This window comes from Natator depressus, chromosome 1 (assembly GCF_965152275.1).
Source record: "Natator depressus isolate rNatDep1 chromosome 1, rNatDep2.hap1, whole genome shotgun sequence".
In the NCBI taxonomy this organism is placed as follows: Eukaryota; Metazoa; Chordata; order Testudines; family Cheloniidae; genus Natator; species Natator depressus.
In genome coordinates this window covers 156,329,890-156,393,879 of record NC_134234.1, presented here as the reverse complement: position 1 = coordinate 156,393,879, position 63,990 = coordinate 156,329,890, and the positions used below count along the sequence as shown (strand labels likewise).

Sequence of the window (63,990 nt, the reverse complement as noted above, 5' to 3'; positions counted from 1 at the left end):
AGAGCAAACATAAGTTGCCAGGGTCCTTAAGTCTAAGGAGATTTGCCTGAGAAAGGACTGCAGGATTTGGCCCTATTTTAATGTACTTACATATAGCGTAGTATCCACTTGTACCTTTAAACTTGTCAGGGCAAGGACGTGTCATTTGTCTGGCCCAGTCAATTTGCTGTATGGGGATGGGAAAGATGGTGTAGGACACAGGACACAAGGGTTCAATTCCTGGCTCAGCTACAGACTCCCTGTAGGACTGTGGGCAAGTGACTTAACCTGACCCATCTATACAGTTCAGTTCCCCATCTATACAATGGGGATATTATGTCCCTATCTCACAGGAGTGTTATGAGGCTAAAATCTCATAATGAATGAGGTGATAAGAGTTAGATGTAATAGAATATTGTATATAAATAATAATACAGTAATAACTGCCCCCGGAAATATGACTGGCTGACACATTTGAATAGATATTATTACTCTCAAAGTTTTATAAAATCTGTTATTATTAGAAATGTTTTAATTTCAAATGTAAGGATTTTGTGTTTTGCTTTTTTTTCAGTTTGGTTTTAGACATTCCCCTGCAGTGCTTGCAATTCAAACACTGCACCATTGTGCTGGGGAATCAGAGGCTGCAAGGGAAGCTTCCTAGAAACTAACTAGAAGCAAAAGTATCAGAGGGGTAGCCGTGTTATTCTGTATCCACAAAATCAACGAGGAGTCCGGTGGCACCTTAAAGACTAACAGATTTATTTGGGCATAAGCTTTCGTGGGTAAAAAAACCACTTCTTCAGATGCATTTAGTGAAAATTACAGATGCAGGCATAAATATATTGACACATGAAGAGAAGAAGCTTATGCCGAAATAAATCTGGTAGTCTTTAAGGTGCCACCAGACTTCTTCTTGTTTTTTAGAAGCAAAAGTGAAAGCGACTAGCTTAATTTCATTGCTCAGACTCAGTTAAGTGCAAACTATGTATTTGTACTCTAGAGCGCAGGTATGAGAAGTAACACCTGCAGGGGGGCATCCTGATCTGACCTACCACACAGCTACCTCCTGCCTGAAACCTTCCTGAGACTATGGCTGTCATAAAAATAAAGGGAAGGGTAACCACCTTTCTCTATACAGTGCTATAAAATCTCTCTTGGCCAGAGGCAAAAACCTTTCACCTGTAAGGGGTTAAGAAGCTAAGATAACCTCCCTGGCACCTGACCAAAATGACCAATGAGGAGACAAGATACTTTCAAATCGGGAGGGGGGGACACAAAGGGTTCGGCTGTCTGTGTGACGCTTTTGCCAGGAACGGATCAGGAATGCAGTCTCAGAAACTCTGTTAAGTTAGTAAGTAATCTAGCTAGAAATGTGTTAGATTTCCTTTTGTTTAATGGCTGATAAAATACGCTGTGCTGAATGGAATGTATATTCCTGTTTTTGTGTCTTTTTGTAACTTAAGGTTTTGCCTAGACGGATTCTCTATGTTTTGAATCTGATTACCCTGTAAGGTATTTACCATCCTGATTTTACAGAGGTGATTCTTTTATCTTTTCTTTAATTAAAATTCTTCTTTTAAGAACCTGATTGATTTTTCATTGCTTTTAAGATCCAAGGGTTTGGGTCTGTGTTCACCTGTACAAATTGGTGAGGATTTTTATCAAGCCTTCCCCAGGGAAGGGGGTGTAGGGCTTGGGGGGATATTTTGAGGGAAGACGTCTCCAAGTGGACTCTTTCCCCATTCTTTGTTTAACACGCTTGGTGGTGGCAGCATAGGGTTCAAGGACAAAGCAAAGTTTGTACCTTGGGGAATTTTTTAACCTAAGCTGGTAAGAATAAGCTTAGGGGGTCTTTCATGCAGGTCCCCACATCTGTACCCTAGAGTTCAGAGTGGGCAAGGAAGCTTGACAATGGCAATCTCATATGTTTGTGCTGTCTGTGAGGCTTTGCAGCAACTGGTGACCCCCACCCCACCCCCATGACGGCAGAAGTTGGCCACCTTCCCAAAAAGAGAGGGCAGTTTGGAAATGTAATGTCTACCATGATCTACTGGCTGTATGTCAGACAGGGACATGGACAGAGAATAGCCCCATCTGACACCAGGGGCTGCTGGTGGTGTATGTGTGTAAAGGACAGGTTTCCTGGAAGAATCAGGCCCAACACTGCCATGTAGATGGCATAGGCCTAATGCTGCTACTGCCAGAATCTCACTCCCTAGAAAAAAGAGCAAATTAAGGAGCCATTTATTCTGTGAGCTGGAAATCCATCAGTTATGAAATACTAAATTCTCAGATTTCTGAAGTACTTCCTGTAATTCCAGAGCAGCAGCTGGCAGCTCCCAATCCCAGGACTGCAGTTCTGCACACTAGGTACCACCCTTTTTTAATCTCTTACAAAACACTGGTCCCCAGTGTCATTTCCAAGTAATAGTAGCTGTTTGTTGTTTTACATTTTTACCTCTCAATCGGGGGAGGGGGAGGAAGAAGTATGACTCAACAAACATTTAAACATTTGTGTTTTTTTTCTGAAGCAATGTGTCTGTGAATTTGAAATAGCCTTCCATGAACAGGCAGGATCTCACTCGTCAGAGTCCAGCAGTGGGGATGTGGCTAAAGTAATTAAGTGTCCATAATATTGTGTAATTTGGGCCTGGACTTCAAGGCTCGAGTCAGCCAGTACTTGGCAGTACCATGTACTGGTACCTCTTTCAAGTTGCTATATTGTTTTACAAATTTTTTTTTCTTGGTAAGCCGATTTGGTTGTGAAGAAAATCTCAGAAAAATAAGCTGAATGTAAGGCCATGTCTACACTAGCAAGCTTACAGCAGCACAGCTGTACCAATGCAGCTGTGCTGCTGTAAGATCACTCGTGTAGCCACTCTATGCCAATGGGAGAGAGCTCTCCCGTTGACATAATTAAACTACCTCCAACGAGTGGTGGTAGCTAAGTTGGCAGGAGAGCGTCTCCCGCCAACACAGTGCTGTGCACACTGGTGCTTCTGTTGGTGTAATTTATGTTGCACAGAGCGGTGTTTTTTTCACACCCCTCAGAGACATAAGTTATACCTACAGAAGTGCTAGAGTAGACATAGCCTAAGTGATGTAGAGATGAGTCTGCAGAGGGCCTGAAACAATAGCTTTGAGAGATGTGAACTGCCGCATTCATCTCAGTGAGGCATTAACTCAGATGTCCAAGTAATGGTAATTTAAGCTTCGTCCATAGTTTTATTCCTCATGTCAGTAAGGAGAGAAGAGGATCACAGATCGGCACAACATGCTGTGAGGGACAACAAGTAAGTGGTGGTTGGACGATACCACCACTTATCGTTTCCCCCAAATCAAGAAGGATCCAAGCTCATTGGAACGTAGCAGAGCCTGTGGTCATAGTCAAGCCCCACTGAGCCCAGATCAAGAAGCCCAGTGGAGCTCAGAGAGCTGCATGATCGTATTTTGAATATCTGCATAATCTACTGTAGCAATGCCTCATTTTGAAAATTCACATGGGCAGAGCTTGGAAGTGTATCATCTTTTTTTCCATCTAGTTTGGTTCTTCTTGGATTCTATTTATTGGTACAATGGGACTCCTATAGGAAGCAATTATTACATAGGAAACACAAATTCCTAAAATTATTATTGAAAAATATATTGAAAGAGCATTATGGGGGCATGGATGGTGTGTAATAATGATTATGCAGGGATAAAAACACAATAAAAAAACTTCTTACCAGTTCATCATCCCTATACTATAAGGTCCTCTTTTACTAACATGAGAGAAAGAGAAAGAGAGAGACAGAAAGACACGTAAGAGAGAAAAACATAACCCTATGAAGGCTCCATGCTGCATACTGGGCTATTAATGTTCAGGCTAGTTCACAAAGAAACCTTATTGGAAGATATTCGGCAATCAATATCCAAAAAGGCTAAACAAACTATAACAAACAAAACAAACTCAGCAACAAAGGGTACTTCTACACTGCAAGCGAAGATGTGATTGAAGCCCTGGTAGGCCTACCTGGGATAGATTTAATCTAAGTAGCATGAGTAATAATAGCAGTGAATACACAGCAGCATGGACTTTAGTATGAGATAACAGCCAGAGTACAAGCCTGCCAGGGACCCTGGGTATTCTGGTAGCTCACCTGTACTAAAGCCCATGCTGCTGCATCTTCACTGATATTATTATCCATGCTAGCTAAATTAAAGCTAGCTCACATATGCCTACCCGTGCAACAATCATACCTTCACTTGCAGTGTTGACAAAGATGGAAAGTCACCCCAGTGCAGAAGGTTCTCCTGTGTATGTCTAAACTGCATAGTAAACCTGGGCTCAAACTGAGGGTTAAGCCCAAGCCCCCTACCATCCACACACAAATCTTTCTGACTTGGGCCAGAAAACCCTCAGGACCTGAGCCCCAAGACTTGCTGTGACGTGAGTGCAAGCACAGGCAATTTGCAGTAGGGACACAGCTCAAGCCTGGGTTGCCAGACACGTTTCTGGAGAATCTGCTAACACTATCCCACAGTTCCTTTGGCCTGTGTTTTCCAGCCCTTCTATCTCAAAACTTCCTGTTTGATTCCCAGGAACGGAAAGTGACCTCCCGGTTCAGATACAGCTGCTTCACATTTAACCCTTCCTTTCCATGATGACTGCTTGACTGGAAACACAGTTAGCCCTGTCTCACGTTAGCTATGGCCAGCACTATGAAGAAGCCATACACCAAGTGCTCTGCTAGCTGGTCAGAGGTACACAGCCAGATTCTGGTTAATTTCTGGTGCGTGGAAAGCAAGACATTCAACTTCAGCTAGAGTGCAAGAAATGAACACGTATACAAAGGTACCTCAGAGAGGCTCGCGGCTTTGAGGATTCACCAGACCCCTGTTCAATTCAGTGAGCAAGGCAAGTACGTCAAGACTTACTACTGCAAAGTCAGGGATGATAACCACCGCTCAAGGAACTCCCCATCTACCTGCCTCTTCTACCAGGAATTCGACCATGTACTGGGAACTTAACTGAGCACTGAGCCCTCAGTGGTGCATGACAATCTCTTGAGCAGGGCTGACAGTCCAGAAACTGTTGATTGTGAGGAGAGGGGCACAATTTAAAGGTTTGGAGGGGGGGGGGGGAGCGTGACCACCCCACATGTTTCCTCTGGATCTAGGACAGAGGTTTTCAAACTGTAAGGCATGCCCCCTGAGGGGGGCATGGAGGAACATTCGACGGGGAGGGGCAAGCGACGACAACGGAAGGCTAGGGCCGGTGATGCCAGACAGGTTGGGCCAGTCCTATGTGGCAGGGTTCAGGGAGGGAGCACCACGTCTACCCCTTGACTCACCTCAGTGGTTCAAATCCCCCCCTCGCCCCCATGTCATCTCTGGCTGACACCCTAAAAGCGCCCCCAGTCACAGGCTCCCCTGGAGGAGAGGCAGCAGCTGCTAGATGAAGCTAACAAAGTGACCCTGGTGTTGACACATGTCCCTGAAGAGGCTATGTCACTGGAGCAGCTAGAGCACATCCTGGATCCATATTTTGAGGACCTGTTTGGGGACAGCCCTGGAGAGCAGCCCACAGTGGAACACACAGCCAAAGTGCTGTAGCCAAAGCCTGAGACTTGTATGTTTCTGCCACCATGTTTGTTATTATTAATATGGGAATGGGAGAGATTTCCAGGTTATGACCCTAGAAAATTATTATTACAAGCCAGGAGATGTAGCATGCTTCTGTTTAGTTCCCTAGGATCCTCCCTCCCACCCCCACCCACCACCACCACATGGGATTCAAAATGGACATTGGGAAGTGTGGGGGGAAATGTTAAACAAGCAGTTATGAAATTTTTACTAGATACACACTGATTGTTAGAAAGATGAGTTAGGGTGTTAATATTATGAGTCTCGCATACCCTTTCCTGCTCCTTCAGTTCACCATATAAATCGGCCAAGCTGGATTGCCTGTAGTACGAGTGCAAACAATACTGGAGATCGTTTTAATTCTTGGCTGTGACGGTGCCCCCCATAAGACTTGAATCCTACTTTCTGTATTTAATAAAATCACTTTTTACTTATTAATTAACTCAGAGTATGTATTAATACCTGGGGTGGGGGGCAAACAGCTGTGCATATCTCTCTGTCAGTGTTATAGAGGGCAAACAATTTATGAGTTTACCCTGTATAAGCTTTATACAGGGTAAAGCGGATTTATTTAGGGTTTGGACCCCATTGGGCATCTAAGTGTCAAGGACAGGAACACTTCCTCAGTTGCTTTCAATTAAGCCTACAGCTGTTCAGGGATGTGGTTCAGACCTGGGTCTGGGTTTGCAGCAGGCTAGCGGGTCTGGCTCAAACCAGGCAGGGCACTGAAGTCCTAAGCTGACAGGGTAGGAAAGCAGGAGCAGAAGTAGTCTTGGCACATCAGGTGGCAGTCCCAAGGGGGTTTCTGTGATCCAACCCGTCACAATGGCTGCCTGTATTATGAGTCCAAATGATAACAGAGCGTGGTTGTCTGTGTTATGGATCCAAATGGCTGGCAGTTGGGTCTCTGCATGAATGCAGGGTGCTTGCAAGGAGGCTGAATTACATCTCCATGCTAAATCAGCATCTTGTTGATTTTGCCATGATTTTTCTCCCATTCCTGGCTGGGGATGCATGCAAACTTCCAACAGGGTAGGAACTCCAGATAGTCAGTTCCATTGTGGGTCACGGCGTATTTATTAGGACCGCCTTCCTAGCTCGCAAGCCCCTTCCATCTCTAGATGTTCTGGTCAATCACTAGATGCCTAAAAACCTCCTTGGCATAGGCAGATGGTTGTCCTCTGCTGGCCTGGAACAGAAGTTCATGCTTCCACCACAGGGACCTCCAGAATAACAATGTCCTCCAGGGCTTGCTTTGACCAAAAGGATTGTAAAGCCATAGCTCATATGAGCCAGTTCCTCAGATTACCCCCACCCCCTGGGAAAAATGGAGGGGATTTATAAATAATTTGTAACTGATTTTGCTATTTGTATTTTACCATGATCTGTGATAGCTTTCAGTGTGGGCAGTGTTTTGTGTGTGAATAAAATAAAACCCAGTGATAAAAAGTATAATCTTTTGACCTTGAATTAAGGCAGTCCCTGGCAAAGAATAGAAATGTAATTTATTCTCATGGTCAGACACTAATGTGCTCTTCCATTTTTCTTGCCAGGCCCTTCCACCTCTACAGGGCACACAAAAGGATCCAGGAGCCTGGGCGAATGAACTTTCTAGGAGGAAGAGAGTCAGAGATGAGCTGATGGGAGACATTTTGGACAGAGCCAATCAGCAGATGGAGTACCAGAGATATAAGGGTGCAGGATAGCTAGAAAAAAAGACAGGCTGCACAGCGCAAGGAGAGATTGGCAGCACAGTTCTTGGAGCACAACCACAAGTTGAGGGAGGAAGACACAGCACAGTAGAAGGAGCTGTTCAAGAGGTTGCCCGCACTCACTGTTGCCAGACTGCAGGCTCCAATGCCAGCTTTACCTCTTGCTCCAGTCCCACACCTGAGTCCCCTTCACACTATCAAGTCCTGCAGCCTATATAGCCTTTGGACAATTCTGGGGTTGGCTCGTCCATGTCACAAGCAATTAACACTAGTACAAAGAACAGTCAAAGGTACCCTGTGCATTCCTCCACTCCAGCTCAGCTGCCCCCATATGCAAGATGCACCAAAAGGACCAAGGACAACAGAGGAACAGGGGACACCAGCAATAGTGAAATTGGACATAGTTTGGGTGTTTTGCACTCTTATACATTGCATATTTACATGCACTGGTTACTGTTTTTTGCACTGCTTTTGTGTATTGTGTTCTGAGTTTTGATGGCAGGTGGTCTGCCTTTCAAGTTTTTACATTGCTAGTTCTTATTTAAATGCATGTTTAAAATAAAGTGCTTGATTTGCACACAAGTTTCATTAGCAAATTTAATTACATTTATTAAAGTGGAATGTCACCCCAGTAATCTATAAGCTGTGGGTAGCGCATGTCCAGTTTCGATAAAATGCATAAAAAATTCCATCCACCATAGTAAGCCATAAACTGTGTGATGAGGTTCATGAACAGTGTTTACAAAATGCATACTACTAATTCATAAAAACAATCTTCTAGAGCTGCCCTACATGCAGAAACAGCGAGATGAGTGTGGCACAATTAAAAATACTATTTCATTCCCCTTCATCCATGGGACCATTCAAACATGTTATATGGGTGCACAGAGAATCCCTGCTTTTTGTTGCCGGTGGGGATCCTGCACCAGTAATGACAGGTGCACCTTCTGGCTCGGTGTACCAAGCCAGCAATCCAGCAGTGTTGTGAGTCCATTCCTGGTGAAATGGCTCACCTTTGTCCTCACAGACATTGTGTAGAGCACAGCAGGCTACAATAATGTGGACAGCATAGGCGACACTGGCATCCAAACAGTTTTGAAAGCAGCCCCACCAGAATTTCAATCTGCCAAGCACACATTCCACCACCATCCTACAGCTACTGAGCATGTAGTTAAACTTTCTTTGGCCCGACCCTCTGAAATCAGGGTATGGTTGCATAAGCTATGGTAAAAGGATGTCCTCTAGAATAACAGTGGGTGGAGTGACTCCATTTATAACAATGTCATTCAGCGGGAATAATATCCCAGCTTGTCCATGAAGGTATAGTCCCAATCTCTGGAAAACCTTTGTATCATTCACCCTGCCAGTGCATCCCACATTGGTGTCTATTGGTGTCCATGACCCTGCCTCTGTGATCAACCAGGGCCTGCATTACAATGGAGTAGTACCCTTTGTGGTTTATATACTCACGTGCAACTTGCAGAGGGCAAACTATTGGCACACGAGTCCCATCGATGGCCCGAGCAAAGTTTAGAAAGCCTATTCTCTCCAAGACAGCAATTATTTCAGGAACATTGCTTATGCCCGCCATCTTTGGGTACATCACCTCACAAACCTCTCCCACAACAAACCCCACAGTTGACTTGCCAACACCAAACTGGTTAGCTATGGGGTAGCAGTCTGGGGTAGCCAGCTTCCAGATGGTCATAGCTACTGGCTTCTGGAACAGCATGGCCTCCCACATGCATGTTGTCCTGACTCTAGAGGATCAGAGCAGGCTGATCACACAGCTCCAGGAACATCTGCTTTTTCATGCGAAAGTTCTAGAGCCACTGCTGGTCATCTCAGGTTTGCTTGACAATGTGAGCCCGCCAGTCTGTGCTCACGGCCCAGCTCCAGAAGCACTGTAAGGGGAATCTGCGGTTCTGGCAACAGGCATGAGCAAGATCAGTTGGGTTGCCACTGCCATGTCTGTACTCCTTCTCAAGGAGGTGCCTTTGGTTCGACACTGGTGAGGCCTCATTTGGAGTACTGTGTCCAGTTTTGGGCCCCACATTACAAGAAGGATGTGGAAAAATTGGAAGGAGTCCAGCAGAAGGCAACAAAAATGATTAGGGGACTTGAACACATGACTTATGAGGAGAGGCTGAGGGAACTGGGATTACTTAGTCTGCAGAAGAGAAGAATGAGTGGGGATTTGATAGCTGCTTTCAACTACTTGAAAGGGGGTTCCAAAGAGGATGGCTCTAGACTGTTCTCAGTGGTAGCAGACGACAGAACAAGGAGTAATGGTCTCAAGTTGCAGTGGGGGAGGTTTAGGTTGGATATTAGGAAAAACTTTTTCACTAGGAGGGTGCTGAAACACTGGTATGTGTTACCTAGGGAGGTGATGGAATCTCCTTCCTTTGGGGTTTTTAAGGTCAGGCTTGACAAAGCCCTGGCTGGGATGATTTAGTGGGGGATTGGTCCTACTTTGAGCAGGGGGTTGGACTAGATGACTTCCTGAGGTCCCTTCCAACCCTGATATTCTATGATTCTATGATTGAATATATACCACCACTGAAATGTCCACAAGCGTCTCTCAGATGCTGTGCCTGAATCCTGAAATAAGAGTGAAAGCATGAGCAGGAGAAAATCTTCCACCATTGCTGGAACCATGTTGATGAATCCAGTTGCAGGGAGCATGTACACCCAAAAGTGACTTGGCTGGATGCACTGGTGGGCTAAAAACAATTCTTGTCAAGTCCTGTGGGATGGACAGATAAGGTCTCCCACAACAGACCATGAACCAAGCCCTAGAGTGGGCATAGCTACCAAGGGCACTAAGAACCCTGGTATATATCCCAGAAACAACAGGGTCTGACTCGGATCTGTGTGGTGCAGTGTGGATGCATTGGCACAGGTATGAGACTCAAATAGCAAGGAAGTGTGGATGCCCAAGCACGAGCTTGGAAAGCATGGGTCTGCAGGCCTGGGTTCCATAGACCGGCATTTACTATGCACTGTAGACATACCCCTTGAGGTCTTATGTACCATGTAAGCCTCTCTGAAGACATGAAGGGTGTCTTATCAAGAGAACTGATGCAATTGTACTATGCAGTAGAGGCAAGAAATGGGAGAGGGTGAGGTGGAGAGGAAGAGTGGTAACCCCTATGCACTGTATGAAGCCCAGCTCCACATGGGGAGAAGGGATGTTTAAGAGGGGAAAGGCCAAAGGATTTGCCACTGCACAGATCATCCAATCCTTCCTCTGCTGGAAGGGAGGCTGTTAGAGATGCAAAAGCTACTCCAATTGATGGCTAGGGGAACCTCTTCAGAGTGCTTGACTGGTGCTGTGACGCATGAAAGAGGATTCCTTCCCTCTTTCCATCTCTGGAGATCCCTAGCACCCTTCAGATTGGGTGCACTGGTGGGGGGCAGGGGGAGGGAATTTGACTGTCACAGTTCAGGGCAACTGCACCTCTGTTCCCCCTCTGTGGTCCCATGACAGCATCCACTCTAGCTTTCCAGTTCCTCAGTTATCACCTCTCTTGGGTTGAGATCCAAGTCCCTCTCCCTCCTGCCTGGGATTTTCCAGGCTACACAGTTCCATGCCAACACTGTGATAGCCCAGCAAGCCAGATTGTTTAAATGGTCTGTGCTTTGCTTTCTCTTCAAAGGCAATGAGCAGAGTTATTGCCAGTACCTATAAGTTACCACACAGCCCTTTATAAACAAGCACATTTATTCTTAAGGTGAAAGCATTACAGAGGGTCTGTCTATACTACCCGTCGGATCGGTGGGCAGCAATCGATCCAGCGGGGGTCAATTTATCGCGTCTTGAGTAGATGCAATAAATTGACCCCCCGAGTGCTCTCCCATAGACTCCTGTACTCCACCACCACGAGAGGCGCAGGCAGAATCGACAGGGGAGCAGCACCAGTCATCTCACCACACTGAAGACACCGCGGTGAGTAGGTCTAAGTACGTCGACTTCAGCTACGTTATTCACATAGCTGAAGTTGCGTAACTTAGATTGATCCCCCCACAGTGTAGACCAGGCCAGAGAAAACATATAAAAACAATGACACTTCCTATGTACATGTTAAAAACTTACCAGAGGTCACTCATCAGTCTTATCGAGCATCAGGAGGCCAAAGTTCTTCCACCCCTTCCCAAGAAGGACTGCCCTCCAACCTTGGATAGGAAGTCCTGTCTGTTTGCAGATGCGAAAGAAGGCTCTGTTCATTTAACACAGGCTATTTATCCAAAAATCCTTTCTTTGTCTGTTGGTCTCTGGAGAATCCAGCTTGAACTAGTATAAATGAAACTCTGCAGGTGGTGGTACCTCTCTGGAGGTGTTACAACCTGAGTGAATTTGCCTAATCACTCCCTGTTTTTAGTTCCTGGAGGAGCTGTGGTCACTCTCCACCATGGAATTACATACAGTCCCTGGCCCACAATGATGCATAAATGTAATAGAGTAAGAGCCCCCAAAGACATTGCAGGAAATTCCCATGTTTGTTACAAATACATTAAACATTAAGGCTAATAAAAATCCATAAATATATGTAAAAACATAGTAGGCTCTCAACAGTCTACTTTTCATGTAATTAACTTGGTTGTGGAGTCTCATGTATGAGATGGAAGAACATGTCTGGTGGTGTAAAAATCATGAGATACATGTTTATCCTTCCATGTTACCCTCAGTGCAGGTAGACACAGCATTCCAGTATCATTTGAATAAAATCAGCCTTTACAGATATGCTTTTTCACTGGTGGGCCTGTGTTGCCCAGGCAATAACTAAGAAAGTTGGAATACTTTTATCCTGAAAATACCTCACTTATTTGTCCATTGTTCCTTGTCCAAAACTGAAGCAACATTCACCCCCAACAAACAGTTGTGCAGCACCTTTGAGAATTGTTTGAGAGTAAACAACCTCAGACGGATGCACAGGACATATCTTTTGCACGCATAGTGCAGGGTGAGAGGTTCGCACACATTAGGAACACTTACAGGCATCACTTAAAACAGCGGTTCCCAAACTTTAACAACCTGTGAACCTCTTTCACTAAAATGTGAAATCTCGTGAACCCCCTCCTAAAAATGAATATTTCCAGGGATTTAAATTTAAATCTCCTCAATGTGATGCTAACAACCAACAAACTAGAAAATGAGAAGAGTGTCTCACCTCTCACTGAAGCAAAAGAGCACTCCAGAGAAAATGACTTAGTATCGAATTACTGAGGCACCTTAATGCTACTGCATTGACTACAACCTGGTTCCGGCTGGTTTGGCGCGCAAACACCTTTCCTTCCACCACCAGGGCCATCCCTAGGGGGTGCCCTGAGAGGGACAAATTAGCCTCGACCACCCCCCACATACAGCGTGGCCCCTGCTCACTCTGCCCCTCATGCCACCCAACTTCCCCTGTCTGGCAAGGACAGGGGTCCGAGCTGCCATCTGCGTGCCTGGGCTCCCAGCTGCCTCCCTGCCTGCGATGGGGCTCAGGCTGCTGGCCTCGCGCCGGGGTCTGGGCTGCCAGCTCCACGCTCCACGGGGCTCAGGATGCTGGCCCCGCTGACTGCGGGGGCTCGGGCTGCCGGCCCCAACTGCCTGGCCCTCCACTGCATGGAGCTCGGGCTTCCGGCACCTCCACTAACCGGGGCTCGGCCGCACGTTCCGCAGGGCTCAGGCTGCCGGCCCCGCGCTGACCAGGGCTCGGCTCCCTGCTCAGCGCTTCATGGGGCTCGGGCTGTTTGCTCCGCAACTGGGTCACACCTGCAGCCTCCCATGCCTGAGGTCCTCTGGCCACCATTAAAGAAATTTTTCTGAGTAACCCCCTGTAACATTGTGTGAACCCCAGTGGTTCGCAAACCCCAGTTTGGGAACCACTGACAAAACAATTAGGATGGGAAGGACCTCACCTCTGTCATCATCACATGACTATACTAGAGGAAGCTGTTGAGAGTTCTTCCCAAATATTTTGAATGATAACTCAATGCCTGTTCCTGTTATCCCTCCATTTTTTCAAAATTATTTTATGCCCCTGGGGGAGGCCACCTGACTAGTGTAGTTTATGTTAAATTAGAGATGGTCCTGGTTTGCACAATTCAGAGCTGTATCTGGATTCATATTTTTACTCAACCAAAGGCTAGGAACATTCACATATGGGGTTTTGGTTAATTCATTACAGGCATAGATCCCCTCATCAATGAAATCTGATCTGGATTTTTAGATTTGAAACACTCCTGATTTCAGAGGGTTCAAACCAAGGGGTTTGGTATGGGCCCATTTCTATTTGTAATTTGGGTTACAGGGCTTTTAACTGTTCATGGCATCTATCCATCAGCTTAGAGGAATATAATGTTTCCTCTTCAGATTCATTCTCCTCTTCCATGTGCTTCAGATCCTTCCATATGAAGTTGGGGTTTTCTTCACCTTTCCACCCTAATGCCAACGAACAGCTAAAAAGGTAACTGTCTGCCTAAACCACTTTGCATGCATAACTACAAATATAGTTAGACTTCATAAAGCTGCCTAGACCACATGAGATGACTGGATGACTAACATATGACATTGAATTTCAAGGAAGCTTTCAGACACATATCCCCAGACCCCAAACTGTCCTATTTTCAATCCAAGTAGGTGCTCCTTGAAAATCTTTGAAACTTAGTTGAATTTTGGACATTTCTGGCCTACATTTTCAAAAATGTCCATTAATTATGGATGCCAAACTTGAGGCAACGATATGTTTAAATTCAGGGCATCCAAGTCATTTTATGAAAATATGGGCCATCTGTTTTTATGCCCTTAATTGCTATCGGTGCCCACTGAAATGTTTCTGAAAATATAGCCCAGTGAGCAGCAGCTAGGATGTATAATGCAAATATATACTCTATCATCTGGAATCGTGTTTCCCTTCATTAGCATGGTCATGAGGGCTGGTTCAAGCAAATCTAGGGTCCCCTGCACATTGACTGTGGCCCACATTTCCAGAGCCTAATGTTCTAAACATGCCTTCCTGCCTCCACATGCTTCAAACACTGAATTGTGCAAACCGGGCTGTTGGAGACGGAAATATGTTCACTCCTATGAGGGACCAGGGGGAAGAGAATAAGTAGTGTTTCTAGAACTGAGGAGTATGTTTATGGAAGAAGTTATAGAAAGGTAGATGGAGGTTTCTTGTTACACTGGAAGAGTGAAACCCATGGTATGGCCAAGCCAACAGTGATTCTGTGCGGATTCCAATTATTATCACCATAGGTACTGTGCGCATAAAGGGGTTTCATGCCACATGGTGCGGGAGCATGAGAAGTAAACATTCCACTAACATTGGTAGCCTGGCCCCCAATGACCTTTGGCCTCCTGTAGCCACTGGTTTGGTAGCATTGTCTGAACCACACCTGGTTGCCATCACCCAATGCAAGGTTGCATTCTTAGTCTTAACTAGTAATGCAGTGAACAATCATTAGAGCACTGATCAGTATGAGTTATGTCTGCAATACCGTCAGCTTGCACAAAAAATATCTGAGTCCTCTGGTTTATTTTTTATTCTTCTCTCAACCAGTTTATAGCCATTACTTTCTGGTTGATGTTATCAAAGATCCTTTTCTCTTGCCCTTTATACTGCCCCCTGATATGTTAAGCAATTTGAACCTCCTAGTGATTTGTTAGCATTCTGGCATTCTTTGACAATATAAATAAGGGTATAAGAAAGTTTCCATACCTGACAGGTGTATCATAGACTCAAAGACTTTAAGGTCTGAAGGGATCATCATGATCATCTAGTCTGACCTCCTGCACATTGCAGGCCACAGAACCTCACCCACCCACTCCTGTAAAAGACACCCTAGCCTCTGGATTACTGAAGTCCTCAAATCATGGTTTAAAGACTTCCAGTTACAGAGAATCCACCGTTTATACTAGTTCAAACCTGCAAGTGACCCCATGCTGCAGAAGAAAACAACCGCTCCCCCAGTGTCTCTGCCAATCTGACCCGGGGTAGATTCCTTTCCAACCCCAAATATGGCGATCAGTAAGACCCTGAGCATGTGGGCAAGCCCCACCAGCCCGACAGCTGGGAAAGAATTCTCTGTAATAACTCAGAGCCCTCCCCATCTAGTGTCCCATCACCGGCCATTGGGGATATTTGCCGCTAGCGGTTGCAGATCGGCTACATGGCATTGTAGGCAGTCTCATCATATCAACCCCTCCATAAACTTGTCAAGCTCAGTCTTGAAGCCAGTTAGGTTTTTTGCCCCCACTGCTCCCCTTGGAAGGCTGTTCCACAACTTCATCCCTCTGATGGTTAGAAACCTTCGCCTAATTTCAAGCCTAAACTTGTTGATGGCTAGACTATATCCATTTGTTCTTGTGAAACATATCAATCAAACAACATGCACGCTTGGCTTTGATCAGCAAGCTCAAGTCTAAAGGTGGGTACCTCTTCCCAAGGAAGAATTTAAGTATTTGAACTGACATATTAGCGACAAAAGCCCAATTAATTATAACCTGGAAATAAACTCTTATGGAGACTTCTCCTCTCAAACTCCCTGCCCTAGATCAGATGCTGGTGGGCAAGCTGGGCTTCTCCTCTCCCATTCCAACCACTCTCACCTCCTTCCTCCGCCCCTTCCTACTCTTCTTCTCTTTTGAAGAGCACTGCATCCAACTCTTCTCTCCTCTCCCATTCAATGCTGCTGTTATCAACCATCCACCCAACTCCTCCCCATCAGCCTTTCTATCTGATTTTGACTCCTGGCTCTTTCACTTCCTCTCCTCATAATCTCCCACATTTATCTTTGGTGACTACAGATCCTATGACCCCATCCCATCCCACCTCCTCACTTCCCTCATGCTGACCCTCATTTTTTATATTACCCTTGTCCTCAAACTCTCTCTCCTCTGGTTCTTCCCTTTCACAATACTAACGTGCCTTAGTCTCTCCCAACTTAAAAACCTCGCTTGACCCCCACTTACCTTCTTCAATTACTATCCCAGCTCCTTTCTTCCCTCCATTTCTAAGAACATTGACACATTATCTACAATTGCTATCAGGAATTTCTCTCCTCCCATTCCATCCTAGACCCTGCTTCAGTCCAGCTTCTGGCTCTTGCACTCCACTGAAATGTTTCTCACAAAAGCCTCTAATGACTGCTAATCGCTTTCTAGCTAAAGCTCAGAATCAGTACTCCAGTCTCATCCTCCTTGACCTGTCAGGCACCTTCAGCACTGTCGATCATGCTCTTCTTTGTCAAACTTTGTCCCCCTTTGGCTTCTGTGCCTCTGTCCTCTCCCGGTTGTTGCCGTACCTCTCTAATTACTCCTTCAGTGCATCTTTCAGAGGATCCTCTTCATCCTCCTTCCCCTCCAGCTTTCTGAGGGGTTTCCAAAAGGCTCTGTCCTTGGTTCCCTTCTCTTATCCCTCTATGTCTTCTTTCTGGGTAATTTCAGCTGCAAACGCAAATTCAGTTACCATATCTCAATGCTGACAATTCACAGATCTACCCCTCTACTCCAGATTCGCCTCCTTCTGTCCAAAGTAAAATCTTGGCTCGTTTTTCTGGTCTCTTCTTGTGGCTGGCCAGCCAGTTTAAAGTCACCATGGCCAAAATGTAACTTTTAATCTCTTTTCCCCAAGCCCTCCCAGCTATCTCCTTTCTCCACCATTGTGGACAACATCACCATCCTGACTGTCCCTCAGGCCTGAAACCTGGGCATCATCTTTGACTCAGACCTCTCTCTTGGTCCTCATCTCTAGGATTTATGTACAGCTTGCTCATTCTGCCTGCATAGCATCTCTAAAACAGGGCTTTTCCAGTCCATCCACACAGCTAAAACTCTCATACAGACACTCATCATTTCACACCTCAATTATTGCAACATCCTCTTCTCTAACCTTGACAAATGCACTCTTGCTCTACTTATATCTATTCAAAATGGTGCTGCAAAGTTAATTTCCCCAGCTCATCACTTTGACCATACTACTCCCTCTTTCCTTTTTGTCAGTAGATATCTGATCTGTCCTACTCTGCTTTTGCTCATATAAAAATTAAAGCATTTCCACCTCAATGAAATTTTCATATGGATGTCATTCAGTTTTTCTTTGGCATCTGCTCCCAAATACTCACATCTCTCAAATAGGTTATGCACCAGTGGCTCTTGGGAGCATCCCACTAGGTCAGAAAATTGGTCTTTTAGTTTTGCTACAGTATCAGATTTGTAATACATGTATGATCCAAAATGATATCCCAAAATAAACCAGTTATGCCCCATAAATATCACTGTTGACAAATGGGATGTGTTTTCAAAACAGATCAATCATTATATTTAACTTTGAAAAATCATAATTCCACATTCTTTAATGCAGAGCTGCAAAGCCATATCTCAAAATGTACCGCTAACAACACGGGACTCAATGTGCAGTGCCAAACTGCAGTGCCAAACAATCTTATGTGTCCATAATTCTCTTTGAAGTCATGAATGTAAATGAATACAGGATTGGACCCACTGTAGTTAGGAATAAATAAAATAGACAAGTATAAAACTACTGGCAAAATAATTTATTGATCTTTGTGTTCATCGAAAAAAATTGCTATTTCATCAGTTATTTTCAGAAGCTTCTTATCATTTCACCACATGAAAACAATTCACTTCTTTCTGCAGGAGCAGGGCTATCCATTTCTCACTCTCCCACATCTGGGTAAACAATCTGCTGCTACGTGGTCCTAAGCTTGTGGACAGTTCCAACTGAACGACTGCTGGCATGCATCTGATTTAGAACTGCTGATTGTTTCTTTGGTATCAGTACATAGTGATGCAGGATCTGGGGGAAATGTTTCTGTTGCAATTACTTATAATTTATATGATTGTAGTGCAAAAACAGTGTGTTTTTCAGACTTTAGTATCGCATCATGTGTTTATAAAAACTAAATCAAGCCAGACACATTTGACTGATTTTGTTGTTTTTTTGACAGAAAAATGAACAGAAAGTAAGAAGGGAAAACAATAGATGGAGGACTATGAATAAAATGGAGTGTGACAGTCTTTGTACTCCACACAAGCTCTGAATGGGTGAATATGGGGCTGATAGGCCAATCAACCCATCTGGTTGCACCTGGAAGGCTGGCCAGGCCCAACTAAACTTGAGTCACAGCTGGGGAAGGAGCTCGGTAGTTAGTATAAAGAAAGGAAATCTGAAGCAGAAAGAAGGTACTATCAGGGTCAAAAATGGATAAAGGACATATGTAACAAAAAATTGAGAGAACTACAAATTTTTAATCATGGGAAACCAAATTAGAGCTGGACAGTTAAACCCCCATTTGTGGAGTTGGAATTGTATGAAAAAACGAAGGAAAGAAAAAAAATCTTACATTATGATCAGTGACATTTCTGAATCAATTTATGAAAATGGGGCCAACTTTACCAAGTCAATCCAGATTCTATGGATCAAAAGATGACAGCGCAAGTAGAGTGGGAACAGATTTCTGTGTTCCTAGTCTTGGAATCCAGAAATCTACAAGGATATTGAATTATATGACCATTCTCATGGCTGAACTAATGGGGAAAATGTTGGCACTAACCTGGATAAGAGATATGCAATCAGCTGCAGCTGTCATTTTATCTGATTCCTTGTCAGGCATTATGACAATTGGAACAGGTATTTTGGAAAGCAGAAATGTCATAAGTGAAATAATGTTCCTAACTACAGAATTAAACCAAGAAGGTATCTGTGTAACAATAGCATGGATTCTTGTGTATATTGGAATATCTGGAAATGAGACAGATGACAAAGAAGCAAAACAAGCTCTAAAAATGAGAAGGTGGGTATCAAGAAACTCTTAAGCAGACAAGAATTTTAAAGTGTAGTCATGAAGGAGCTTGGAAAGGAATGGCAAGAACAATGGACTAAGAAAACAAAAGGATGAAGTTTTTATGATGTATGCTCAGAAACAGAAGATAATACTATACTCCACAGTCAGGGTACAAAAAAAGAAGTAGTCATTTTTAGTGTTAATATTTAACGCACAATGACCTACTAAGTTAATTGTGTTAAAGAGACATAAAGATGTGCTGTGTATTGCGTGCAAAACCAAAAAAACTGTTGATCATGTTCTATGGCATTGTGGGCAATATTCTATGGAAAGAAAGTTTCTTTACAAAAAATTTAGTTGACTTGAAATCAAAGATATTTCCCTAAAAGGACCAATGAGAATGTCAGGAAAATGAAACAGTGCTTTGCTGTGTTTCCTTAAGAATACTAGACTGAATGAAAGGATATTAACAACATGGCTAAAAATGAATGAAGAAAGTTGTGGTCATAGCCTCATGTAACGAGGCTGCTCTGTCAAAAAAAACAAAGACAAGGAAAGGAGCTGCAGGGAGAAACTCTGCAATCACTCTCTGGAACTAGAGAGACCAGGAGGATGAAGAAGGAAGGCCAGGGGTACAGTTGGCCCTGAGATCCTCTCTGGAATAGGGAAGTCTGGCACAAAAGAGATGAAGCAACCCTGGGGATGGAGCAGGTTGTGTTGGTGAGGAGTCCTGATAAAAGGGCAGGATCAGGACTTCCAGGGAGAGAGCCCTGGGAGGTATTTAACTCAGGAACTATATAAGGGAAACATAAGAGGTATGAAAGGTCAAACTCATGGAGGGCAGAAGTTGGGTTTAGTTATACTTTTGGTTTGGGATTTGTTGGGGGAATTCCAGGAGGAGAGTCCTGTGAGTCCTGGCCCTGAAAGAAGGGTGAACTTAGAGAGTTCTGTGGGAGAGGTGTGCTGACAGACTATGGTAGGCAGAAGTCCTAGAAGGCAGCACCAAGGAGTCACAAGGAGCAGACTTTGATTGCTGGTTATTGAGTCCCTGGACTGGAACCCAGTGCAGAGGGTGGGCTTGGGGCCTGTGAAGCCTTCCCATCCCAAGAAGGGGATAAGGACAGTTGAAAGCCCTGAGAGAAGGGATATAAGGACCACAGGGCTCAGAGTGGAGAGCTGAAGACCTTCTGTTGGACATTGGACTCTTATTTGTTCAGTTAGACTTTCTGTTACCCTGGATGGGACTAAAACATGACTCAGCTGGAGGGCCGAGTCATGAGAAGAGGCCATCACTGCAGGACCAGTGACAGTCGGTAAGGGGTGCTACACAGGAGAGAACTGCCATGCCACACCCAGCCACGAGGGCATGCTCTAGCAGAGTTCACTCTTCCACGTGGTATACTTTACACCCTCTGACACTCAGTTTAGACTTCCCAAGACCTAGTTACCTCTGCTCCACCTGAGTATAAAGGAGTTTAAGTTGGTGATATTTACACACTGAGGAACTGATATTTATAGGTTGTAAATTACAGTAGACCTTATTCTAATTTACATTTTCTTCTGACTTCTTAATATGGACCAACTCAGATTCCCTTACACAAGAATGGAGTGGGTATAAGAAGATCTAGGGAGAGTCCGAGTACAAACTGCTCTAACTTACACATCCTCACAGGGGACGTCTGGATTTGACGTATACTTGAATTTTTATAAAGCATTTTATACAGTTTCTCACACAACTTACTCTTTGATGAGGTTGGATAGGAAGACTTCAATGTGGATCAGAAAGCGGCTGAAGGGCTGTAAATAAAGGGTATTTATAAATGTCACTATACTGAGTTGGAGAAGTTGTCTAGTGGGGTTCCACAGGGATAGGTGTTACCGCAATTCTTATTTAAAAGCTATAGTAAACTGGAAGAGGGAATAAACAGCATGTTAATTAAATCGGCACAGTGAGAGAAGTACAATATGCCATCGAGGACAGAAATAACAGAAGGATAAGGAACATGATTCAACTTGGCAAAATAAAAGCATTGCCAACAATGATCCCAAACAGAGATACTCAAGGGAAGGAGAACTCTGTAAAGCATTAATATCAACAGAGATTTAGTGGTTTTAGGATACAGCAAATTAGACATAATGTCACAGTGCAATTTCCTGAGAAGTGGCTGCCAGTAGTGCAGACGCAGAATGTGTCCTTTCTAATAGACAGAAGGCACTCAGCCTGGAGATGAAGATTTTTGACTTTGGCCCCCCTACATCAGGATTCTCTTGCAGTTGGTTCCCCAGAAGAATCACAGGGAGGATAACAAAGAAAAGAGAACATGGAACTAGGCCTCTGCTAGACAATCCCGTTTTCCCTCCTACAGAGAACATTGGACAGGGGGACCATCAGGTGAAATAACTATGCTGACTCTCTGTTCCCCTCTCAAGGACTCGGTATCCCAAGCAGTCCCTCCAAAGTTTTCCCTAGACTGAGGCCCCACCCTACCCCATCCTCTGTGCCTTCCAGGAATCTGTGTATTTTTGTGCCCCTCAGCAGGCCCTTGTGCCCCTTCCCCCTTTCCATTTTGTCCAAGGTGGATGATTTGCTGGGGGGAAAAAGACTGGGCTCAGACCTCAAAGATGTCTTCTCCTTCTCCTTTCCCTCCACCATATGTCCCCATCCATGGACTGAATGCTCCCTGGAGAGTTTCTCTTTAAGACTGGGATTATTTAATGTCACACATGGACTAGATTTTCAAAATTACCCTCATGGAAAAGAGCAGTAGAGACTAAACATTCTGATTTGCTCACCTTACAAGAGATGGGTAGAAATGAAAAAGCATTACCAGTGCATCCTTTTATTTCTAAGATGGTTGAGACCAGCTTTGCATCCCCAGTTGGAATGGCCTACTGCCCAGGTGACCTACTGGTTGGATTTAGGCATTCAGGAGGTGTGGCTTTTACATGCTAAGTTTAACTCAGCAGTTGCCTCCCATTCAAAGCAATATGGCCTATCTTTGGTCTCCAATATGTCTCTATAGGATGCCTTAAACAGAAGGTGGAGCTGGCCATTCTGAGAACGTTCAGGCTAGGAGGCACAAATAGGCATGAACACCTATGCCTCATGTACGTCTAGGGTGGCTTCTCAGTGGCTTATTGAGATCCAGCCTGAGGAAGAAACCTACTTTAGGCTTCCCAGGCTTTTATGCCTTAATCTCTCCAAGCATCTCCTGGAAGTCAATAGACTGAACAACATGGCCCATTTCATCCACCTGGGAGCCAATAAGCAGAGGCTTCTGTCATGGCATATAGAACTGTCTTTGAAGCTTAAATTCCTAGCTCTTGCCAATAACAGGCAATCTCATGATATCAGAAGCTCCAGGGGCTCAAAAGCAGTTACTTAGAAAAAAAATTGGGGGGGTTAAATATTTCACTTGCTGAAAAATGCAGTTTCGGTCATGTGGAAAGGATTTGTGAATTTGGCACAAATTCACCACATAATTTCATCCAAGAAAAGAAAATTGGGATTAAATTCACAAAACAGCCAGAGGAGGAGGTATTGCTGCTGCCCTTTATAACTTTTAGACCAGTGGTTAGGGTCCTCGCCTGGGACAGGGGTTCAAATTCCTGCTTCCAGGTGAATGCCCTACCTACCAAGTTGTTGGCTATACTGAGGTGAGTTTCTCTTAATCTCTCCTGTTGAAGCTTTTCCACTTTGTGTAAATAATTAACTATTCATTGGAGCAGGGACTTAAACTTTTGGGTTTCCCACAGCCTCGGGGAATGCATATAGAGTGCTATAGAGGCATTCTCAGGCACACACTTTCTCTCTAGGTCCAATGATTATTCAAGTAGTGAAACAGCTTTAACAGGAGAGATTGAGAGAGTGACCCCATCCCAGATCAGCCAATAGTCCAGAGCAGGGATTTGAACCCAAGTCTCTCCCTGCAAAGTGAGTGCCCTAATTACTGGTCTAAAAGTTATGAGGGAGCGCAGGGGCACAGCACCTTCTCCTCCAACCATTCTGTAAATACAGCCCTTTAAAAATGCCTGGCAACAAAACATTTCAGCTGAAATGACATGTTTTGTTTGACCTGAAATGGATTATTTCAAATTGCTGAAAATTTTGGATTTGTTTAGATTCAAATTGATTTTCTCCCTCCCCCCATTTTTTTTCAGAACTGCCAGCGAACTGTAAAATCAGTTATTCACCCAGATCTGCTAAAAGGAAGGTGTCTAAACTGTAGAAGATGCCATGTGGAAGAGGCATGATCACCAATCTAAGATGCCATGTGGAAAAGGCATGAACATCAACCTAATGTTTGTTATTCTCTCTCCTTAGATACAACAGATGTTACTGTTGTGTTGTTATTCCAAGAAGGATGATCTGCTGACTGGTCTGGATTTCTGGGCTTTAGTCTAGTAACAGCCTTGCAAAAACAAAACATATGACACTAAACTGGAGTCTTGTTCTTCTTTCTCTTTTACGTAATCACTGCTGCTGAGGTATCAGTATCAAGGCAGTGAGTCTCTTGTTACTTATTTGCAGATATTTCCCTCCTGACTCTCTCTTCTTCTCTTTCCCCTCCAAAATTAAACATTCTCCAATAGAAGGAGAATTGAATGTCTTAGGAAATAGGTAATGAAACAGTTTTCAACCCCTAGGTCACCAGTTCAAATTATGACCAGGTCAGTAGCCTGAAAGGTCTGATGATTTCATGGCTATTCAATCATTCATGGTGCGTAGAATGAATTGTTGTTGGTCCATTTTCTATTGGGCAGGCGTCTGCATCTCAAAAATCACTATAATTGGCACACTTCTTGGCAGTCTAAGCAAGGAGGCCAAGGACCAAACTAACACAGAAACACAGCTATCTGCTCAGTCTGCACTGTTAACCTTCCAGAACAAGATTAAAGCACATTGGTAAAGTGGCCTGGTGAATGAAGTAAAAACTAGAGCAGAAGAGAGTGAGGGTACAGCTGGGTGGTTTTCATAAAATTCCTGTGGAAATTTCCTCCAATTCTGTGAAACCACATAAAGCAAATTTCCATGCCTGCAGTTCCTGAGTAGTTGATGTTTTATTTGAATGTGGAACTTGTTTAAAAGTTAAAGCCTCTTAAAAAATATATTTGTCCATCCAGCTGGTGTAGTGGATGCGACATCACAGGCTCAGGGTACTGGTTCCTCCTAGAGCCCGTGAACTGCAGCTACTACCACTAGCCACCCAGTCCCCTATTGTGGTTTATGGGATAAAGTTGCTTTTTTCTCCCTGTAGTTAAGTTTACTCATATCTTTCAGAACAGTATCCTCTTGCAGACCTATGAAATTATTTTTGGAATCTATTATGCCTCTGTTAAGGATAAGACTTTTCTTGACTTCGAGCTATTCTTTACGCTTTCCTTTTCTTTCTTACTTGCACTTGCCTCTTTCTATTTGTCCCATTCAAATTTCTCCTGAAACAAAGGGTCTGAATAAAATCAGAAAAGACATAATTTCCTGCTTGTGCCATTCTGGCTGTCAGGTTCAGTGAAGAACCAGGCCAGTACTCAGCAATGGCAAAACTGCACAAGTTGAATTACATTGGGGTGCAATTCAAGTCCCTACATTTGCAGCCAGAGGAACCTCCACATGCAGATCTCTCCTCTCCCCTCTTGAAGGTGGAGTAAGCACTCTCCCTTCCACCATCCCCTGTACCCCACACAGGGTGCTCTGGGGGGACTTGAGGACTGAGGTTGAGGACCTTTATTAGGGATTCTGGGGCACCTGTGGCTAGAAGGAGGCCCCACTAGTGCAGCTTCATTAGAGTCATGTTGCCAGAGTGATAGAGATCAAAGCTGGTGTTGATGCTTGGGAAGCTGAAGGGTTTCTGGGTAGGTTTCAAAACCTGTTCTGTAAGAAGCAAGCCTTGCCCCTCTAATGGGGCAATGTTGGAGAAATTTCAGTAGGGGTTCCTTGTGGAAATTTCCTTCCCTTCAGTCTCCTCCCCCAGATTTTACCATGGAGAGGGTGATCTAGCTCATTCCCAGATATCACCATTTGAAACTCACAAAATAAAGATAACCTTAAAAAACTCAAAGGTAATTGTGCATGGAGGGAAGCAAGGACAAGACTAGAGGGACCAACTCTGAGCACTCACTACATTTGATACCCTTGAATATCAGCACAACATACTGATTATGGTTGTGGGTTTTATTATATCATGAGCCCACCTATCTAAGGTACTCTGTGACCTATTTTTTCAACCTCCCTAATTCAGAAGGGAAAATATGATGCATTTGTTGTTCTAGTAGCTAATATTTTGAAAGTTTGCTTTGCCACAGAATGGTTTAGTACATACGTACCACCGTAAACAATGGTATCATCCCCAAAAGGTAGCACTGGCCTTTAATATCTGCCACATCACATTTTGTAGTTAAAAAATGGTGGCTGGTAATGTCCTGTGGATGCGGCAATAAGTGCCATTTACTTGATCCATCTGTGGAGCAAAGTTGTGAGAAGTGAAGGGCAAAAAAGTAAAAATCAAAAAATTAACCATCTAGATGTGCACATTCCTTACTAAGTGATCTTGTGCCTTTCCTCCCCCTTTGATATGTTTCTTGACCCTTATGCCAAACCTAGGCCGTATACTCTTCAGGGCAGGGACTGTGACTTTTTCTTCTTTTTGTGAAGTGCCCAGGCAGATCTCTAAGTCCTCAGTAATAATAATGGAGAAGGACTTCAGGGGGACTGTTTGTATAATGGTTGTAGAAGCAGGGGCCTGATTTGCAAACTAATATCACCTAGTTCTTATACAGCACTTTACCAAAGAGGTCAGTATCATTATCTCCATTTTACAGCTAGGAAAATTAAGGCACAAATAAGTGAAATCACTTGCCCAAAGGCACTGAGGAAGCCAGTGGCAAAGCCAGAATTAGAACCCAGATGTCTAGGTCCCAGTGGCTCTATCCACTAGACCAATGTCTCAGTACAGGGGACTGGGGTGGTATGTTACTTTTCCTTTGCCTCATACAATCAGGCCTTTCTTTTATTCATAACCGCACACACTTCAGTGTTAGGGTCATGCTCTCTTCTTGTGCTGCAATGCAAAGGAAAGGATCTTCCTCTGAAGTACCTAGCAGAAAACAGTAATCTCATCCTGGCAAGAGAGAAAAAAATGGATACTCCAAACTTCAGGTTCATTCATGCGATAAACTACACACTCAAAACAGTAAAATAAAACATTTCCCCCTTCAGTTGGGGATGGAGAAAAAGAGAAAGGTAATATTATAGGGACCCTAATTTGCACCTTTGAGGATTTTTAATCTCCACTGACTAGTACCTTGCTCTGTGGTTAGGTTCACACGAATCGGGTATTTAAAAAAAAAAAAAAAATTGTTGGCTGTGTTCAGTCATGCACGCACACCAAACACCTGCATCAAGAAAGGGGGTCACGTCTTGTTTAATTTTCAAAAATTGCAGTATTAAGGCTTCATTGTTTGCTTTATAGATAGTTAGGAAGTAGAAAGAATCCAGTCCACTCAACCTGTAACTTATTTTTATGGTATTAGTATTATTTTTCATACCCCTCTTCTTGTAAATTAAACTACCTTAGTACTGGAAGTAGAGCATTTTTAAAGAAAAAAAATATCAGAAAACCTCTAAATTATCTGAAATAGCTTTGCTGTATTATCATTTTGTGATTTTAAGTCTGGGGTCTTGTAACCTAGAAGGGTTAGAAACCAGTGCTGTATTTCTTTAGAGGGAAGATCCCCAGCGCTCTGTGGTATAAAGCCTTCTTTTCTAGCACTTGTGGGTCATAGGATATTAGACCTCTCAATGGGGCTGAATGATCTTTTCCAGAAGCAAACATCTGTGTTGTAGAACCCCTTTCAACAAGGGGTCCCTGGTCGTGCAGCTCTGATGGAATCGTGCTATTGTGTACGTGTGTTTGAAGACAGAGTGAGTATGGAGGCCAGAGCAGCTGTGGAGACAGAGGGATTCTGTGTGGATGCCTGTAGCCTAAGAATCCTCATGGCTCAATGGTGGATTCCACAACCTATTTTGTGAAAGAATGGGGGTGGGTAAACCCCATCCCCCGTGACAATGACAGATTCTTCTCTACGTGAGGCGAATCCTCCCCCTGCATTCTCTCCTAGAAGTTTTAATACAGGAAGTGGTGGCAATAAGAACTCTATTTACTCCAATGGCAGCACTACCAGGTCCCTCAATTGTTCCCTAATAGTATATTTAAAACATTGAGTTCAATCCAGTTTTAGAAGCACGCAGTTGACCTTACTCTGTTGCCACTGAAGTTAAGTTTTACCATTGCCTTCAATGGAAGCAGAAATAGATCAATGGTACAACTTCCTTTGACTGCAATGGGAACAGAATTAAGCTAGTGCTGACATTTTTGAAAACCCTACCCTCAAAGCACAGGTTTTGTTGATGTAAAAGTATATTTTCTATGCCACTTCACCTTCTTTATAATATTTCAATAAGATACTTACTAAAAAACATAAAACATTATTTTAATCCTAATCATACCAGCTAAAAATAGTCATGCTGTATATACAAAGCATACAGACTGAAACATACCCTTTTGTGAGCAAAATTCCCACCCCACTATAAATAATATCAAATTTGCCAAAAGATTCCAACATGAGACAATAACTCAAAAGAAACAAGTGTAAGTTTATTGGACTCCAACATTTCTTAGTCAAAATCTAAGTAAAGAAAACACACAGTAGAAAAAGTCATACAAAGCAGCAATGGATTTACATTACATTAAAGGAAGAGTTATTCTACACTATTAATTCTCAGTCCTAAAAAAGTAAAAACCTATTATTTAAAATCCAACACTGATGTAACTGAACCAATATACAATGGCTACATGATATACAGGATTATAAAAACAGCTTTTATTTGTCTTAATTCTATAACACTTTAAAATGACAAGTGATTTTATGTAACTTTAAATTGGAAAATACTACAGTTTGCATGTTTATGTTGGATTATTCCAACTTCCACAAAGCGTAGGAGACTTTTTCCGAACACTACAAATGATCCCATTTTTCTTGTTGTTTTTAAAAGGGACACTGTCAAGGTTAGACTCTGAAGTTTTGGTTTTGTAACTATTCATAAGTTTTCAAATATTATATTTTAAAGGGTGTTTTAAATTTAACACTCTGCTACAATGGTGGAAACCCAAACACAATATTTGTGCCAGAGTATGAGAAATAGAAAGGGAAACTGATTTGTCTGTTTTAACTGTCTCAGAATAGCAAAATGCAACAGATCCACAAAGCTCAGATCCATATTTCATACACATTGCCAAAGTTTGAGGGTATCCCTACCTGGGATTTTCATGCCCAAACATCTTAAATGTTAACAACTGGGGTTTAAAAATTATATTAGCTTTATTAGTATCAAGTATTGGTAACACAGGTAAGGACATTTTACACTATGTTTATCTTGATAGTACAATTTTTGTCACAAGTCATTTTAAACAAACAAGAATCAGTAGGACTTCAAAACAAAACAAAAACCCAAATACTATCAGGCTGAGTTCAACACAAAATTTTTAACACTGATTCACTAATTACAACATAAAAAAAAAAATCTATCTTCCTTTGATTTTCATCTAGATCTTCTGGTAAGAAAATGTAAACAGACAGTATAGGCACATGCCAGATTTTATAGGCACATGCCAGATATTTGCACCATAACTGCTAGTGCTCAGGAGTTAGGGCCATATTCTACCCTTGTCCCACATGAGGAACTTCCACTGATATCAATAGAAGTTTTAGGCAATATCTTAGGCCTTGTCTACACTTACCGGGGGTTCGACGTGTAGCGACTGCTGCATCGGCGGTCGATTTAGCGTGTCTAGTGAAGACCTACTAAATCGACCGCCGATCGCTCTCCCATCGACTCCTGTACTCCACCTGAACGAGAAGCGCAAGGGGAGTCAACGGGAGAGCATCTCCAGTTGACATTGCGTAGTGTGGACCCCGCAGTAAGTAAATCCAAGTACATTGACTTCAGCTATGTTATTCACATAGCTGAAGTTGTGTAACTTAGACTGATTGACCCCGTAGTGTAGACAAGGCCTAAGAGTACAATACAGATCTGGAAGAAACCTGCACTTCTGCACTTCCTACTTGGGCAAAAAGCCCTCATAGATGTCAATGGGAGCATTGCTTAAGGAGGGAATGCAGGAGCAGGTTCCCTACAGCTGTGTATTTTGGTTCACTGGAGCGTTGTAAGGCTATAGTTGTGTTCTGAAACGAGACTGACAACTCAACTGCCATCTCTGAAGTTTAACTGTCTATTGTTTACTTTTAAAAAAGTTACAAAATTAGAGCAGCAATACCATTTCATGTCCTTTGTCTATTTTGGTAAAATTGCAGAATTACACACTAACTATATATGTAGCCTTTATTCAGAAGAACATTCACTGATACAATTTTTGTTTCTACCATTTAAAAGTCCACAACATGTAATTATTTCCATTGCTTACTTTGAGTGGTTGATTATGGCCCCAATTCAGCACACCACTTAAGCATATGCTTAACGTTAATCATGTTTTAAGGCCCAATGACTGCAGTGAGACTTAAGCATGTGCTTAGCTGAATCAGTACCGACATGAACTAGCTTTACTTCACAGGCCAATCCTGTTCCCACTAAAGTAAACAGGAATGGTCACTGACTTGAGTTGGAACAGGATGAGCCTCTGTCAAATTTTGTTGATGGAGGACAAAACAAACCAAGAAAGAATTAAATTCTAAAGTATATATTAAAACATCTGCAAGTTTCTGTCATGCCATATAAAAAAAGAGCACAAAACCTCAAAGTTTAAGCGAAATCATACAAACTTTCTGCAATTGTTAAATAATCAGACAAAAAGCCAAGGCCTTTAGTATCCAATTCACACAGTTGCAAAACTAAACAAAATATGATGAAGACAGGTTTTTTGTATCAATAATTTGCCTATTATTCTTGTTATGGCCAAACTAGACATTCTTTAAAAGACCTTTATTGTAACTAACAATTTCTTCCATAATTTAACTTTTCTAACATATATTAAAATTACATGGAGTAGAAGAATATTTATCCATATCCTCCAGAGTAAACACTTCTGTCTCAGGGCTTTTTAAGATACTGTATAAAAGCTAATAGAAAACCAGAATTGATGTATAAATATCTCATATTTAAAACTTTATTTAGAGATCCTGTATTCCTTTATTGGACAACAAACAGGAACTAATTTTAAAAACAAAACACAGAACATGCTCAAAATTAAAAACAAACCTTTTTAAAAATAATCTAACAAACTTAAAAAGGAAACTAGTTATATCCACTTTTTTTCTGATTTTTACAATATATATTACACTTGGGGAAAAAAAAATCAAGACTTCTTCAAAATGTAGCACAAGGTTGTTAAATGTGTGCTATTTATAATCTTAGTATATACCAAAAATGCATCAAAGAAGTGCTTCAGTTGAAAATTATGGTTATTTGATAGCTGAACTGGTCATCATATTTTCTCTTAGAAGGGTATACTCATTCTTAGAAGGCTAGGTACAGACTGTCAACAAACTAAAAAGGAAATATCATGCTGTTTTGTACAGGAATCAATGGTGAAAACTTAGGCACCAATTTTAATACCTTGCTTTCACATTTTGTCCACATAGATTTCTTCTCCTAAAAGACATTTAATGTAAACACAAAACAATTATTTAGCTGTGCTAAATATATTTAACATGGCTTTATTTCATCTTGCTTTTGTTTAATAAACAAGGTTGAGTAATTATTATTTTACACTGAAATTATTTCTTTTCATTAAATGGTTTAGTTTTGTTAGTTGGAATTAAAAAAAGGAGTCACATCCGGAAATGTCACCTATAAAAGTTTACATAGGAACCTTGTTTCATAGAATCATAGGGTTAGCAGGGACCTCAAGGGTCATCTAGTCTAACTGTAGTTTCGATTGCAGTTTTCATCTAAAAATATTTGCAGATTATTAGTGTAATCATATTTTCACATAATTCATCTGGAATAAGGAAAAACACCTATAGGTAGGTGTTAGTGTGTTTAGTAGCAGTTTTAGATTTTTTTTATCCACCATGTTGTAGCAAAAGACTTTGTAGCTAAGTATTGCAGTTTGCTGGTAGCAGAAAGTCTGAGGGTCATATTGTGCCATCCTTTTAAGCTGAACTTCCCAATGAAAATAAAGTGCTGTTTTAAAACAAACAAAACAAATGATGGCAAGTATGGACTTTGATTGAGCAAGGTATCTAAGTACATGCCTAACTAACCACCCACTGAAGTCAACAGACCTACCCAGCAGCTTAAAGTTAGGCACCCATGCTCAATCTTGCTGAATCAGGCCCATTGTCCTGAATATTATCATTGTTGTCCACACCTTTATATTTTGGGACTCAGCCTACATTCCTTGTGACTTCTGTGGGAATTCTGGATGCTGAAGGAACACAGTATCAGAACCTTATAGGATTAAGGGCTTGATCCTGCTCCCACTGAAGTCCGCAACAAAACTCCTGTTGACTCTAGTGAAAGCAGGGACTGGGACCTAATTACACAGTACTGAATGCAATACTTTCTTTTTTCTTTTCCCATCTGAAGGTAGCCTGGATCCAAAATGGACTGTCAAGTATTTCATCCATTTACATTCTCACGGTTTATTCTAATCCATTCCACTCAATTAAATTTAAAAAACCAGCAGCAGAAAGATGGTTTTAACTCTGAGCTCCTAAACAAGAGAAGCACATTGTCAAAAGCAGGTGGAAAACTAATTCTGGACCCTTGCCATAGCTTCTGGCAAATATTGGATACTAATGATGCCAACTATTCCAATTGTGACTATTTTTAACCATGATTTTAAACAAACCCAAATTAACACTTCTAACACAAAGTATCACAAACAATAGAAAGTGTCAGAAAAGAAACAAATATTCTATACACTGTATTTACAAAATCTGATGATTGTAGTGTGGTGCTTTTTCCTCTGCTTTGAACCGGATATGTATGTTTAATACAAAATTTAAATACATATTTTATTCATTTATACAGGGGTCTATATAAATATTTACATTTAATTTTTTTTAAAAAAACATATCTTTGTGCTAATGGCCATATTTACTGCCACACACAGGAGTTTATTTCACAACCCCTTCCCCCTACAAGCTTCTGCTATTCGAAGTAATATATTCATACATTCTATTGTACTTAGAATTACACACAACAGTACAAACCAGAGGAAACAAAATTGTGAATTGTCTGACATCCATTCAATGTTAGTTCATATTTATAAACAGTACTGTTGTTTGCATTATAAGTGCTGCTCTATTACAATGCTTGTAGTTACTGAAATACGTACAGTAAATTAGCCTTTGGGGCGTTCTATAAAGCAGCATACATTTTTTTCCAGAGTCTTCCTTAGAAGCTTCTATTTAAATGGCTGAAAGCAGGCTTGCTGCTCCTTTATATATAAAATCCAAGTATTAATATTGCTGATCTTAGATTCTATTGTATTTTGCACAAGTTCCATATAAGAACAAAACAATTCCACATTACCATAAAAAAAACAACAACATTAATTCCCAATAAGTGTCAGGATAACTCAAACTTGAGGTTTATTTGTTATTGCTAAAATATTACTAAAATCTAGATTACTAAAGAAAAATATTCCATCCACTTCTTTCTTAACTTCAAGTGCAGGGCTAATATTTATAGGGAGCTCAGGTGTTCATTATACTCAAAACAAGAAGTTGGTTACAGTATAACACCACTATAAACTCACAGTTAGAATCCACATTTTTGTTCCTTTTTTGTTTTTAATGTATATTTATATATATATATTGACACCACCGGAGGAGGATCCATGCATACAATCAAGATGTGATCGGATTTCAATGTTAATGAAATTAAATTATACTGTTACTATAAGATCCCAGACAACAGTACTTTATACAAATTTCTATCTACTAACATCAAAGTTAGTTTACCTTAATCTTCAAATCCAAGCAGCATCATAAATCCATCTTTACTTTTTTGATGGTTCTTGTCCCCTTAGATTTCTAGTTTATATGGCATACTTCTGAAATATCCTGGAAACGGTCTCCATTTAACCAGCTTTTTAAACTACCTGTTGAAGATCTCTAACTAATTGTGTGTCTGTTCATGGCTCCAAAGACTAAATGCAGTCTTGAATGTCCTGTGACAAAGTTTACACATATATTGTCTTTTGAATGTGATTGCTGAAAGTGGTGGAGCATGATAAAAGAGCGTGTCCGATTCTTGTGGAACAAATAATTTCTCAGTAGTAGTTGGGCTCTCAGACAAACCTGTAGGACTATCAGGCTCTAAGGGCTGGATTTTGGGTAGAGGTGGGGGTGGAGGCAGAGGTGGTGGTGATGGGGAGTTAGCTGGTGGACATATCTCAGGATCTTTATTCACTGATTCCTCTGCAGCCTGTGACATATGAGACTGGAAGTGGCTCCACAGACGGAAGTTGGTCCGGAAGGCCTTGTTGCACACATGACAAATAAATGGTTTTACAGAGCACAAAAGCTCCTGGTGACGCTCCAACTGCTTGTGTACAGTAAAAATTTTCCCACATTTTTCACAGGGCCACAAGCCAGTGACTTTATTAGAAGCTACTTCCTTAGCTTCTCTGTTGGTTTCAGTGACCTCATCCTCTATATCGTCTGCAGGCTCTTCTTTTACGTGAATTTTAAACTGTTTGGAAACACTTAGATCTTCAGGGAGGCATGAAGAATCTTCAGAATCAAAATTAATTTGTTCTGAAGAATCACTGAATACTCCATCTTCCTTCGCAGTAACAAAATTGTTCATTTTATTAGATTCTGATTGAGAATGCAATCTTGAAGCATTAGTTATTTCACCATTGTGATCAAGAATAGGTAAAGAAAAATTCTCTGTTGGGGCCATGGTATTTTGATTGTGAACTTCAACTTGATGACGCCAAATACTAAAGGAGGATTTAAAAGTGCGCATACACTCAAGACAAGTGAGCTTCTTATATTCACACTTGCTTTCATGTTCATGCTTCAGCTCTGGAGAAGAAAATCTAAGGCTGCAATAAGGACAGACTGTTGCATTTCTACAAAGTCGCTCATGATTTCCCTGTTCAATAAGAGAGGAGAGCTTAGCATTACAAAGACGACACTGATAGACCTCTTTGTTTTCAACTGGACTTGCAATATGAATGTGCTCTTTTTGCTTAGAAGCCTTATGTCCTCCAATTGGTTTTTCCCCTGGATGCATTTTTATGTGCTGTTTAAATTGAGAGAGAAAACGATAAGCTTTCCCACAGTAGGTACAAATATAGGCTCCTTTGGATCTTGATCTTAAATTCCTTTTGATGACTTGCTGTGCTTGTGAACTGGACTGTCCCTGAAAACCTTGTTTGCCACGTCGTAGTTTAACAATCAGTGCTTTTTTAATCTCTCTCTCTCTCACAATATCAATTAATTTTCTTTGGAATTTTTCATCCAAGACAGCATGTGAACTGGAAGCAGGTGAGGGATTCTTCACAATTCCATGCTGTGTCTGGCAATGAGTCCATACTTTGAAGTTTGTGTGAAATCTCTTGTGGCATATATCACAAGCATATGGTTTCTCTGGATTATGATACATATTAACATGACGGTGAAGGCCTGCTGTAGATCTGAAAATCTTAAGGCAGTGCTTGCATTTAAACTTTTTGTTTGGTCTCACTTCTTCCAATTCACTGTATTCATCTTTACTGACATCAGAATCTGGAAAGTCAGCATCAAGACGCGTAGGACTTGAACTTTCCTCAAAATTATCCTCTGACCCAGGAGAACCATGCTCATTCACTTTCAATTTTTTAAATGGTAGCCTTCTATCTGCTTGAAACCTCCTTTTTGCTGGAAGTCTATTCATATCCCTATTATCATCCTCAGTTTTAAAAGGAAAGTCTTTACTGGCAGATGTTGAAGCATCTCCTACTGTAACTCTTATTATTTCAGAAGGCTCTGAAAGCGGGCTGCTAGGTTCAGTTTTTATTCGTACATCAGTTAGAGGAGAAGCTACCTCCCTATCAGTCGACTGAGAGGCACTAAAGGACCTAAGGCGGTGTGGGTGCATTACCTGTGTCTTGTCATCTAGGACAGCCTTTTCTGAAGACTCTTTCAAGGATGACTTTTGAGATATAACATTAAATGTTTTTCCCTGTGAGTCACTAGTCACCAATGATGATCCATGTGAAGCTTTTAAATCAATAGAAGATGAATAAATAGGAACCTGACTATCCATGGACAATGACCTTCGAAGGAGACTTTTTACAAGTGGGCCACTCCGGTCAATACTTTGGTTTTCAGGACCTGATCCACTAGATGGAACCACTAGTCCTAATTTTGAGTAGTATAGCAAATTCCTATCTTCTCCTTGACCATTTCCTTTTCCTGTCTCTCGCAACAAAAATGTAGATTCTGATGAAGCATGCAGAGATAAGATTGGAGGACGTGGTCTTTTTAATGACATCTCTACAGCTTTTCCTCTTAGAAGCTGACCACTCACTCCTGGCTCATCACATGAAGTTTCTTTCTCAGCTAAAGGCTTTTGTGGCAATACTGTATTCCTCTTTACCAAGCCACTACTACTTTGGTCATCCACAGTTCCAGAAGGTTCATGAAGTTTGGTGTAGCTCACAGGACTGTCTTTTAGCCACCTCCTGTCACTTAATGATAAACTGTGAAGTGGTTCAATTGGTTTTGTTACTTGTGGTCTATTGTTTGTTTTGATGGCAATGGAGTGTGAGGGCTTAGAGCTATGGCTTAAATCATGTGTTTGACTGACATTTTTAACTTGTGCTTCATTTCTGCTCTGACAAACAATGACACTTCTCTTCTGAGAACTGCTTTCATCTTCTTCTTGAAACAGTATTTTTTTAACGGGACATGCTGGAAAAGGAGCTTGAGGACTCTTAGAAACAATGTTAGTAAGAAAGGAAATGCCAAGGCTGTAGCCCAATTCTTGAACAGCTGCGAGACTGCTTTTCTCAACAAACAAAGACGAAGAGTAAATGTAGTTTAATACATTATCAAAAGCATCTGGTTCACAGAAGTCAAGCTGAAACACTGATTGGGACTCATTCTCTTTATTTGTGAAGAGAGTCTGGAAGTATTCACTGCTGGCAGCCAGAACATTTTTATGAGCTCTAAATTTTTGGTCTCCCACTATTAGAAGAACATCGCATAGCTGTCCTTTTAGACGTTCCTCATTCAAAGCACTTAAGAGAGAAATGGCGTGTGCTGGGTTTATGTAATGCAAGAGCCCCTCCATGATTTGGATTTATCTGAAAAACGAAAATAAAGATAGTTATGGTCTGTTTTACACACACTTTTTAAATATAACATGAACCTATATAAACGGCTTAGTTTCTGATTATAGCCCACATAGCTATTTTTTCATTAACATTAAAGAATTTTAAGTTTTGGGGCTAGGCATGGGAATTAAAAGGACAAAAGCAATCTGAATTCATAACTCTAATAGATACACAGGCACAAAAAAAAAAGCAATTTGTGATTCTGCTTTTCCAATGCACCTTAAATAACCACTCTCCATTAAGATTATATCTGACCAATAAGGGCAACTATGTTCTCTTCCTGTAGCTAGCATATGCCTACTTCTCTTTATACAGTAATACTCAATAAGTTGACTGAGCGTGAAGGAAGTTTTTTTTCCTACCAATACTTCTGCAAAGACATATTAAAAAAATATTGCTAAAATTCTGAGTCTGAGACTTACAATATGGGTTAATTTTTAAATGTAACTCATTTTTGAGGCTAAACAACCTTGACAGTACCCTTTTAATTGAACAGGCTAAAGTTTTTTGTTGCTTTTTTAAAAATGATGGGGAAAAACTATCCTGCTTAATTGTCTCTGATGAAGACTGGTGTAATTAACTCTCATATTTGCTTACATTTAAGGGCAAGGCAAAAAGTATACATTAACAACTTTGGAAGTGTATTACTAAAAAAAATTACTTGTAATTGAGTGGCCACGTATCCTGTCTTTCTGAGAATTTCAGTTTTACAATGGAGTCCAAGTGTTTTTCTGTCATGACTTCAATATATAGTGTACCAACCAACTACACTCCCTGGTTTGACCCCCAGCAACAGATGAACTTGGTGCCCTGGTGCCTTTGAGCAGGGTCCTAGAATGGCTCTTCCTCGCTGTATTGTTGCATGCCATGAAGTTGTATTGCTCAAATCCTCAGGTGACACATGTATGGATAGCATTAGCCTTTTTGAGACAGCATCACTCTGGAAGTTCATGTTGAGTTGCTTGCCCCCTATAGCCCCTAGATCCTTTTGAGGGTCACTGGTTTCTGGGATACAATACCTCCTTCTATAGGTATGACCTGTGTGGCACTCTGTTCCTCAGAGCAGCACCCTGGAACCTTAGTGATTGGCTGAACAAGAAGTAGGACTGAGTGGACTTGTAGGCTCTAAAGTTTAACATTGTTTTGTTTTTGAGTGCAGTTATGTAAAGAAATTATTCTACATTTGTAAGTTGCACTTTCATAATAAAGAGATTGCCCTACTGTACTTGTATGAGGTGAATTAAAAATACTATTTCTTTTTTTTTAATCTTGTAATCAGCGCTGGAGTTGTAAACAAGGGATTTACAATTCTGTAAGAGAAGCGCCACACAATGCAGGGTTGCTCAACCCTGTGACTCAGCAAAACCCACCAGGACATGTCTGGGCTACTGTTTTCCAAGCACATGGACTGAGGATATATAATAGGGGACAGTGGCGTCATGCTTTTGCCTTTCTCCTCCTCCACCTACCCTGGAAGCAACAAGAACGCTGGGAAGACAAAAGACTTGAACTGAGTAGACTGGTCCCAGGCTTAAAGGGGAAGCCTGTGTATTAAGAACTGTCACTTACCTACAACATCCAGTAGGGTGAGAAAATTTGCTTGACCCAAATACTGTCTAGTTTAATAAGGTTTAAGATTTAGACTGTACACTTACTTTTTATTTTCTTTGGTAACTATTGCTGATCTCACCTGACAACTTCCTCCCTATAGGGCCCTGGTGTCCACTTTCAAGCCCAACTGGGAGTCAGCTCATCAATCACAGGTACACTGGCCTCTTCCATCTTAAAGGGCTAGTGCCACCCTATGACAAGTGATTTTATATTTACTTGAATGATATATTTATAACATTGATGAAAATGTTAAATACCATTAGACCTAGTACCGATCCCTGTGGAACCCCACTAGAAACCACCTCCACTCAGTGACGATTCGCCATAAAAGACTACTTTGAAATCTGTCACTTAGTTCTTAATCCATTTAACAGGTGCTTTATCAATACTGTGCAGTGCTACTCTTTTAATCAGAATGTTGTGCAGTACTATGTAAAATGCTTTACACAAGTCTAAGTATATTACATCTAGGCAGTTATTTTTATCAACCAAACTTGTAATCTCAAGCAGTGAAATTAGGTTTTCCATAAAACCAGATTGACTAGCATTAACTATTATTCCTATCCTATCATTCTTTATCAATCAAATCCCCTTTGAAACTCAAAAGGTTTTACATTGGCCTCACCCAGGGCTTGAACCTACAGGTGTTCAGTGCACTGCAGGAAGCAGGACTCATCAATCCTATAGGTATTATGTCAAACACACACTATAGTCTGCCTAATACCATGAGCAAAACAGTAGAATTCCATTTCGTCACCTGAACTGAAACTATGTCCAGTACAGAGCTGGTGTCTGTGAAACTCTCTCCCTTAAATATTTCTAATATTAAGCCCATCACTGAAATATGCAGGTGGCAAAATCAAGACGATTGACACCAGATCATGAAGACAGCAACAACTAATAAAAGACAATTTTGTTTCAATATTCCTGGATTGATAAGATCCTTAACAAAAACTATTTATTCCTATATGTTCCAGTATTAACGTGCCACAGAGATCATTAAGCAAATCACAGTGTATTTGGTCTCAGGAAATCCTTGTGCAACAATGCACATCCGAGGGAAAGAACTGGCAAATATTCATCTAAAAATACACTGTGTAAGTTTGCTATCACTGTGCAAACTGCCCCAGGACACAGGGGCCTATCAGGTTACTTATATTATAGTGCAGTGTTTAATTACTTGATCACATACTACTTTTCCCACAAGACTTCTGCCTGATTGAGTGCACAGGATGGATAGTGCTCACTAAATGAACAATTATTCAATATTTTTATCTTCAGCATCCAATGTGTGGCCCCTGCTTTATTTACAGTACATCATCCAACACTACACTGAGTACAAAATTATTAATTTTCTCATGTTTTTCTGTGGTTCCGATCACCATAGTATGACTGCTTCACGCTAATGAATTTATCTTCACAATACTCCTATGAGATGATGTGGTAGTATTTTTTCCATCAGTAAAATGGTGGATGGAGGCACAGAGAAATTAAGACCAAGATAGTCAAGCATCCACTAATTTTGATTGCCCAATTATAAACAACTAGGACCTGATTTTACAGAGTACTTAGCATTTTCGTAGCACTTTACATGTTTCAAAGCACAGCTCCCATTGGCTTAGGATACAGTTAGGAGTGGTCACCACTTCTGCAAGTCAGACCCCAGTTGTCACACACTGAATATCCAGAAAATGAGGAACACATACTTAATGGCCAACTATGAACATTTTGGTTTAAGTGGCTTGCCCAACATCACATAGGAGCTCTGTAGCAGGGATATAATCCAGTTCTCCAGGGCAGCATTCAACTTCCTCAGCCATGGGTCCACCTTTCTCTTTCTGCAGTTCCCTACCTCATTCATAAGCCCCCTCGTTTTCAGTTTAAACTGATTTTTACCAAAAAAATCCTGGGTTTTACAAAAAGTATTATTCATTTTCCCTCCAATTTCCACCCTACTTTTGTATCATTCAAATATACAAAAAATAACTTGTTTTATTAGAAAATTAAAACACATTGCATGAGATACATGTACTACGATAATATATTAGTCTGTGTGTAAATGCAACGCTGCCTGTTGAAGTATGGCTATGTATTAGTCTATAACAGTGGTTCCCAAACTAGGGGCACTGTTTGTTCAGGGAAAGCCGCTGGCGGGCCGGGCCTGTTTGTTCACCTGCTGCGTCTGCAGGTTTGGCCGATCGCAGCTCCCAGTGGCCGCGGTTTGCCACTCCAGGCTAATGGGGGCTGTGGGAAGCGATGGCCAGCACGTCCCTTGGCCTGTGCCACTTCCTGCGGCTCCCATTGGCTGAAAGTGGCCAACCGCAGCCAATGGGAGCTGCGATTGGCCGAACCTGAAGACACGGCAGGTAAACAAACAGGTCCGGCCCGCCAAGGGCTTTCCCTGAACAAGCAGTGCCCCTAGTTTGGGAACCACTGATCTAGAAGATACAACAAAACAGGCACACACACAAGCTCTGAAGTGCGTGCACATCTGAACGTACTGATGAATCTCATGCTCACCACGTACACATTTCAAGCTGTTAGCAGATAATGGTTTAAAGACCTGAAACACTAAAATGGGTAGAAAATGAAAATCTGTATCAGAATACGTTTCAGAGCACAAGGAAGTCCTCTAAATTAAAAAAAAAACACAAAAACAGGAGAAAATGAAGTAGTTGATTGTATGCACTGCAAATGGTGTGGCTCAATTATTAAACACAAATATTTATAGGCTAATAGTTTTAAGTCAACAACAGTAAACTGTTTATTCAAAGGAAAAGTTTTATGTGGAGATTAGAGACGTATTGTTTTCTTAAACTCAGAGGTAGCATTGTGTTTTGAGTTCTGTTTTAGTTCTGCAGTAAACCACATTGAATTCCATTCATCAAAGCATTAATCTGCTGAATAGTTTATTCCCCTGTCCACCAAAATAAACCCTGATATTTACCCAGAAAAAATTAGTAATAGTTTTTTTCACCAATTTTCACCTTTTTTTGTTGGTGTACCAATAAACACGGATAAATTCCCAGGAAAAGTGAAATAAAATGAAAACTGAAAATGAAGGCCCTACTCATCCACTACACACCTTCCAACTTCTGCACTAACGGAGGCAGGGGTCCTGCAGATAACAGTTTCACTATAGAATTCTGATCAATTCTCTGGGCTCTGTCTATTCTGTGCACTGAATGAGGTCCTTGCTATCTCTGTGACCTTCAGGAGAGTGATATCAGCTTGGGTCATCTAGGGGAGACGGTGGCAGTTTTCATTGCAGTCCGAGCAATCGAAAACAATAGTGCATGTGATCCCACCCCATTGTGCTTTTCTGTTCCCTCACGGTTTCCCAGACATGCTGGCATAGGTGCTGGAACTAGGAGTGCAGGGGGTGCTGCAGCACCCCCTGACTTGAAGTGGTTTCCATTATACATAGGGTTTACAGTTTGGTTCAGTGGCTCTCGGCACACTATAAAAATTGTTCCAGCACCACTGAATGCTGGTGGTTTGAGTGGCAGGGGTAGGCACCGAGCTTAGAAACCACAAGCCTCAGGCCATGGCTAGCAGCAGTGCAATGGGGGACGGGTAGAGGAGGGCTTGGGAAATTTTCTTGTGCACTCCCGTCGCCGCAACTTCCCCCACCACACTGCCTTTGCCAAGGTTTGCAGTTTGGGAAGGTCAATGGTGGCCCCCGATCGCCACACAAAGTCCATGTTACAAAGGGCAGGTGGCCAATGCCACTTGTGTTCCTGCCGTGGGTTGCCCACCCAGTGCTGCAGACAGTCGCTTGGTGCCCATGTCCCCAGGCCCTACTCATCATGCCTGGTACAGCAAGCCAGTTCAATGAATACCTTGCATCAATGAAAATGTTCTGCCTTGGACTTCAGTGGAATAAGGAGGATTTTTATGTATTAGTTGTGCACTAGACCCTGATTATGGATTGACAATGATTGCTTTGTGCTTTCATGTCCTACAGCTGAAAGTGTGGCCTTTAGCTCGTCCTCCAGACCGGCGGAGAGGCTGTCTCAGATTAGAAGAAGACAAAAGACAACACGTGATGACGTGTTTAATGAGATTATGAACGCCTCTGGGATGGCTGACACTGAGCAGAGAGCATGGAGGATTTCTCTATCTGAAAAACTGGACATGGACATTGTGAGCAGGAGAGCAGCTCAGGAGCATGAGCATGGCATGGCACACAGCAGAAGATGCTGGGGATTCTGAAGGACATGTTGAGGCATCTGGTAGACCTTCACGAAAAACACCTTGAGGTTAGACTCCCTCTACAGCCCCTGCAAAACAGCACTCCTCCATCACTGTATTCTCACCTCCCCCTCATGCTCCAGGAGGCCAGGGGGAAAAAGCTATATTCCTTCCACTCCACACCAGGGGAGGATACTAGGAATAAAAGGCGCACAAAGAATGATCTTTGACAGGCAAGGCCACGGTATTTAAAAGAAAAGATCACAGTGTTTTTCCCCTCCAAATTTTATTCTAATGACTGTCCCAGGTTACATTTTTTTCCTGACGGGTTTCAGAGTAGCAGCCATGTTAGTCTGTATCCGCAAAAAGAAAAAGGAGTGGCACCTTAGAGACTCTTCGAGATGCTCATATAAATTTGTTCGTCTTTAAGGTGCCACAAGTAGTCCTTTTATTATTTTCCTGATCTTTCACTTCCAATATGTTTGTGCAATAAAACTACAGGTCCTGAGAATGAAATAATCTTTATTACTTCACACCACGGAGGAAGGAGAGGTACAAGGAAACTACAGAAACAGAGGGCATTTGCTGGAGACAGAAACCCAGCAGGCACAGCAAGGTTCACAGTAAGGGAAGGCATAATTCAAGAAGCAGCGCACATTACTAGGGGTCATTACTAAATCGGGTTTTCAAAGCCTCCCTGAGACACAGTGCTCCATGATGTGCTCCTCTTATTGCTCTAGTATCTGGCTGCTCAAAATCAGCAGACAAGACTATCTGCCTCTACCCCCTACTCCTGTGGAAACTTCTAACCCTTTGTCTCACAGATTTTATGGAGCACACAGCAGACAGCTACAACCAGGGGATATTGCTTTCACTGAAGTCTAAGCTAGTAAACAGACTGCACCAGTGACCCTTTAAATGGCCAAAGGCACATTCAACCACCATTCTGCACCTGCTCAGCCTATTGTTGAACTGTTCCTTGCTGGTGTCCAGTGTCCAGCTTCATGAGCCATGAGAGCAAGGGGTAGGCTGCCTCTCTCAGGATCAGTTTCGGCATTTTAAAGTCACCAATGGTTATTTTGTGTTCTGGAAAGGAAGTCCCCACTTGCAGCTTTCTGAACAGACCCGTGTTGTTAAAGATGCAGGCATCATGCACCTTCCCTGACCACCGCACGCTGATGTAGGTAAAAGGCCTCTGGTGATCCACTGATGCTTGCAACACCATTAAAAAGCATCCCTTTCTGTTTATGTACTCTTTGGCAAGGTGGTCTGGTGCCAAGATAGATGGCACACACATCCCTATCGTCCCACTGCAGCTAGGGAACCCCACTGCAGCAAAACCACCCAGTATGTTCTGCACATTACCAACAGTCACTACCCTTCTTATCAAAACGCAATAAATGGCCCTGCATAGTTGGATCACAACAGCCCTCACAGTGGATTTACCAACTCCAAACTGATTCCCCAGTGACTGGTAGCAGTCTGGCATCAAAAGCTTCCACACAGTGATTGCCACTCACTTCTCCACTGTCAGAGCAGGTCTCATTTTAGTGTTGTTGCATTGCAGGGCTGGGGAGAGCTCTGCACACAGTTACTGGAAAGCGGCCTTGTGCATATGAAAGTTCTGCAACCACTGATCGTCATCCCATAACTGCATAACGATGTGATCCCCAGTCACTGCTTGTTTCTTGGAACCAGAAACGGCGCTCCACTGTGTTCAGTGGACTGCCAGCAGCAACTGGGAATTGTTTCATTCTGTGGCTTCCAGCAGGGCTGCTTGAAGGACACTGCAATGTTACACATGGCGACTCCTCTCCTGACTCTGGAAATACTGCAGGATAAGATGCGCGGTGTTTGTAATACTCACCACAATAGTGCACAGCTGTGCAGGATCCATGCCTCTCAGGAGATGGCGTACATGCAGCTATGCCGTCCTTTTGAAAAAAGGCGTGAAACATTATACGTTGCAATTTAGATCAGGGAGGGATGGAGAAAGCTTCATCCTGGGATACTGAAGCCATGTTCCCAGTCCTCCCTGAAAAAATGTTTTGGTCCCATGAGGCATTGCAATCCCTTCCCCAAACCCCCTGCGGTAAGTTGCACTGTGAGATAGCTACCCACGGTGCACTGCTCTCAGCACGGATGCAAGTGCTGCTAGTGAGGACGTGCTTCACAGACATAAGAAGTGTGGTGTGGACACGCACTACTGACTTAATTATTGTAGCGGCTGGATGTCGACTTCAGACTTAAATTGACTTAAGATTGTAGTGTAGACATGCCCTCAGTTAGCTCTAGTGAGGGACAGATGTGGCCTGTGACTGACACTAGTAGTAATAAGTTACTCATATTAACGTGGTTGTGGCTAAAATGTCCATATCACCAGAAAAGATGACTCTCCTGTTATTCATCAGGAGACTCGAGATGCACAAGAAGGGAGTTCTGTTTATTTTGCTATGTAAATATTCTCTGATAGACACCACTCTTATTAAATTGCAATATGGATTAGATACAACCTGATGCTTTCCCCATCACCAGTAATGCGATATTTAAAAAAAAAAAAAAAAAAAAGAGTCTCCTTCTGGGTGTAAAGAGAAACTTTGAATCTATATAGTAAGTTTGGGGTTGTACTATTTGAACTATAATTTAGGAAAGGATTTTGAGGGATTTGGAATGAAATTTATTGTTATTATTCCCTTCAGTTTAGGGATTCTGTCTTTCTCCAAAATGTAATGAAACAGGAATTCAGCTACTATTACTATGTGAATTATTACGGAAAACATTCTTAGGCTTTTAAGTATGCTGTCAGCAGAGATTATTAGTATTTGACCAGTTTAATAAAAATGAGATTTTATAATCTCCTGGGAAAAAGGAGATTGCTATATTATAGAGGAGATAAGAGCTATGATATTCCAAAGACAGGACAGGTTCCCACTACAGGGTTATCATTATATGGGATCCTTTTCTTCTCGAAAGCCTTTCAGGTTGCCCTTTAAATTCTTCAGAGCCAAGTACATGCATGAAGTGGGCATTTTACAGCTGGCTGCTTCTGTTTCCATCTTGTAAGTACCTGTTATCCCCTCCCACACCCAATTTTTCCCTTTTTATTGCTGGGTGAGTGATAAATCATTACATCCTCTCAGCCTACTGCTCACACCAGACTCCTGAACCTCTACATGTCTCTTTCTACCGACACCGTCTGTCATAAATATAAAGGGAAGGGTAAACACCTTTAAATCCCTCCTGGCCAGAGGAAAAACCATTTCACGTGTAAAGGGTTAAGAAGCTAAGACAACCTCGCTGGCACCTGACCAAAATGACCAATGAGGAAACAAGATACTTTCAAAGCTGGAGCGGGGGGAAACAAAGGGTTCTCTCTGTCTCTGTTGTCTTTTGCCGGGACCAGAGCAGGAATGCAGGTCAGAACTCCTGTAAAGGGCTAATAAGCAATCTAGTTAGATATGCGTTAGATTCTGTTTTGTTTAAATGGCTGATAAAATAAGTTGTGCTGAATGGAATGTATATTCCTGTTTTTGTGTCTTTTTGTAACTTAAAGGTTTTGCCTAGAGGAATTCTCTATGTTTGAATTCGATTACCCTGTAAAGTATTTACCATCCTGATTTTACAGAGGTGATTCTTTTACTTTTTCTTTAATTAAAATTCTCTTTTAAGAACCTGATTGCTTTTTCATTGTTTTTAAGATCCAAGGGTTTGGGTCTGTGTTCACCTGTACAAATTGGCGAGGATTTTTAGCAAGCCTTCCCCAGGAAAGGGGGTGTAGAGTTTGGGGGGATATTTTGGGGGGAAGACGTTTCCAAGTGGGCTCTTTCCCTGTTATTTTTGTTAGACGCTTGGTGGCAGCAGCAATAAGGTCCAGGGACAAAAGGTAAAATAGTTTGTATCTTGGGGAAGTTTTTAACCTAAGCTGGTAAAAATAAGCTTAGGGGATATTTCATGCAGGTCCCCACATCTGTACCCTAGAGTTCAGAGTGGGGAAGGAACCTTGACACCGTCCAATCCATGTAAGAAGTAACAAGTCAATTTATATTTATAAACATAACCGTTTTAAATCTCTATCTGTATACGTACAAAGCAGCATTTACAAGTGTGACTTATATTAGAACCCCCAGGTAGTTTTGGGAAGGAATAACTCAGATCCTGATATATTAAGCCACACACAACTTGGTGGAGAGCACTTTTCCACCTCAGCTTAATGAATAGCAAATCAGAACTGGGGCTTTCAGGAGTATTTTTTTTTTAAAGGGGGAAAAAAAAAGCAAGCAACAGCGACTTCAAGGTGACATGTAAAGGATATTTAAAATATTGAGCTTTTAACTTTTTTTTTGCTTCTTTAGGATATATTAAGAAGAAACCAGAAAGGTTGAAAAATAAACTTCTTATAAATCTTAGAACATGGTTTCAATAGATGTTTACTGTGAGTTCCAATACCTCAGTTGAAAGTGTATCGAATCCTCATCCAAAACATTTATCATTTGAAGTTAAACAGATATAAACAAAAACCAAAGGAGTTTAAGCAGTCTAAAAATTCCTTCTTCTCTCATTTGCTCAATTTTCACTCTTGACTTTTATGATGTTGTCATTTCATTAACACTCTAGTCATCACTGAGTCTTCCTTAATATACAAGACCTGAAATTCTAATATTAAAACAAGCAGAAAAAACAGGCCTTATTTTTGCATCATGATTCCACAAAGGGGCACAAGCCCAATTTTCCCTCCTCTGTAGGTACCCCTTAATGGGTGTGTCTCAAGCATATGGGGAAGGCTATTCAATAAAATCTGAAGCAATATATCATAGCTCAAATTACATCATTTTCTCTCTTAAACTGACACTACACATTAAAGCAGAGCTGGGCAAACTACAGCCCGTGAGACCATCCTGCCTGTCCCCTGAGCTCCCGGCTGGGGAGGCTAGTCCCCGGCCCCTCCCCTACTGTCTCCCTCCCCTGCAGCCTCGCCGCGCCACCAGCGCTCTGGCCTGCTGCTCCTGCCGGGCAGCGTGGCTGCAAGCTCCTGCTGCTGTGAGTGGCATGATAAGGGGACGGGGGAGAGAGGGGAGGGGGTTGCATGAGGGGTAGGGGTTCCCCGGGGGGGGGCAGTCAGGGGGCAGGAAGTGTGAGGGAGTGGATGGGGGCGGAGGCCAGGCTGTTTGCGGAGGCACAGCCTTCCCTACCCGGCCCTCCATACAGTTTCACAAACCTGATGTGGCCCTCGGGCCAAAAAGTTTGCCCACCCCTGCATTAAAAGGCATGTCTACACACCAAAGTTTTACTGTTTCAACTATACCAGTATTATTACCACAGTACAACACACCCTCTGCCTCCCCAGTCTGAGCAAAGTTATACTAGTATTGCTTATTTCATATGGGAAGGGGAATAAGCTATATCAGTCTAAGACATTTTTTATCTTAGTATAACTATATCCACTCTATGGTTTGTACCTGTATAACTATGTTGGTTAAAATCAATCAATCATACCCCTAACTGAAATAGGTACAAAAACTGTGTGTCAACCAAGCCTAAGGAACTACAACCTGAGGGATGAGAGGATTCTGGGAAAAACACCTCATCTCTCTCTCTTGTGATTCCTCCCCTTAAGTGATGTAAGAGCAGTTTGATGGGTTCCAAAGGAAACTCCATCCAGCTGTCCTGAGCCAGGGGCAAAATAGTGGTAGCCGTGACAGATGATATGGATGGTAATGGGAAGATAGCTGGTGGTTTGATGCTGGAGTAAATTGGGAAAACCTAATCCTTATGACAGGTGTGACAGGGTCGGGCCAGATGGCTATAGGAGAGTAAATTTTTTTTTTTGAAGCAAAAAAGGTATTTTTTTTATTTGCGTAACACACTTACAAAGTAAAAACAGCAGCATATGCAATGTGTAACACAGCAACCAATCACAATTGTTTTCTCATTAGCTTCAGGGGAGGGAAGTGTTCAAGCTTGCTTGGGCCCAGAGCTGGGGGCCAGGGGGCTGGGGGCTTCCTCGACTCTCGTGGTCTTCCACCCTTCCGAGTTACCTGGTGGTCCAGAGCGAGGGGGCTTCATCGACTCTCAAGGTCTGCCACCCCCTCGAGTTACCTGGCGCCAAGCCCGAGTGTCACCAACAATTCCCCCCTCTGAAAGCACCCAACAAAAGGGGCAGGCTGGACTGTGGGTTCAGAAAAATGGCCAAGCTGAGTGCTGCCGTGAAGCTCCAAGGCGAGCAAATCCACCAATAAGCACAAGACCCACTAAGGTAGAGCAGGAATTTTGTCACACAGGTATATGAGGGACATTCCCCTCCACTTCCAAATAAAAGTTAATTTTGAACAAGCTCCTTTGCATATTTTCTAAACAAGTGTTCTTTTCCATATGAGTGGGAAACAAACATGTATTGGCTCATAACACTTGTAGTTCTGTATTAGGATAGTGACTACAATCAAATATCAGGCTTCAGGCAGGCATCTGCAGGGGCCTCCCCCCGCCCCCTCAATTGGCTTGATGCATTTTTTTTTAATCTTCTCCTTCCTCTGATGCAACTTAAATTGGTCATAGCTCGAGATGGGACACTGGTGGACCAGTGCTCTGAGGTCATGCAGAAAATGCCTGGCTGGTGTGTCTTTCTAGATGCCTGTCTTGCTCATGCACCCAGGGTCATACAGATCCCAGATTTGGGTCAGGAAGGAATTTTCCACCAGCTCAGTTTGACAGGAAGCTCAAGGGGTTTTCACCTTCCATTGTAGCATGGGGCATGGTTCACCTGCTGGGATCATTTGGGCATCTTTCATTTAATCATTTCCCTACCACTGCAGGGGCCTCAGGCACTGGTGGCATCTGCATCTCTCCTGTTTTCTGCCTGTGGCTCATAGTTTAGTTAGCCCAAAACATTTCAGTCCTGGGGAAACTAGTTGTCATAAATATAAAGGGAAGGGTAAACACCTTAAAATCCCTCCTGGCCAGAGGAAAAACCATTTCACCTGTAAAGGGTTAAGAAGCTAGGATAACCTCGCTGGCACCTGACCAAAATGACCAATGAGGAGACAAGATACTTTCAAAGCGGGGGGGGACAAAGGTTCTCTCTGTCTGTGTGTTGCTTTTGCCGGGACCAGAGCAGGAATGCAGGTCAGAACTCCTGTAAAGGGCTAATAAGCAATCTAGTTAGATATGTGTTAGATTCTGTTTTGTTTAAATGGCTGATAAAGTAAGTTGTGCTGAATGGAATGTATGTTCCTGTTTTTGTGTCTTTTTGTAACTTAAGGTTTTGCCTAGAGGGATTCTCTATGTTTGAATCTGATTACCCTGTAAGGTATTTATTATCCTGATTTTACAGAGGTGATTCTTTTACTTTAATTAAAATTATTCTTTTAAGAACCTGATTGCTTTTTCATTGTTCTTAAGATCCAAGGGTTTGGGTCTGTGTTCACCTATGCAAATTGGTGAGGATTTTTAGCAAGCCTTCCCCAAGAAAGGGGGTGTAGGGTTTGGGAGGATTTTGGGGGGGAAAGATGTTTCCAAGCGGGCTCTTTCCCTGTTATATATTTGTTAGATGCTTGGTGTTGGCGGCCATAAAGTCCAAGGGCAAAAGGTAAAATAGTTTGTACCTTGGGGAAGTTTTAAGCTAAGCTGGTAAAAATAAGCTTAGGGGGTATTTCATGCAGGTCCCCATATCTGTACCCTAGAGTTCAGAGTGGGGAAGGAAACTTGACACTAGTCTTTGGGTTTCATATAGGGGGATTTGGGTGAAATTTAGTGGCCTGTACATGTAAATCAGATTAGATGATCTGATGGAAACTGCCCAGCTTGAATTAATATGCAAACTAGATACCATTAACTTGGGTTTGAATAGAGACTGGGAGTGGCTGTGTCATTACAAATATTGAATTTATTTTCCCATGTTAAGTATCCTCACACCTTCTTATCAACTGTCTAAATTGGCCATCTTGATCATCACTACAAATTTTTTTTCTCCTGCTGATAATAGCTCATCTTAATTAATTAGCCCTTACTCCACGTTTTCATGTTCTCTGTATGTGTATATCTTCTTACTATATGTTCCATTCCATTTCAGCCCACGAAAGCTTATGCTCAAATAAATTTGTTAGTCTCTAAGGTGCCACAAATACTCCTGTTCTTTTTGTGGATACAGACTAACACAGCTGCTGCTCTGAAACTTTAAATTCTATGAGATGTAGAAATTGTGTTCTTACTCTGTGTCCAATATAACCTGAATACATTATAACAAAGGACCCTACCCGGCTCCTACAGAACACAATGAGAGTTTTGTTATTGACTTCAATGTGAACAAAATTGGACCCAAAGTTAGCTCCTGCCACCGATAAATATCAGTTGGTGCTTTCAATTAATGTTAATGAAATTATGCATGTACATGAAAAGATGAGAAATACCACTGTAAACACTAGCCTTTAATAATACCTCCAACTAATCTAATAAAAGTTTTACAAATTAAGAAACAAGTATCCTAAAATTAGGAAAAAATGCATACATATATTTAAAGGCATTTTTGCCAGAGATTTCTTAAAACTGCTTATTTTAATTGCTTTTGAAGATAATGTAGAAAAAGAGGAGGAGAGTGAAGTAGGTGCCCCAAAATGCTTTTGCCTTTCTTAAAGAATTCAGTTTAAGAAATGTACATGAATTGCCCTACGATCAGAGCTCACATTGAAGTATTTTTGAAACCTTCATTCAATGTAGACTGTAGGAAACAGGTTTCCATAGGGTGTACTTTCAACTTGTGACAATTTAAATAAAGGGGCATTTTTAATTAAATTAGGGAGCAAGATTTTAATGTTTCATTGAAGCACTACAACAAAATTCTTCAACGTAAGAGAGAGATTTAAATAATCCAAAATGACGGAATTCTTCATCCATTCCAGATGAGTAAAATTTGGTAGGGGAGATTAATCACAATATTATGAAAAAGAAAAAAGAAAAAACATAGGAGAGTGGAGCAGGTGCCTGACATAAAAACAAGCTTTTGTTTCTCGTTCCTTGAATGACTCAGTTTTTGAGATGTACATGATCTGCTCCAGAATGACATGACACATAAAAGCTTCATTCAATGAAGACAGTACAAAATACATTTCCCTTCTTTCAACTATGTGAAAAAAAAAAAAAAAAAGACCTGCTGTCCCAAATTTCATAATCCTTGGCTGGGGGGGGGGGGGGGGGGACGGGACTGCTTTATGGAGACTGGTCTTACACTGACAGAGAGCCATTAGGGACAGGGTTGAGGAGGAGATCTCCTTTGAACTGAGGACGGATTTTAAAGCAGAGTATGTTACACCCTTTTCCATCTGTGATGAAGGATTTTGCTGTGTTTGTAGAGAATTAGTTTTCTGAGATCCTCAGATGGAAGGTGCAAGTACTATTATTTTTTATGAAACAATTCACTAACTTAGAAGGTGACAGCCTTCTGAATGAGCCTTCATTCACTGTTAATAATGGTACTTTGCAGATCTGGAAAGTCAACAGTTTTCATTTGTGTATTTCAAAACTGAAAAATATTATAAGTCACTATTAGCAACTACTATTGTTAAGATTTCAAAACTTCAGTGATAATAAATGTGACTCATAATTATTAAATTGCTCATAACTTTGTGAAAATTTCTCCATTTGGCCTGAAATTTTCCATTCTTGCTGTCTACTGAAAGGTGTTTAATTTAACACAAATCATTGCCACTGGTATGAAGGTGACCAAAAAACCCTAATTTATTTTATATTCTGATCATCAGTAATTTCCAGCTCCATGGAAATAGCTCATAGCCAATTGAACTCAGAAAGCTCACACTTGGCATCAAATAGTTTTCAGTGATGTGTAGTATCTTAAATAGGTTAAAACCATCTTTGTTTTCTATACAATGTTAACTCACTCTCATATATATTATACACACACAAGCTATGTTAACAGAACATTATTAAGGTGGCAAAGTCAAGCACTCAAAAGTTAAGAAATGCCAGAATTAAGATTGCCTTAATTTGACCCCCTTACGTGTATGCATTCTGAGATGGTCTTTAAATTACATACTATTTTTCCCCACAGGACCCTTTGCCTGTGTAACAAGCCTAACTCCTGGGGTATGCAGACAGAATCTGCAGGAAGTCCTCTAGCTTGTATGTAGAAAGGGCCAGAGCAGACATAAGGAGTGGCTGACCCTATGGCAGTCAGAGTCGGAGGCCTTCAGAGATCTTGGTCCTGACTGACCAAATTGAAGGATGGCTGTGGCCACTACTGGCAGTAACCCTGAGGGAATGGTCACAGGATAACAGAGGCTTTGCAGGAGGCTGATGGCAGTTTTGTGGAGTCAAACAGCAGTTGGGTGAGCAGCCCCTTCTCTTTGATCCGAAGCTGGCTCCTGGACTTATCCAGAGGTGCCAGACAGCTGTAAATAATAAAAGCTAATTCATTCCTCATCCTATAAGTGATCCCCTTGTGCCTGATTTCTCCTGCTTCGGTTCCAGACATTGAATCCAGAACCTCCCTTGGTCCACTCCGCCACCCGGGACCTCTAACTTTATCCTGGGGTTGGGGCAGGGGGAGTAATACCTGTTTCCCCCAAGCTTCACCACTTCTGCTCTCTCTTACAGTTTGTCCCTAGCTCTATCCTAGCCTCTCATCCCAGTCCAATTTTCCTTACACAGCCAGTCTGTCTCCACTCCATAGGCTTTTTTCATCTCTGGTCCACTCTCCTCGGCCAGCCAGTCCCAGTTCCCCCATAGTTCCTCTCTAATCTGTCCTACTATTTCTCCCATCTCAGCCTCCATTCACTGTCCCCCTCACCATACCTGTTCCCAGACTCAGTCTTCTCGTTGAGCTTCAGTATCCTTATCCCCACCCACCTTCTTGGTTCCTTGTCCCAATCTCTTTGTCCAGCCAGTCCCAGTTGTCTTCCCAGACCTTGCATCCCGATCAGATTTGTCTCTCCCTCCTATCTCCATACTCCAATCCCCTGGTTCCCAGTCTTGTTCCCCAGCCTCCGCCACATCCCAACTCTCAGTCCCAGTTTACCAGTTTACATGCCATCCTTCAGTCCCATGTCTCCCCAACCCAGGCTCCTTGTCCCTATCTATTCCTATCTTCCCTCCTCTCACTCCCAGTCCAGCTCTTGTACCCTCTGAATTTGAATCAGGTAGCTTCCTCTTCAACACTGCCTGGGCCCAGCAAAGGGGAAAGTATTGATGGCACAGGAGAAGAGAAATGTTCCCTGCTTTCTGTTCTGATGCACAAACCTGGGCCCCAGCTTTGGCAGAGTCTGCAGCAGCTCACACCTGCAGTGATGGGGAAAGTCCTGCTATGCCCTGGGCTGACATGCAGACAGAATCTTTGGCATTTGACTGTGAAGCTCTAGTAAATGTCTACTGAGCATATGCAGACTGCAATTCTTCAACGGTTAATAATTTGGCGCAATTTAGGTCTATTTTCTTGGGAATGGAAAAAGGAACCTCCCTAACACAAAGGCCTCCCCCTGCCTAATTTTGAATTCCTACTCTAATGGATTGGGAATTTCTAAAATAAAAGGTCACAAGAACTTTAACATGTATATACAACTTATTTTTGTCTTGCCTCATTCTCAGAAACAGATAAATCATTTTGGCTCAAATTTCTGCTGCCACAAAATCATTCATCTTGAGGGAGAAATCCAGCACAAAATATTTCAGTTCAAACTGTTAAAGTGTAGCAAAGTTACAAGCAACAAAAACAGGGACTTATAATGGGGAAGTGTTGGGCAATCTTTATAGGCAGTGCTACCAGCTCTTCCTATATTGTAGCATTTGCTACTCCTGCTTTAATGGTTAAATTGACTTTATTTGTACAACTCTCTCTCATCTCTCCTCCCCCCCCCCTGTTAACATTGCTATTGGAACCTTAAACTTTTGATTATTTTAACTTCAAGCTTAATAAAAAACTACATTAATGCAGTGTTAATTGTACATACACACACCAATTCACCATCTATTCATACTAAATATGACAATGCCATCCATATGCTAAATTTTACAACCATCTGAGAAACTGCATCTTGCCCTTTTCACCTGCAGTCTATTACTAATCCTTACATTCTGAGACTACCAAAATGAAAAAAAACTGAGCAGCTTCAAATAGGCTTTTTTTATTTTTTAAATAGCATCTATCACAAGAGTTTCCTTTTGCCCAAAATGTAGCCTGGTCTTCCAAATTTACACTACTATGGGTTCCTACATAAATTATACTCCTTGACAGGTGACTTTAAAATCCAATATCTCACACAATCAGGAAAAAGAAAAACTGTCCTCATGCCAGTGGAAAACTGTGATTCCAGGCTTTCCAGTGTTGTACAGTGTTCATTTCATCTGACTTGTCATGAAATATTGGCCTTGAAAAAATGCAGTGTCCTACCTTTATAGAAAAACTATTTTAAATCATTTTAGAGGCTTTTAAAAAATATATTAGTACTTCCCCCCCGCCATCTTTCTCTCTCTGAGGCCTGTATAATTGGATTAATGGTATTAAGACAACCCTGGATTTACAAGCAAAGCTTTACCAAAAAAACAAAAACAAAAAAAAAAAACCACACAACACCATTAAAAGTTTACAAATATATAAAATAGCTTTTCTGTAAAATATAGAGTACATGATGGTGTGTGGTGAAATAAAGGCTTTATTTACCTGAGTTTGGAATGCAGCTTTGCTACTTTTGAACAATGAAGCCATCCCAAACTCAGACCAATAAATACATTACACGTTAATCTTTTAGTATTTGTGTGTGCCTTAGAGCTAAGTTAAGTTTTTTGGACAAATAGTTTATTCAATGAAAAATGCAATTTTGAGTGACCTGAAGCTATTTGTGAATGCGATAAAGAGTTAATCGAATAGTTTTCACCAAAACTTTTTTTGGGAGGACTTAGGTGCCATTTGAAAAATGTCTGGAGATGGTGTTATTGTCTTTAGAAGTGGTAATTTGTAGTCATTAATAATGACAGGAACAGTCATTGGGGGGGGGGGGGGAGAGAGAGAGAGAGAGAATGATTCTATAGCCTGGTCGGTAGGGCACTCATCTAGGAGTTCTGAAGCTCACAATTTGAGGGATGTTGATAGATTGGAGAGGATTCGGGGAGGAGCCACGAGAAGGATTACAGGATTGGAGAACAGGCACATTGAGCCTCATAATCACTGAATGATGTAGGTACGAATATAGACTGAAAAAGTCTAATCTACTTATTTTAACAAAGATGGTTCAGGTGCGACCCTAAGAACCCCTCCATGCCAACTGGTAAAGGGTTCACTGTTCTGTAACAGTAGCCCGACAGGCCTGACAAATTCATGACACTCAACACATTGCTGTGATAATATTTATCTATAAAGACCGTCATGTGAGATCATAAACGAAAGCTGGAATCACATTGATCCTCAATCACCGAATGATGTAGGTATGGATATTTATGAAGTCGTGCATATGTATTAAACATATGTTTAAATCAAGGCAAGGTTGACTAACAGGTTTTGAGTAAGATAAAGGAAGCTGATTCATCTGTCTCCCTGTTGGCTATGTAAAGTAAGCATTGTAAACTAACACAATGGAAGCCAAATCTGCTTATGGAGTAAATGGGGATGGGAAGACTGGTACTAGAGTCTAAACCAAGGGGCTAATCCTGATTCTGGGGACAAAACAATGAACTCTGGGAATATAAAACAACGACAAAAGGACACATCATCGACCACAGATGGAGCAAAAAGGACAGTGCTTTTTGCATTTGTGAAAGGTGAATGCCAGCCATGTTGGTTGGTTGATGCTGGGAGACTGCTTTAGGTGAGAAAGTGCTTTAAACAAGAGTTTTAGCCTGTGAAAGTCAAGTTTAGCCTCCAAGAAATGTCTTTGTTTTATATGTAACCATTTCTCTTTCCATTATCCTTTGTGACAAAGTTCCTCCTCTACCTTGGTGGGTCCTGTGCTTATTGGAGGATTTTGCTCGCCTCAGAGATTCACAGTAGCCCTCAGTTTGGCCACTTTTGTGCCTCAAATCTGCCGTTCACTCAGATAATCTCATCATTGGCCAGCATGGGAAAAAAAAGAGTAAGAACAATCCCTGCTGATCCACCATGTGGGTCGGGGAACAGCTCAGAGACCTTCCCCTCTGGTGGAACCTTCTGTGTTGGGTCCCAAGTTGGGAGGTTTGGGGGGAACCCAGGCCCGCTCTCTACCCTGGGTTCCAGCCCAGGGCCCTGTGGACTGCAGCTTTCTAGAGTGCCTTCTGGAACAGCTGCGCGACAGCTACAACTCCCTGAGCTACTTCCCCATGGCCTCCTCCCAACACCTTCTTTGTCCTCACCACAGGACCTTCCTCTTGATGTCTGTTAACGCTTGTACTCCTCAGTCCTCCAGCAGCACGTCCTCTTGCTCCCAGCTCCTTACGCGCACAAACTCATTAACTGGAGTGACAGTCTTTGTAAACCATGTGTCCTGATTAGACTTAATTAATTCTAGCAGCTTCCCAATTGGCTACAGGTGTCCTAATCAGTCTGCCTTAATTAGTTCTAGAAAGTTCCTGAGTGTTCTGGAATAGTCCCTGTTATCTTACCCAGGAAAAAGGGACCTGCTTAACCTTGAACTAATGCATATACCTTCGACCATTCTCTTGTAGCCATCTGGCCGACCCCGTCACATATCTCACCCCCCCGCCCCCCCTGCTCAACACCACAGGGTTAGGCAACTTGGGACATCAGGCAGTGTACTCGTGATAAGCCATCTGCTTTGCCATGGTGGCTTCTGGCCCGGTGTTGAATTGGAAAGGTTGTAAAGACAGGAACCATCTGGTCACCCTTGCATTCTTCTCTTTATTTCGCTGCATCCACTGGAGAGGTGCAAGATCAGTCACAAGGGTAAACCGTCGTCCCAGTAGGTAATAACGAAGTGTTTCCATGGCCCATTTCACAGCAAGGCGCTCTCTCTCAACCACTGCATACTTCTGCTCTCTCGGGAGGAGTTTCCTGCTGAGGTAGAGGATTGGGTGTTCTTTGTCTCCGACCATCTGTGATGGGACAGCTCCCAATCCTACTTCAGACGCATCTGTTTGTAAAATGAACTCTTTGTTCAAGTCCGGGGCTATAAGCACTGGGTTACTGCAGAGGGCTGATCGTAGATCCGTGAATGCATTCTCTGCAGTGTCAGTCAACTTCACCATGTCCGGACCCCGGGCTTTTATCAGGTCTGTCAGGGGACTCACTCTGGTAGCAAAATGGGGAATAAATCGCCGGTAGTACCCCACCACCCCCAGGAATGCCCGGACTTGTTTTTTCCGATTTGGCTGGGGCCAATTTTGGATAGCTTCCAGTTTGTTCAGTTGGGGTTAGACCATGCCCCTTCCTACAATGTAGCCAAAGGTATTTAGCCTCTGCTAACCCTATAGCACATTTGGCTGGATTGGCTATAAAGCCAGCCCATCTTAGCGTGTCCAGAACCGCTTCTACCTTTTCCAACTGGGTCTCCCAGTCTGGGGTATGAATAATTACATCATCCAGGTATGCAGCTGCATAACTGGTATGGGGCTGCAGGAGCCTGTCCATAAGACGCTAGAAGGTGGCAGGTGCCCCATGCAGTCCAAAAGGAAGAACAGTATATTGAAACAGACCCTCTGGTGTCTTTTCTTTTGCATCTTTGGTAAGGGGAATCTGCCAGTATCCCTTTGTTAAATCAAGGGCGGTCAAAAATCGGGCATTGCCCAGGAGATCAACTAACTCATCGACGCAGGGTATGAGGTATGCATCAAATCTGGATATCTCGTTCAGCCAGTGGAAGTCATTAAAAAATCTAGTGGTGCCATCGGGTTTAGGCACCAACACAATCGGGCTCGACCATTGACTGTGGGACTCTTCAATGACTCCTAGTTCCAACATCCTTTTTACCTCTGCCTTGATCTCCTCCCTTTTTGCCACTGGGACCCAGTAGGGCCTTAAAGTTACTTTTGCCCCAGGGTCTGTGATAATGAGGTGATACGCTTTGGTGGTCCGGCCTGGTTTAGTTGAAAAAACGTCCTGGTACCGGTTGATCATCTCAGTTATCTCCTTCTTCTGGTTCGGTGTTAGATCAGGGGATATCCTGATCTGCTCCTGCCTGTTATTTCCCTGGATTGGGGCCTCTTGGGCCACCACACATGCCTCTCCCTGGTTCCAAGGTTTCAAGAGGTTAATGTGATAAATTTGTTCTTGTTTCCGGCGTCCTGGTTGCCACACCTTGTAGATTACTGCCCCCACAGGTTCAACCACCTCATAGGGCCCCTGCCATTAGGCCAGAAGCTTGCTTTCTGCCATGGGTACCAACACCGTCACCCGATTCCCTGGTTGGAACTGTCAGACTTTTGCCTGGAGATTGCAGTGGGTTTGCTGGGCCTCCTGCGCCTTTTCCAAATGTTCCCGTACAATAGGGGTGACCCGGGCTAGCCGGTCTCGCATTTGCAATACATGTTCTATTATACCCCTCACTGGGTTCCTCTTCCCAGATCTCTTTGGAGATATCTAGTATGCCATGGGGATGGCACCCATATAATAACTCAAAGGGGGAAAACCCAGTTGAGGTACCTCCCGGACGGCAAACTTCAGGTAAAGTAGTAGGGTGTCCCAATCCTTCCCGTCCTGACTTACCACTTTCCTTATCATTGCCTTGAGGGTTCAGTTAAATCTTTCTACCAGCCCATTAGTCTGCGGATGATAGACTGAAGTCCTCAGGGTATGTATATGGAGCAGCGTACAGAAGTCCTTCATTAGCTTTGACATAAATGGGGTTCCTTGGTCTGTTAATATTTCCTTCGGTAGCTCCACTCGGGCAAAGATCCCCACCAACTCTTTGGCTATCATTTTAAAGACTGTGTTCCGCAGGGGGACGGCTTCTGGGTAGCAAACAGAATAGTCCAAAACAACAAGTATATATTGGTGACCCCGAGCTGTCTTCTCCAGGGGTCCCACTAGGTCCATTGCTATTCACTCAAAGGGGACCTCTATGATGGGAAGGGGTACTAAAGGTGCCCTCAAGTGAGGACTGGGACTGTGCAGCTGACACTCCGGGCAGGAGGCACAATACCTCTGCACTTCTTCATGAACCCCGGGCCAGAAGAACCGTCGTAGGATTCATGCCAGGGTCTTCTCTACCCCTAAATGCCCCCCCAAAAGATGACCATGTGCAAGGCTTAATACGGCGTTCTGGTGTTTTCGAGGTACTAGGAGCTGCTGTACTTTCTGCCCCCATACTGGTGCAACCCGGTACAAGAGATCCTTCTTCATTATGAAGTAGGGTCCTGGTCCCTGGGTTTTTCCTTCCACGGGGATCCCATCTATTTTGCTCACCTCCTTCCTAACGTTGTCATACCTTGGATCTTCAGCCTGGTCCTGTCCAAAATTTTCTCTTCTGGGGCTGGTCTGTCCCAGTTCTAGGGGGCCAGTCTCTGTTTCCTCTCCTGGTTCAGAGATATTAGGGCGGGAGTCAGGCTCGGGCATTTCCTCCTCCAGGGCAGCCTCCTTTCCAGCTACCCTGGTCCGCCTGCCTACAAGGACGACCCTCTGTCCCTGGGTCAGGATCCGAGTCCCCAAGGCCTTAGCTGCCCTTCTTTCCCTTTTCGTCTTCCTACCCCGCCTGGGAATGGAAAATAAATCTGTGATATTTCAGAGAAGACTGGGGGTTGACAATCTACTGTGGATGCCTCACTAACTTCAGGATTCCCCTCTTACTCCCAATAGGAGGATTGGAGAAAGCCTCCAAACTCTGGGAAGTCCCTCCCTATCAGCACCGGGTATGGGAGTTTAGGGACTACACCTGCTGCTACCTCAGTAGTGTTCCCCTGGATTTCAATTTTTACTGGGATGGTGGGGTAGTAACTAACTGTTATCCCCGTACATTTAGCCTGCAGCAGCTGACTACGCTTCACAGGCTTGAGATAAGCGTGATAGCACTCCCCGAATCAACCAGTGCCGTGGTCTCTACCCCATTTAGTTTCACTGGTCTGGTGTACATATGTGGGGTTAGTGAGACCCGCACAAGGTGGATTAGGGAGCATGGATCTGCCCAGTTCCCCAGGTTACATTGCATAGGCTCCTCAGCATTGGGACACTGTGCAGCTATGTGTCCCCACTCCCTGCAGGCGTAACATCTGTATGGGGCCCTAGGCATTGCCCGGTCTCTTGGTTTGGGCCTTCTAACATCATAATTCTCTTCTCTCTCAGTGCTCCGACTCTTTGTGGCTTCTGGTGGGCCTTCAGCCCCTCTCTTTTTCCACCTGGGCTCTCCTGGTGGCCCAGTCACCTGAGCTCTAGGGCTTGGTGGTGCTAGTTTAACCCGGGTGCCTCTTCCTTAATCATAAAGCCTTGGTACAACCACACCTTGAATACTGCGCTCAGTTCTGGTTGTCCCATCTCAAAAAAGATGCAATAAAATTGGACAAGGTACAGAGAAGAGCAGGAAAAGTGATTAGGGGTATGGAACAGCTTCCATATGAGGAGAGATTAAAAAGACTGGGACTGTTTTTCTTGTAAAAGAGATGATTAAGAAGGGATATGATAGAGGTCTATAAAATCAAGAATGGTGTGGATGAAGTGAGTAAAAGTGTTATTTACCTGTTCACATAACACAAGACCCAGGGGTCACCCAATAAAGTTAGTAATACAGCAGGTTTAAAATAAACTAACAGAGGTACTACATCTCACAATGCAGAGTCAATCTGTGGAACTAATTGCCAGGGGATGTTGCGAAGACCAAAAGTATAACTGGGTTCAAAAAAGACTTAGATAAATTCACAGAGGACAGGTCTATCAGTGGCTACTACCCAAAATGGTCCAGGATGCAACCCTATGCTCTGGGTGTCCCTAAGCCTCTGACTGCCGGATGCTAGGACTAGACGACAGGGACAGGATCACTTGATAATTGCCCTGTTCTGTTAATTCTCTCTGAAGCATCTGGCATTGACAACTGTTAGTCCATTTAGCTCAGTGTCATTTCTTCTATCGGTATGACTCACTATGGTCATTCTTATGTTCATATCCCAGGTGAGTAGCCTAAAAGCTGGACTAAAAGTTATAAGAAGGGCATTGGTACACAATCATCACCATTTACTCCTCCTCCTGGCATTTTGTGAATCCTTTTAAAAATACCTAAAACAAAGAGTTCCAGGTCAAACAACATGTTGTATTTGACTCAAAACACATTTTTTCGATATGCTGAAATTTTTCACAATTTTCAGTTTCATTTCAATCCAAACTGAAATTCTTTCCCCCAGTGTTTCAGAACTGCCAGCGAACAGGAAAAAACAACCAGCAGTTATCTGCCCAGCTCTGGTGTGCGTGACTATTCAGCAAGGTTAGCATAATCGGCAAAAAGAACAGGAGTACTTGTGGCACCTTATAGAATAACAAATTTATTAGAGCATAAGCTTTTGTGGGCTACAGCCCACTTCATCGGCAGTTACTCTTAAATTTTTACATTAGCATTGCACTTTTGTGAGACACAGCAGGGAGAATCTACGATATACAAATGTGTTCTCTTTCTTCATGGTTCAGATGAGAGAAACACGAATGTGAGCTATAGCTTCCATATAATACAGTGTAAACCCCACTGTCACGGCAGCCCAGCGCCCTCTACATTCGCTGCACTGAAGCCAATGCAGCAGGGATAGCCCAGGGTGCCACGCAAACAGGGGGTGACTGGGCCCCACGCCAGGCACGGACGCCCTAACCAGCAACACGGCAGCTCTTGCACCCGCTGACTGCCCCGCTGCGGGAGCTCCCTGCTTGGGCTGGCGGGAGCAGGTGAGGCACGAGCACTCTCACCACCTATAGTGACATCACTACACTCAATAGTTCCCCTCCCCATGTAGGGCCACGCTCACGGCACTGCGCATGCTCAGAGCAACTCCCTGCCGCCCCTGTCCCCTCACAGGCACCGTCAGCCCGCCTGCGCAGTGAAACATTTGCGCCTGAGCGCCCTGCGCCTCCGGGCAAAAGGCCACATTTTGGCTACCGCGCACGCGCAGCTAAGCAAGCTCGAGGTTCTTTTAGCGGCACTACACATGCGCAAAAAAAGGGACTGCGAAGCCCCCTGGGGGCACCAGACAGGCGCACTAGAGGCTTCGATGAGTCTATGTGGCGGATGTGTGCACGCGCAATGGGCAGGCTTAGTCCGTCTCCGGAAGTGGAGCATGCGCGAATAAGGGACGGGCTAATTTTGTAAGTGGCGCAGGCGCACTGAAGAGTTTGGGGACCGCAGCCCCGCTCGGTGGGGGGAAAAAAAAACACCTCAGAGTTACGTCAGGAAAAGACGCCTTTGTGCACGGGGAGACCCGCGCGGCGCGGGCAGCTCCCGAAACGGGCGCGAGACGCGACCGTTACTCACCCTCTCCGCCGTTAGCCGCACCCCACCCAGCTGCCCCCCTCGGCGCCTCCCTTCACGATTCGCCCGAGCGCGCTGCTGCCACCGCCGTGATTCCATCCATCTTGAATTTGACGTCATCCCACACCAGGGATGAGGTCATCGCAGGGAACGCTCGTCACGTGCGCAGCGTTGCGATTGGCCGGCGCCAGAGTGGGGGGTGCGGGAGAGGCGCTTGCGCTGGGGACTGGGTGGCGGTTAGGGGGAGTTACCGGGGATCCCCCCCAACCGTCAGCTCCTCCTCGCGCCCTTCCCCTGCCGCTTGGCGCGGCGGCCCTGCGCGGGACTGGGGAGGCGCCTCTCGGCAAGTCTCACCCGGGTCGCTGCGTCGGGTGGGAGCCGCCTTCCCGCTCCGCGCCGGGCCTGGCCTGAGACTCGGGGGCTGAGAGCGGAGCATCCCCCCGTCCCCTGGGTGCGCAGCGCGTCTCGCAGCGCCGGGGATGGGCTGGGCACCAGTGCCGGCATCCGGGCTCAAGACTGAGCGGGGGATGCAGCTGCGCGGGAGCTGGGGGGGACCGAGCAGCCCCGGGCGCGGCCCCCGAGCCGCGCACGGGGACAGTCGGGGCTGACCTGCTGCCCACCCGGGCCCACGTGTGCTGCCGGGGCCGAGGCGCCCCCAGCCCAGCCATAGCGCCGTGACCTCCCCTGGGCCCCCCACGGAGCTGCCCGGTATCGCGTTCCCAGCCCGGCTGCGCTCGGGCGCGGAGTCCGCTTGGGCCGGGTTGGGCTTGCCCCCAGGAGGATCCAGCCCTTGTCTGTGGCGGCCTTGCCCGGGAGGCCCCAAGGGGCCGAGGCCGGGCTCACCCAGCACAGACCTCAGCCCCTGTTGGGTTGGCAGGATCTCCACAGCAGCGGGGGTTCAGGGTTAGCCGTCCACTGCATTAGAGAGGGCAGGACATCGCCACTCCTGTCGCTGCGGTCTCAGGCTCGCTGCAGACTCAGGTCATGTTCTCCAGGGTTGTTGGTGTTTTGTTTTTTTTTTTGTAGCCCTGAGGACTAGAAATGTTGTTTGCCTTTTTAAAGTGAACCCCGGTATTTTGACATGATCCCAGAAGCTGGGGCCTGGGACACATGTCTATAATGCCTGAGTTATGTTTTAATGAGGCTCTGTTTTTACAGTGTGTGCCTCCTCCTACCTGCCCCAGAGCCTCACTTATTTAGCAGAGCCTCACTTATTTAGCAGGAGCGGGGTGGCTCCTTCTGACATTAATTTACAGGGAGTCTTTAAGATTATAATTCCTTTATGTATGATAAGTAAAAAATATAACATTAAATGTCTCTGGGTGGTGCCTATGCTGTGTGGATAGGTAAAAGAAC

General features: G+C 43.2%; 1 protein-coding gene across 2 annotated transcripts; it reads right to left on the bottom strand.

The window, feature by feature from the left end:
- Window positions 1-30,150: 30,150 nt before the first annotated feature.
- Window positions 30,151-63,006, bottom strand: ZBTB21 (zinc finger and BTB domain containing 21). Of its 2 annotated transcripts, none has more exons than XM_074969586.1 (2): window positions 62,989-63,006; window positions 30,151-36,439 (listed from the first exon to the last, which is right to left on the bottom strand). In XM_074969586.1, the coding sequence occupies exon 2, from the start codon at window positions 36,424-36,426 to the stop codon at window positions 33,259-33,261; it is 3,168 nt and encodes a 1,055-aa protein (XP_074825687.1). In that variant the 5' UTR covers window positions 36,427-36,439; window positions 62,989-63,006; the 3' UTR covers window positions 30,151-33,258. The 2 variants fall into 2 exon arrangements, with proteins under 2 accessions (XP_074825687.1, XP_074825681.1); XM_074969580.1 differs by lacking the exon at window positions 62,989-63,006 and adding an exon at window positions 62,638-62,946.
- Window positions 63,007-63,990: the final 984 nt, after the last annotated feature.

Bases quoted from the DNA above. Each gene is read 5' to 3' on its own strand.
- ZBTB21 (XM_074969586.1), bottom strand. From the start codon at position 36,426: ATGGAGGGGCTCTTGCATTACATAAACCCAGCACACGCCATTTCTCTC.